General features: G+C 46.6%; 4 protein-coding genes and 1 non-coding gene across 7 annotated transcripts; 4 read left to right on the top strand and 1 right to left on the bottom strand.

Annotated features, from left to right (window-relative positions):
* Positions 1 to 12,470: 12,470 nt before the first annotated feature.
* LOC125746758 (seizure 6-like protein) lies at positions 12,471 to 32,877 on the top strand (the record flags this gene model as incomplete). Its single annotated transcript, XM_049021140.1, is given in 20 exon segments — positions 12,471 to 12,686; positions 12,688 to 12,901; positions 13,332 to 13,388; positions 13,391 to 13,470; positions 14,736 to 14,931; positions 16,453 to 16,638; positions 17,641 to 17,648; positions 17,650 to 17,813; positions 17,969 to 18,135; positions 19,766 to 19,893; positions 19,895 to 19,961; positions 20,926 to 21,064; positions 21,702 to 21,898; positions 23,368 to 23,562; positions 23,747 to 23,938; positions 24,724 to 24,918; positions 25,131 to 25,166; positions 25,704 to 25,818; positions 26,218 to 26,323; positions 32,091 to 32,877. Coding segments are annotated over 20 exon segments (2,688 nt in total), but the record flags the coding sequence as incomplete, so codon positions are not given.
* On the bottom strand, positions 17,489 to 17,570 carry trnal-aag (transfer RNA leucine (anticodon AAG)). Its single transcript has one exon. It is a non-coding gene; the product is annotated as a tRNA-Leu (tRNA).
* A 579-nt stretch (positions 32,878 to 33,456) lies between the features above and the next one.
* Positions 33,457 to 46,285, top strand: tpst2 (tyrosylprotein sulfotransferase 2). Of its 2 annotated transcripts, XM_049021145.1 has the most exons (7): positions 33,463 to 33,578; positions 34,814 to 37,059; positions 37,923 to 38,506; positions 42,297 to 42,614; positions 43,813 to 44,011; positions 44,368 to 44,418; positions 44,661 to 46,285. In XM_049021145.1, the coding sequence occupies exons 3-7, from the start codon at positions 38,010 to 38,012 to the stop codon at positions 44,691 to 44,693; spliced, it is 1,098 nt and encodes a 365-aa protein (XP_048877102.1). In that variant the 5' UTR covers positions 33,463 to 33,578; positions 34,814 to 37,059; positions 37,923 to 38,009; the 3' UTR covers positions 44,694 to 46,285. The 2 variants fall into 2 exon arrangements, with proteins under 2 accessions (XP_048877104.1, XP_048877102.1); XM_049021147.1 differs by lacking the exon at positions 34,814 to 37,059 and having other exon boundaries at positions 33,457 to 33,578.
* Positions 46,286 to 47,292: 1,007 nt separating this feature from the next.
* On the top strand, positions 47,293 to 49,691 carry ubc (ubiquitin C). Its single transcript, XM_049021143.1, has 2 exons — positions 47,293 to 47,409; positions 48,221 to 49,691. Exon 2 carries the CDS (start codon positions 48,228 to 48,230, stop codon positions 49,599 to 49,601), a length of 1,374 nt encoding a protein of 457 aa, XP_048877100.1. The 5' UTR covers positions 47,293 to 47,409; positions 48,221 to 48,227; the 3' UTR covers positions 49,602 to 49,691.
* Positions 49,692 to 52,322: 2,631 nt separating this feature from the next.
* On the top strand, positions 52,323 to 66,973 carry scarb1 (scavenger receptor class B, member 1). Of its 2 annotated transcripts, XM_049021141.1 has the most exons (12): positions 52,323 to 52,762; positions 55,469 to 55,629; positions 56,228 to 56,369; positions 57,439 to 57,642; positions 57,764 to 57,859; positions 58,404 to 58,519; positions 59,492 to 59,658; positions 59,990 to 60,108; positions 63,030 to 63,103; positions 63,334 to 63,385; positions 63,559 to 63,705; positions 65,841 to 66,973. In XM_049021141.1, the coding sequence occupies exons 1-12, from the start codon at positions 52,643 to 52,645 to the stop codon at positions 65,937 to 65,939; spliced, it is 1,497 nt and encodes a 498-aa protein (XP_048877098.1). In that variant the 5' UTR covers positions 52,323 to 52,642; the 3' UTR covers positions 65,940 to 66,973. The 2 variants fall into 2 exon arrangements, with proteins under 2 accessions (XP_048877098.1, XP_048877099.1); XM_049021142.1 differs by lacking the exon at positions 65,841 to 66,973 and having other exon boundaries at positions 63,334 to 63,397; positions 63,559 to 63,694.
* Positions 66,974 to 70,765: the final 3,792 nt, after the last annotated feature.

The raw sequence follows: 70,765 nt of genomic DNA, 5'->3' as shown, positions 1-70,765 counted from the left end.
TTGACCCGCTGGGACCCACCGGCAGTGCAAAGCTAGACTGGGGTATTTTTACCGGCGATAATATAATTATACGTTAAAAACACGATGCATGCAGTGAGAGTGTTATGGCATGCACGAATGACCTACATGTAACTCTTTTACTTTGGAAGAGGATGTTTTGATTTTTTTGCCACTATACATGATGTTGTTTGCTTTTTTGTATCAGGATACATAGGATGAAAGATTTGATTGATAGTTGTATGTCGTTATTTTTTAATTATAGAAATCGTTCCGACAAATACACTTCGTTTCGAGGAGGGAAATGCCAAACTCCCGATTCCACGATAACCTTTGTTAAATATAGGCTAAACTTGGTCGTGAGAATGTGCTGTTGGGATGCACGGTTTTGCGTGCGATCGCGTTGTCTTGCAAAATACTAAATGCTTGTTTTTTTTCGACTAGCCCTTTAAGCAAAAGCTCCACTGTAGCCGTCCTCGTGGTTAAACGCGTCCCTCCCCGGTCGCTTCACCCTCCGCCGCCGCCGCCTTGTAAAACCAGCTCCGTCTGGCGTTTGGATGGGGGGGGAAAGGTAGCGCAAGCGCTGAACAAGCGACACGCAGTGAGACTGGCCTGCTTACAGGACACGGTCCTATACCGCTTTCGCTCACGATTATTATTCCGATGCAATTTATTACACTGGTTTTTTGGGGCACTGAAGCACTCCAGACGTGGCACCATTAAGCAGCGGTTTGGTCGCCCGCTGTGTGTGGCAGAGACCCTGCGCTCCGCCACCACGCTGCCCGGCCCCCTAATCACCGCGCCCCCATTGTGTCCGAGCGCCGCCCGGCCGGCCGGCCTGCGTGTGACACGTTAGTGCTGGGAAGCAGGGGGGGGTCTTGCTTTGGCATCTCGGCGCTTATTTTGCTCTTAATGGGCGAACTGGTGAGAATCAGTCATATTTACTTATGAAGAATTTAAGGTTTTATCAGTTCTGAAAGAGTCACAAGGTATTTGAAATGAATTGTTTTAGATTAAGTGAAATGAACCAAACTGCAGGTTTCTTAATTGTGATCAATAAAAAGCATTCTAAATGGATAGCTGTCATTACTCGACACCCATAAGGCCGCTCCTCTCTTTGCTATCTAGTGCTTACTTTGCTGATAGCACAAGTCTGAAATAGCATAACGGGGATTTACTGTAAATGTCTGAAATGTTGCTCTTTTTTCCCCAGAGTCATGTCGCAGTAATTTGAACAGATTCCGGTATCGCCCAAGTGGCGGATTTATTTGTCGGTGCACATTAAAACACTCGCATCCTGGACACAGCTGTCCACTTTAATTCCAAAATCCTTTTTATAAACGATGTCTAACCTCCCCATTCCGTTATGCACGGACTCGGGCTGTTATCCGTATCATTGTTCTCACCATAAACATTACTGTTTACACGCGTCTGTTTACACTTCTGTCGTTTGGGAAGTATATTGGGCCCGTAGATGGGGGCTATTTTTGGCCGGATAATTGCAGCTGGGGAACTTTCGTTGGTATAGACCCCCAAAAAACCCCAAAACTGGGCATTGTGGAATTCTGTTCTGAAATATACGCACATGCTTCTAAGTTCAAAAAAGTGATTTAACACGAATGTTACACCATCTGAGATTAACAATTAATAGCTTGTGCTGGAACAACATATAGCTCTAACACCCACTTTATGAAACAGAACACATCTCTTAACATAATTGTACAGTAGAGTTTCTATCTATCTATCTATCTATCTATCTATCTATCTATCTATCTATCTATCTATCTATCTATCTGTCTATCTGTCTGTCTGTCTGTCTGTCTGTATATGGCAAATTATTTACTGTTTATATTGTTGACATAGAGATGTAGGCCTACTTGTCATTTGCAAGAAATAATTGTATGGCATTAATATTAAATTCAGACATGTTAATATAACTGTATTAATGCTTTAAACCAATATGAGTGTCTCGGGCTGTCAGGTTCGTGAATTTAGCAGGACTGCATTCGGCTAAAACAATGACACCTGAACAGAAATGACACTTCAAAACCACAGCGTGGGGAACTGATACTGTCTGCTGTCAGTTCCTCCTGGGTTTAATGTAGCTGCAGGTTAATTAAACCAGCAGCGGCTCACAATGTTAATCCTGAGAAACCTTGTTCCCCATCCCTTCGCTGGATGTCTTACCTGAAGTGACATTAAATTTGTCACCCTGTCCATATAGACGTACAATACATGGTGGAACGACACGACAATGTTCTACAACCACAATGCAACACATGTACAAGACAGGCTGTATGGAAGACAAGTGAGACAATGCAATCAATACACAAATAATACACATATAATACCTCCCTTCAGCTGAAGAATGTTTTGTGTTTTTAAAAGCCTGATTTTCATCCCCGTTTAATGGTCTTATGAGTAAAATGCTCCCTCCAGGTACGATAGATGGCAGAGACACATGATGCATTTTTAGTTTTTGTATTCTGGGTTCACAGACCCCGGAGCATGACATCATTTATTTTTTTTTATTTTTTTTTTGTGAAGGCTACATTAAAGATGACTGGCGCTCATGTGTTTGTTCTGAGTTACTAAGCAGAGTTTCAAATAATTGAGATGGTCTTCTCATATCACCGTTCAGTTACCTCATCGCGAATATCAGGCAAACCTCATGGGGGTATTACCGGAGAAGGCAGGAAGGATGACGGCGTGATGGGAAAACTAGGTCATTTACTGCTCTGTGCTCATATTTCTTCATGAGATTGGCTGATTGGCTCCAGAGATTGACCTTTGACCGCTATCATCTTTATAGACATGGTACTGGGCTTCAGATTCGGCCCTGTGCCCACGGAGCGGCGTCTGTCACGCCCAATTTGTACCCAAGCTGCTGTTTTTGGTAGAATTTGTGCTATACTGTCATATCATAATTTTAGTGCAGCGGTCCCTGGATCAATGTGCTTGCTTGCGTGTTGGAGTATGCTGCCGTGCGAGGTGTCCGCTGTCCTCTGCTGTCCGCTGTCCTCTGTTGTCCTCTGTTGTCCACTGTCCTCTGCTGTCCGCTGTCCTCTGCTGTCCACTGTCTGCTCTCCGCTGTCCTCTGTTGTCCACTATCCTCTGCTGTCCGCTGTCCTCTGCTGTCCGCTGTCTGCTCTCCACTGTCCTCTGCTGTCCGCTGTCCTCTGCTGTCCACTGTCTGCTCTCCGCTGTCCTCTGCTGTCCACTGTCCTCTGCTGTCCACTGTCCTCTGCTGTCCGCTGTCTGCTCTCCGCTGTCCTCTGCTCTCCGCTGTCCTCTGCTCTCCGCTGTCTGCTCTCCGCTGTCCTCCGCTGTCTGCTCTCCGCTGTCCTCTGCTGTCCGCTGTCTGCTCTCCGCTGTCCGCTGTCCTCTGCTGTCCGCTGTCTGATCTCCGCTGTCCTCTGCTGTCCGCTGTTCTCTGCTGTCCGCTGTCCTCCGCTGTCTGCTCTCCGCTGTCCTCTGCTGTCCGCTGTCCTCCGCTGTCTGCTCTCTGCTGTCCGCTGTCCTCCGCTGTCCGCTGTCTGCTCTCCGCTGTCCTCTGCTGTCCGCTGTCTGCTCTCCGCTGTCCTCTGCTCTCCGCTGTCTCTGCTGTCCGCGTTCTCACTCAGATTCAGTGCCGTCACACTCGTTTGCTGTTGATTTCGTAACGTCGGATGGGTTAACCCGCACTGTCAGTCACTGGCTGGATTAACTTGGTATGAACCAGTAAGGTAACGGACGAGAAGTGGATTAAACTACCTTGTGACACAATAATACGGGGGGGCGGTGGGTCTATTCAGTTCTTAAGAGTATTCTGAGTGATTTGGTGATTTTTCTGCCTTCAGTGCTCCCCTTTCAGTAGCAGTCATCCACCCAAACATAGTAATGAATGTTCTGTTTGTATTTACGTTTGTTTATGCCTTTTGGGAGTTAATGCTCCTCAATAGTCGCACGTGTGTCTTCTAAAGACCGCAGAAAGGCACAGCTGTGGTGATATTGGGTGGGAATAAGTATTCAGTCCCACGACCCCCAACCAGGATTAGCTGCTGGCTGATTTGGGTTTCAACGGTTGTAAATGAATGAAAAATACTTATACGTTTAATATGCTATTGCCTCGTCTGGGTCACATATCCACTGACTGTAAGTTCTAGAAAAGCATTTTATTTGGCTTATAAGGGATTGTTTTCATTCCTTGACTCTTCCGGTGACATGTGTTGGTTCAGCCATGCTGCTATAGACTGGTTGGCTGATGGCAGCCGCATATTCCCTGGGGAGGGTGAGACGTCATGTCGGGCTGCAGAGGAAAGGGCGAGTGGGCTGAGGTGACCTGCTGGGGGGGGGTTTTGGCTGGAGAAGCTAGCAGAGCTCTCAAAGTGTCACCGGGTCAACCACAGATTTCTAATGAATGGCCAAGAAGGGGAGGGGTGATGGAGGGGGTAAGGGGGCGTTATGGTTGGGGGGGCTATTGTGAATGCTGGAAGGGAACACAGAACACGCTCAGTGCATCTCTGTGGGAGGGGGGCCATTGACATACCGCTCACACTCTTCCTCACTTTGCATGCAGGGACAGTAGGACAGAGAGATCGAGGTGGCTGGATGCAGATGGGGGGGGGGGGGGGGGGTGGCCTGGACAGGACTGGACTGGACTCCTCTCATGAGCCGCTGGTCGTGTTTAATATCTTGCCCTTCTACTTTAAATACGGTGAAACAGAAGGCCAGTTCCCATGGGATTTTGGAAATTCGGTCGGTAACCCTTGCTGCCAAAGATATGCTCCCAGCTGCGGGTGAGAGGACCGCGCCTCTGTTTACAAGGAGCTGCATTATGGGATTGGCGAGTGGCGAGTGGAAGAGAAAAAAAGATGGACTTTTATGTGGAGAATGGGGTTGTCATGGAAACGCTTATGTCAACACAGAGTACATCTGATCGCACAAATATCAAAAATAAAAAAATAAGATCTCCACGATTTTTCATGCATGTTTTTTTTTTTTGTCTGAAACCGCTATTAAATTATCCTCGTTTTCAAGTCCCACTAAGAAACGAGTTATAATTATAAAAAAGTAATAATTTGAATAATTATGCAACCAATATATATGTATGTATGTAGCTACAGCAGAAACAAATGCATAAAAATAAAAGATTTTTAAACTTGGATTATATAAGTTCTGCAAATATCCTCTGGTACTTATTTGCTTCTTGGGAAGTTATTGATTGTTAGCATAGAAGTGTAGACTAGAATATGAAGTGGGGGGCAGAAAGTCTGTTTACGAGATGTTTTACTGGAGTGGTCTTACAGAAGCCTTGTGAGGGCTTGTTTTTATGTTCCAAGTTCTGTGCTGTGATGGATGTTTCTAGCAAAAATAGTTGGCACCCGCTGGGGGGAAAATGCCCCCTCTTCTGTCTGGCCCCGGGTCTGCTGATCTGCTGGTTTGCTTGGCCGTGTAACAGCCAGCAGAACGATGTCTGAGACGACACCAAGTGTAGGAGGCTGAGGGGGTGACTGGGGGTGGGAGGTCAGGGTCAGGGAGAAGGTGCAGCAGGCTGGGCTGGGAGGGTGTGGTAGGGAAAGAAGAGCAGAGAGAGGCACAGCTGCGGCAACAGACTGGCAGCACCTGTGAGCGACTGCTGAAGGAGCGTGGAGAGAAGCAGGCAGTGGGCACCATCTGCTCACCGCCGCGGACATGCGGGGCTGCGAGCCCCCCAGCCTGTCAACCCGCGGGCTCCGGAGGCACGGCTGGGTCCCCTGGAGCCCGAGTCGGGTCCAGAACTACAGGAGCACCCAGAATGCCTGGCAGCGAGAGTCCGAAATCAGGGAAAGCAGGAGAATAGTATCCAAACAGGCTGAGACCCCCTTCCTACGGTACGTGGATCATATGCTCATCCATAGGCCCAGAATATGATGGTATCCCAGCATTCCTGTGTTCACCTGCCTGATTACCCTGTTTACATTCAGGCGGTTAGGGGGCATGTGCCTCATGGAAAACCGCCAGCATAAAGTGGATTGTCCGGATGAAGCTGAGGTCCATCCCTATTTCCCTCGTCAGAGTGGGGGTCAGTGCTGGGTGTATCCAAGCACCTCTACCCTCCTAACTACCAAAGCTCCACCCACTGAAATCAAACTGGTAGTTCCTACTAGCAAAAGCCTCTCTGCCGGGCTGTGCTGGGCCCCCTGAATCTGCCGGGCTGTGCTGGGCCCCCTGAGTCTGCCGGGCTGTGCTTGGCCCCCTGAATCTGCCGGGCTGTGCTGGGCCCCCTGAATCTGCCGGGCTGTGCTTGGCCCCCTGAATCTGCCGGGCTGTGCTGGGGCCCCTGAATCTGCCGGGCTGTGCTGGGGCCCCTGAATCTGCCGGGCTGTGCTGGGCCCCCTGAGTCTGCCGGGCTGTGCTGGGGCCCCTGAATCTGCCGGGCTGTGCTGGGCCCCCTGAATCTGCCGGGCTGTGCTGGGCCCCCTGAGTCTGCCGGGCTGTGCTGGGGCCCCTGAATCTGCCGGGCTGTGCTGGGGCCCCTGAATCTGCCGGGCTGTGCTGGGGCCCCTGAATCTGCCGGGCTGTGCTGGGGCCCCTGAATCTGCCGGGCTGTGCTGGGGCCCCTGAATCTGCCGGGCTGTGCTGGGGCCCCTGAATCTGCCGGGCTGTGCCAGGGTATCCATGCCCTGATCAGAGCCGTTGAATTTTCAGAATTGTGCAAAGCAGTCAGAGGTGAGGTGGAGGTGCAGATCTGGACCTGACCCATGGGGGTGGCTAAACCTAGCTCTCTCTCTCTCTCTCTCTCTCTCTCTCTCTCTCTCTCTCTCTCTCTCTCTCTCTCTCTCCCTAAACAGTTGACCGTACCTGTTACACAATGTTTCATCTCTACCATCCACCCTCTCACTCCTCCTGCAAGTGGGATGTTTTACACTCCTAATGAGTCAGTCTGCCAGGCGTGGTGCTAATTGTGATAATGGAGTGAATTCTAGCACAGAGTGGTGGTGGTGGGGGGGAGGTGGGCACGGTGAGGGGGGGGGCGCAGTGTGTGGGCGATGTGAGATGATCGAGGCGGCGTAATTGTAAGGGAGTCTGTTTTTTTTTATTTATTTAGTTCTAATTTAATCAGTCTTCACAGAGGAATCGCTCTTCCCTCATTACATCCAAGTAAAATCCCTCACCCCCCCCCCCCAATACCAACACCCCAGCTTCTCTCCCTTTCATAAACCATTGAACATGTTATGCATTTTCAAACCCACTGCCTCGGGCTCAGATCGTGCTGTTCGGTGCTGCAGATTGGCACCCTAGCAGAGTTTGGTGTCAGTCGGCGTCTGATTCCAGGCTGTGGTCTCAGGGAATGACACTGGAAGCGAGCTGCCTGGTGTCCCTACGGCCGCAGCTGGGGTGGGGGTCATGCCCCTCGCAGGCCTGCGTGTTCACAGAAGCCCCGGTGGTAGGCAGTGTACAGCTAGCACCCCCCCCCACCCCCTACACGGAGGGCCAGGTATGAATTTGGGGTCTGCAATCCCTCGCCACTCGACACACGGAAGCTCTGCTGTGAGGCATCGTCCCCAACATCTCTCTCCCTCCGCCCGTTTTCTTAATCTCTCCTCGTCTTCCTCTCTCATGTACCTCCTGACGGAACAGGATCGTCTGTTTGAAACGGCTAAGTGACTCCGCGGAGATGCCGGTGTATTTTTAGAAGGGGGGGGCGGCTCCCCGTCAGGCTGGCGGAGCAGCGATTCCAGGGTTTTGGCTGAGGTTTAGAGACTCACACACAGGGGGGTATATGTTGGGGGGGGGGGGGGTAAGACATGTCACAGCTGTATGCGGCTACAGGGAGATACAAGGACAGATGACGGACGGATCAAAGTGAATTTGGGAAACAGCAGCATCTCTTTGCACAAATATCACATTAGAGTGAAATGTAACATTTTCAGGAGAGCAGCTGCTGTCACTCAGTGTCTGTCTGACGCCGATCAGCAGCTTCAGACTCACTCATTAGTATTAAACACCACTGATCTTTTTCAAACGAGCAGCAAAGTCCTTTATTTCAAGTAAAGGGTTTTTTTTTTTCAGAAATTTGTCTTGAATTTTATTAATTCTCCTTGGCAGTAAATGATATTGGTCATGACGCTGTGATGACTGCTGGCTCTCTGACATGATTTAAATTAGCTGCGCTCTTATTGGTCCTCTCTCGAATCGTGAAACGGAATCAGGCATCAGGAAAAGCGGCGGAGATGCTTCACATTTCCGATAGGAGCAGAGAGGCTGTTCACACAGTATGACTGTAAGACAGTAACACCTCAGCTTCAGGATGAAAGGAGATTAATTCAGTCATGCGATGCTGGCCGCATGGTACAGCTGGCTTCATAACTCAGAGAAAGAATAGTCAAATTGTTTTCAATTTTTAACTGAGAGCAAATTATAATGATAGAAAATAGCATTAATTTGTAACGAGGAAATCATTTTTTAATAATGTGCTTAAAACGGCTGTTTGAGAATTCACACTGCTCAAAATGACATTTTAAAATCTATGCAATTTTTAGAAGATATAAATAAACAGAATACAGAATTAACTATTCGCATTGATTATTTTAAAATAGGGCATCGATATGCAGAACTGGAATTCGTAATAGACAGCTTAATTGTACGTTGTATTTCTAACATGTGGGACAGATGTCATGGTTAATTCCGCTGCCATGACTGTGATGTAGACATGCTGACATTTAAATGCTACACTCACACTGCAGCTCACCAAGACTCACACCTGGACAGGGCTTATATTTCTACAATGCTAACCTGTAGTCCATGATTAAATATGTACATGCTGTTAGTAAATGTCCACTTTACCGTGTTGGTTTACAAAGGTGTGGACATTATCAACATCGTAACATACATGTAATGTATGATTGTTTGCTCGCAGTTTCTCTAAGAGCCCCAGAATGAATGGGGCCTTTAGTACTGGATGGGAGTTGGGGCAGGTGGGGTTACTGATGCCTGTGTAACTGCAGGCATCAGGGTATAACAATGCAAAATAAGTCTCATATAAACTCTGACATATACTGTCCATATTGGCCCCCAGCCACCATGATCCAGGGATGGATGGATGGATGGATGGATATATAAAACACCTTGTATGATCAAATGAGATATTATGACTCACTTTAGGTAAACTCTCCCAAAAGCTGAATACTGTATTATTATATTTTAATATTCAGTCCAGCATTTGACATTTTTGTGAGATATTTTTTAAGATGGAATTCTGATTCTCTCCATACTGTGTACTAGTTAATTTAATCATTCACATGGTCTCAAAGGCACGCTGTATAAATTAATACCTCTTCAGTGGACATGAATGGACCTCTGTGTTTTTTTTAACACAGTTATATGTGTGTGTGTGTGTGTGTGTGGTGTGTGTGTGTGGTGTGTGTGTGTGTGTTTTGTTCTTTTTCTTTGCTCGTCACTGTATATCTGCATGTATGTGTATCTCTGTCTCAAAGCGTCACGCAGAAATGGTGGTTATGAAGCTGAATTTTATCACCCCAGTGTCTTTCCAGATGCTGAATAACAGACTATGTCATTAGCTGTATATAACAGCAGATATTAAAGAAATAGCAATACAATGCGTGTTTGTGCCCACAGCCACGCAGGAACAGCAAGCGCGGCGCAGCTCGTTAGCCGGCGCAGCCCGAACATTAACCCGCGCTGCCGCTCCGCGCTTCAGCCGCTTCTGCTGGGAAACTTCAGGTCTGGAGACCGTTAGGAGATATACCTCCTGCTTGGGATCGTCTGCCACATGTTTTTTAATGTTTCTATTTATTTATATTTATATATTCTTATTGGTATTCTACTGTTGTCTGTTGCTTTTAATTGCTTTCTGAACATGCCGCTTTGTGTAGTGCTGCGGAAAACTGGGGTCGGGGAGCGGAGATGGAGAGAGAAAGGGAAAAAACAGACAAAAAATGAATAAATGAAAAAAAAAATCAAAAGCTTAAATTGAGGAGGAGGGATGGAGGCGATACCACCAGCCCTCTATTATAACCAATTGCGTTCGGAATTGATTGGCCCGCCGCGCTCCCCCATCGAGACAAAGATGCGAGACACCGGGAGCGTATATCTGCAAGCCCACCTCCCCCCCCGAAATGGCTCGATACTCTTAGCATGCTTTCTGCAGCCCTCTGCCGCACTACATGGTCGTCACACTGGCTTAAGCTGGGACCGGACAGCGGCAGGTCGACCTTATCAGCTTGGTTGCGTGTTTAGCTGCGCTCCGCGATTTATAGCGCGCTGTAAGGCGCGCCGGGGGCGAACGACGCCCCAAGCGGGCGGCGCCCCGGCAGCATCTAACCCAGTTGCTATAAATAAATAGCCAGCAGGCAGACGGGCAGAGCGGCGTGTCACGGTGCAAAAGCGAGACGGTCACGGTGGGCCTTTTTCAGACGCGCCTTCAAAGCGGAGAACTTTACGGCCTGTTTAACACGCGAGAGCCACGGCAGAACACGGAGCACATATCATACCCTTAGAGAAATCAGGCGTAGGGATTAAGGTGCACACCGCTAAAGGACCGAGAAGGATATGCATGACAAAAGCTGCAGGTGTGAACAAAGCGGAACTGAGTAGGCCGCTGGTAGACGTATGGCCTGACACGGCAAGCTATTCTTAGCAAGGGACCTGCTGTTATACTCATTGTTATATAGCAATGTATCTGTTTCCGCTGTAAAATATTGTCTGTTTAAATCAGAGAGTGTCTGCTTAGCAATTCGTAACCTTCTATGTCTGGAGAATAAGCAAGGCTCTGGAGCCAAACCTCTGACCTGCGTAGGTCCTTCGCAGGGAAATTAACCGATGTTTCGATGCAAAAATAGGTGCTGTGGACAGCTGCCAGGAAGCAGAGCCCTCATGATCTCTGCAGCCCTAGGATATATTTTACCTTGAAAGTGGTCAGTGGAGCCACGTTTCCCATAATGCCACAGTGCTGATGTTATCTGAATATTAACAAATTACTTTCAAAACATTCTTGTGTTCCTAACTTAAAGGATGTCGTTGCTTATAAATGGAAATACCCTGGGTTTTTGCTAGATGAGAATATACTTTTTTAATTTACTTTGAACAAATGCAGTATTTTGGAACACGGAACATTATTCAGAACAGTAATGTAAGAATTGTTAGGGAGAGCAGTTGGATCTTTGCTAACCTAATAGGTGGGAAACAGACCACATCACACTTTTCCACAAGGCAGCAGTCCATGATCACTGCCTTCTCCAACCATGGTCAAGACCAGGAATCCTGCCCCCCCCCCACCACACACACACACACACAAACACAGGTGCCGGCTTGTTTCCAGGACCCCTGTCCTGTATGCCCCCCCCCCCTCCAATGACTTATAGTATATAAACCTTTTTCCATAACACCACCTACATAAACGCTGGACTCCAGAGAAGCGCTTGTTGACTCAGTAGCATCACAGCTGCATTTCAGTCGCCCCAGAGTCTGTCTCTTTGTCCCGGGATGAAGTGGCACTGTCTCATGCTCTCCATCTGCACACTCAGCATTGTTAGGCTATTGCACGTTTTGAGCAATACAAAGGAGTCAATGCTCTTAATGAAAAATACAGCCAATTAAGACGGATCGATGCTCAGCGGCTTCTGCCCCTTCGCTGCTTTGCTAGTAATGTGAGAATTGATCTTATCATGTCCCTCTTCCTTAGGTCTGCTGGGGGGGGTGGCTGATTGCACATTCCCTCATTGGCCATCAGGTTCTCAGGTGGCCTGCACGTCTCCGTAGAATCCTCCCCCCGTGTTCCCAATCAGCCCTGCGGCATGTTTCTCCATGGATCTCATCTGAAATAGTACTTTGCAGGCCTACAGTCCAAATATATTTTCAGGAGCACATTGATTATTTTAGTGGCAATCACGCTTTTGTAGCAAATCCGGTTCCCCGTAGAGTAGAGGGTTTGCAACCTTCCTTAAAAAGTAGACCGCTGCTACGGACCCCAGAGTATTTTTCCTCCGATCGTAAATTGACATGATGTGTAAAACGACCGCTATTGTCGACATTTCGTCAATTGAATGAAACATCTCGAGGGAACCCCCCCCCCCCCCCCATACCTGCTCTGCAGACCCTCAGAGCGTCAAGACGCCTAGTCTCAGGAAAGCACTGGGAAGTGTTTACCTTATACCGAATAACACTCAGAAAGAGCGTAGACAAAATGTATTTTCTGTCCTTTGAATACTTCAAAGATACAATCATTTGTTATGACCAGGAAATCAAAATGGCTCCCTAACCAGATTCAGTGTATATTCCCTGACTGTTATTGTTTTGTTGCAATTATTCATCAAACCATTAGGGGCAGAAATGCGGTCGGTATCCCTCAGGTCTACATTCCATTACACACCGTCATTCCTATATAAAAACCTAATGGGGCACGTGAAGCCGTTACGTCTGTGAAAAAATGATCACAATAAAGTCCATTAGCGTTAATGCACCCCCCCCCCCCCCTTTTTTTTCCCAGATGATGTTTCCCCCGCCGCTCCGCTCCCTCCGACGGAGGAGGGAAGGAGTTGGACATGCGAGCGACCTTCTCCAAGGGCCAGGAGCTTCTCGAGTCCGTTCTGGCTCATCAGGATCGCCGGCTTGCTCAGAAGGGGGGCATTTTCCCTAGCGCCCTTCCGGCTGACCTGCTGACGTTCCTCCCCAAGGAGGCGCGGGCTGGCATTCCCTCCCCGCAGGAGGGAGATCCGGAAGAGGCTCACTCTCCCTCAAAGTGCGGGGTCCCATCCCATCTCCTCCCCTACCACTGACACCCCCCTGAACCCAAAATCCCCAACCCCTGCTTCATTCCCAACAAGCACCCCATCCAGCCCTCCGCTTGACCAAGGTCCCTCCCTCACCACCAGCGTCATGACAACCGTCGACACGGAGACCGAGCCTGACTCACCCGCTCCAGGTGAGTGGTGTGAAATCAGAATCTCCTGTGTGAGACTGCTGTTAATAGATGGATGGATGTCATTGTTATTGTGTATAAATCAGTGATAAGGACAATGGCTTTGTTATCCTATCTATTTCATGATATATTTTGCATCTTTTTATTCGTTATTGCTGTTATTTTGCTTCTTAGTTAAAACCTTCTTCCAAAGTGACTTTAATCCATTTATACACGTGGATATTTTTACTGGAGCAGTGCAGGTAAGGTGGTTCGCTCAAGGGTATGACAGCAGGGACCCTCCTGAGAGTTTGTCCTTCAGGTTGTCAGTCTGTGTCTTTGAACGCCGCGTTCCCGGCTGCCTCGTCTGTGGCTCTGTCGTAGGTCTCGGTTTGGGGCCTCTATTCTTATCCCGCCGCCACTGACCCATGAGTGTCTTCCCTCCTTCTCTCAGCAACGCAGCATTGCGTGGTCAATTTCACCGACCCTGAGGGTTACATCGACTCATCGGATGACCGCCCCTTCCAGATGGCACATTCCTGCAGTGTACCTACACCGTGACAGTCTACACAGGCTATGGGGTAGAGCTACAGGTAGCCCCGCCCACACAGAAGCCCCGCCCACAAATAAATGCTTCTCTGGACAATTCATTTTAACATTGAATCATAATGTACGTTATATATTTGTATTCTAGGATGTGTCGTTTGTCTAAAGAGTTTAGTTTCCTTGAGTTTTCTACATTATGCTTTACAATTTGTTCTGATTTATGAGAACGTTATCACATTATCCATTATTTTGCTAGATTCCAAGCAAGGTGAAGGAGTTAAGGTACATGTTCGAGTTAAGGTGAATTAACATGCAGAATATTGCTTCAAAAAATAGAGGTTTGTGTTCTGCCCTGCAATAAAATCGTAGGAGAGACCCTGCCCCCTAGTGGCCATGTTTTTGCCTGTGCATTTTTGACTCGATTAGAGACAGTAAAGGCAGAAAAGTCCCAGGGTTCGACGTGTGTATATCGATGTTTTTGCCCCAAGCAGGTCTCCTAGAATAATCACACATTTATTGTCCCATTCCTGGTGCCTAACTAGTAATGCTGACATTAGAGTTAGATTTGCCATTGTTTGGCAGCTCTTTGTCTTGCGTCCCCTCTTACCGGACAGCAGGGGGCCATGGCGGACATTGCTGATTGCTCTTTGCTTGCTGCGGCTCGAGGGTCTGCAGTCTCGCTCTGCTCCCCTCACCGCTTACAGGCAGCCAGCAGGGCGTGCCCTATCCAGGGAGTGTGATGCGTTTCCTGTTTATGTGTAGTCCAAGACCGCCACCCATACTCCTCATTACCGCCCTCACCCCCCCGCCCACCTGCTGTCTGAGTGTGATAAACGAGCCCTGCAGGAGCAGCCAGACGATGCCGAACAGGACTTGTCTCCAGATGTGATCATGAGTGCGTGACAGATGTCGCACGTCCATCTTTAATGGTCTCTCATCTGACCGGGCAGACGTGACCTATTGCTGGAAAGACAGACACACCCAGGAAGGGATGCCAGAGAGTCTCTGAGCCCAGACAGACACACACACACACACACACACACACACACACACACACACCTTCCGGGAAATTCAGAAGAGCTGAGGAAATCCGCAAGAGCATGGAGAGAGTCTGGCTCCTTTAGCACTACCCACTGAGTCAGAGTTCCACCCCCGTTATCAGTTCCTGCCAAGTTTGCATGATTGTGATTTACTCAGTCTCCCATGTTCCAGGTTATAAACGCTATTAACACAAAGAGTTTGTCATCTATACGAGGGGCTGAAATGGGTCTTAAGCGCTAAAATGACTAAAATGTGTCTGATTTATTGTCAGGTAAAGAACGTCAACCTGTCAGAGGGTGAGCAGTTGTCGATTAGGGGGGTCGATGAGGGCGGGGCCCTGCTGATCCTGGCCAATGAGACGCTGCTGGTCGAGGGACAGGTGATCCGCAGCCCAACCAATGTCATCTCCGTTTTCTTCCGCTCCTTTCCGGAGGGCGGGATGGGCAACTTCCAGCTACACTACCAGAGTGAGTCCACTTCTGTATGAAGCAGAATGAGAGCTGTCTATGTTCAGAATCAGAGTGAGTTCAGTAACATGTCTACATTCAGATTGGACCATTGCCTTTTGTATTAATCAGTTCTTTTCTAATTAAATACCTCAATGACCCCTCAAGTGACTCATTCAGTACCAAGGAGAGTCCCATTCTGGATTCAGAACCGGAGCTATTCCCATTTCGGGTTCAGAGCCAGTGGGGAGTCCCATTCTGGATTCAGAACCGGAGCTAGTCCCATTTCAGGTTCAGAACCATTTCACATTTACCACTGTGTGAGTCACTTTCTGAATTTATACACCACTTATCCAATATAGAAACTCTAACCTGCCGGACTACATGAACACCTCAGAAGGTACTTTAGCGTTAATATCTGATTAGCCAATCAGAATGATCTGCATACTTATAGAAATGGGCTCTCGCATGCTGTAGGTCACACGCTACACAGTCTGATCAGCTCGGAATTCCTGGGGAAAACCATGGGCAGTCATTCAGACATACTTATCGGAGTGGAATGTGGAGTTCAGCAGCACACTTTGTGAGAGGGCGACAACAGCTACATTAGCAACAGGGCAGAAACATTATATAGACCTACTGCAGCAAAGGATCCTGGGTAATCTGTCTGTAAAGCACAGTAGGGGAAACATCGCAATTGTTTTATTTTTTATGAAATCAGCATGAATGTCAGTGATGTATTTGTCTGTTGATGTCCCAGAAGGTCTTTGACCGTAGCTGTTTGGGCGCAGTGATGCTGATCTACCCCACTGCCTTTTAATGAATAACACAAGAGCCTTGGGGGGGGGGGGGGGCTAACGACTCCATATACCCCCTCCAACGTTAACTCTTAATTACCGGCCTGAATCAATCAACTCACCCAGACAGATGCGTTCGCAGTCTCTTGTCACCTGCAGATAACAATCGGCCTGGATCTCACCCTCTGCCTGATCACCGAGCCGACAGATTCACATGTTCTGGTCGCTGCGACGACGCTTTCCGGACGCTTTTCTACCTGCTCAGTGCCCCCGTGTTAATTGTTATTCAGTCTTCCCCGTCGTCAGATCCCCGGGGCGCCCGCAGCGTCCCTCTCTCTCACCATCTTGCTTTTCTCCCCCATATTGTCCCATCTGCCGCCTTCCTGCCTTTGTAAAGGTGCTTCGACTTTGAGCCAGTTTGAAGGTGGCAGGTGCTTCCCGATTAACTCGTGTTCGGGGATAATCACGCAGCTCCCGGGCTGCCTGTCAAACCGGCGCAGTGGTTGGGCGACACCCCCAGGTCGGGGCACGTTTTGTGCTCTTTCCCAGCTCCCACCCCCAAGGACCCGTTTGAGAACCACTGGCCTAAATGTACAAATAATGCATCAGCTAAAACTACAACAGGAATATTTGTACCGGCCAGGTACACGACCAGCTCCAGATTTATTAATGACATTGGTGCTTGCCGGAGCCGCAGCTGAGATCTCACTGGCCTGTTAATTCCTGACCCCCTCTCCCCCCTCAGTTTTCCGGCTCAGCTGCGCCCTGCCCCGGCGGCCCCATTTTGGCGAGGTGTCAGTGCTGGACCTGCACCCCGGAGGCACGGCCCGCTTCCACTGCCACATGGGCTACCACCTGCAGGGGGCGCCGTCACTGACCTGCCTCAATGCCTCACTGCCCACCTGGAACGCTCGGGAGCCTACCTGCCGAGGTGAGCAGCAGATGGTTTGGTTTGGGGGGGGGAGCGAGGTGGCGAAGGACCTGATGGCCTCTGGTTTTTGTCTCGGGGGGGGGTGCTGATGTATCTTTGAGCCTCGTGTCTAACATATTATACACACCTTTGGAAAAAGTTAAACCTGCCACCCCTTTAAGTTAATGTTAAGAGCTAATTTGCAAGCAAAGCCTTCGTTCAACATCTTAGACATTGATTTCAGCGTTCGAATGTCTGCGTTGGCAGACAGTCAAACAGGAAAAATTTTATCTTAATTTTTTATGTTTTGGACGATCTTGAGTGGGGGGTTTCAAATCCGCCGCAGTCACATTCCCTCCTGGTTTTAGAGTCAGTTTTTCAAATTACTGTCTGAGTTACACTTGAAGCAAAGGGGTGGGAAGATTTACAGCCCAAGTCAGGCAGATTAAACGGCAAGCGGCGCAGGCCGTGGGTCCGAAGATTCAAGAGGTTTATTCATCTCGTACACAGCAGTACACATGCGACATGCAGTGAAACGTAACCCTGGTCACGCCGAGCAGCTGTGCATGATAACAAAATGTAGAAAAAAAGGGAAAAACAATAAGATAAAAAAAAAATATGTTCTATACATAAGAGGCATTTTGCTGTGCGATATCAGTGCAATGTGCAAGAGGCCTGAGGTGTGTGCCAACGATTTGGCCAGTGTGAAAGCAGTACACATAGGGTTATGTCAGTGTTACAGTGACTGAGGAGTCACTGTCGAGTCTGGCGGACGGCCTAGAGGCGTCGAGTTTTGTCCTGGTTTAGGAACCTTGTGATCCGGGGAATAAAGCTCCCCCTCGACCTTTCTGTTCTGGTCTTAAAAATATTATGGCAGCGGTGGGATTCGAACCCACGCCCCCGCAGAGACTGGAGCCTTAATCCAGCGCCTTAGACCGCTCGGCCACGCTACCATATATGAAAGGTGATGAGAGCAGGAAGTGACCCCTCCCTGTAACATTGGCGGTGCCCTTCCCACCGCAGCTCTCTGTGGGGGGGTCGGTGAAGAATGCCACCGTCGGGAGGGTTCTGTCCCCGTCGCCCCTCCCCAGCAGCAACAGCACACAGAGCCGCAGCTGCTCCTGGTCCCTGGAGGCCCCCACCGGACAGAGACTCCACCTGCATCTGGAGAGAATGGCCCTGGGGGCCACAGACAGGTGAGTGTGTGTCGGTAGCTGTGTGCGTCTATGTGTGTGTGTGTGTGTACTTGGGAGAGCGTGTGTGTTGGTGGTGTGGCTTCCCATGTGTGTGTGTGTGTGTGTGTGTGTGTGTGTGTGTGTGCACTGATGTCAGTGTGCTGCTCTCACTCTAGGCTCGTCTTGTGGAGTGGCTTGGACGCTGGCTCCGTGGTCCTGTTCGATTCGGGCCGGGGCACCGCCATCCCGTTTGAGGGTGTGATCAGTGAGGGACCGTCTGTGAGGGTCCAGTTCATCACCGACATGCCCAGCCATGCCACAGGCTTCAACATCCGCTATGAGGGTGAGGGGACCGTTACACTTACATACATACATGTTACATACATACATACATGTCACTGGTGGGGCCTGCCTTGCCACTGCATCTTTGGCCATCAGTGTCTTTAAGGAACCATGTAAATAAAAAGCACGTAAATGAAAAGTACATTAATTAACAGAAGATTAAGTTGGTAGAGGCATCTGCTAAGGACCCGAACAATGTGTCGGTTAGCTAACAGCGCTGATAGCCCCGGAGAACGAGAACAGCGAGTAAAATCTGCATTTTTAAGAAGAAGAAAGACCAGATAAGCGTTCGACTCTTTAGTGATGCAGGGAGAGCCAGACAGCCGTCCTCATTTCAGGAGCACGGAGAGCCTCCTGTGGCCAGACGCCGGCCGTGATGGATGCCACTCCCGGTAACTTCCTGGGCCTGTCAACCGCGATCAGGTTAAACAGATACAAGGGGCGGGCCGACAGTTAAAGAGATTTTAGAGTCCTTCAATCACTGTCGAAACCACTATAGGGACAACCAATCACTTGCGGGGGGTGGGGAGGGATTGTGACATTGCATTCTGGGAGTGGGCTGCTTGGCAGACATGTATGAGCTGTTAATCCCTGCGACGTCTTTGAAAGCCCTCGGCTCTCCGTAAGCGAGACGCTGGTTGTAGGTCTTCCAGAAGGCCTAGATAAATTATGGCACTCGGGTAAATGCTCTCGACGCTCTATACCGCTGCGCCTAACCACCCTTTCACACGTCCTCTATAACCGCTCATCCAGTACAAAGTCACGCTGAGCCTGAAGCCTGTTCCAGGAAGCGCGGGACGCTGAGCCTGAAGCCTGTTCCAGGAAGCGCGGGGCACGAGGCAGGGGACGCCCTGGACGGGAGGCCAGGTACTGCAGGGTTTCTGCATTCACACGCAATCATACGCTATGGGCAATTTAGAGATGCTAATTAGCCTAACTGCACGTCTTTGGACGGTGGGAGGAAGCCTGCTTGATGCGGGAAGACCGTGCGTACTCCACACACGCAGAGCGGAGGCGGGATCAGAGCCCCCCCCCCCACAGCTGCGAGGCCTCTGCTGGTCGTGGTTTAATCATCTGCACTTAATTGAATGTATTGAGTCACACTGGATAAGGACATGGACTCTGAAGTCTGTCAGTCTGAGTCCCAGAGCTGCTAATGTAATACCCTTAAGCAAGGTACTTAACCTGAATTACCTGAGTAATATATCCCACCATAGAAAGGAGATCATAAAAGCAGCTTTGGTTAATAAGGAGGCTATGAACACTGCAGATGTGTCCCTGGGGCACCTGGGAAGACTTCATGTCTGCAGGGCAGACTCTGCACCTGGTCCTGCAGTCTCACTGTGTCCTGCAGTCTCACTGTGTCCTGCAGAGTCTCACTGTGTCCTGCAGACTCTGCACCTGGTCCTGCAGTCTCACTGTGTCCTGCAGTGTCTCACTGTGTCCATCTGATTTATCTGGTTTAATCACCCGCTCTGGAGAAAAGCTTGCTAATAAATCCAGCCTGTTTTTATATGATGTCGGCATTATTAATGGGTGAACATTAGAGCGCAGATTTGCATAGTAAACTTTATTATCCCTGGGAGTTCTGGACACGCTGTGCTTAGCCGCCTCGTCATTTACGCCGGCAGCCTTTGAGAAGGGCCACTGCTATGAGCCCTACATCCAGAATGGGAACTTCAGCACCTCGGACCCCACGTACGGGGTGGGAGCCGTGGTCCAGTTCAGCTGCGATCCGGGCCACTCCCTGGAACAGGGCCCCCCCCGTCATTGAGTGCATCAACGCCCGGGACCCCTACTGGAACGACACCGAGCCGCTGTGCAAAGGTGAGTCGCCGGCAGAGGATGGGGTCTTATTTCTGGGGCCTCACTCACTTTGCCCCCCCCATTCCATGCAGTGACTGTTTGCAGCCACCAGGGGGCGCCAAACCTCTGGGACCCCATGGAAATGCGTGGTTTGAGCGGTGGTAAACGGCAGTGCTCTGCGTAGGACTTCCTCCTCCGGACTCCGTGCTAAACTCGGGTCTCCAGCTGACCGGCGGAGCACTGGGGATGTCAGCGAAATGTTTCCTTCCCGTCTAACTCACCGGGTTTCTCCTGTGCTGGGAATGGAAACGAGTGTTTCGCAGTTGTGCCCATGTAATTGCATTAAGGCAGCGGCTAATTCAGTGCACGACGAAGCCGCTTTGGCTGCCAATCACACGTCCCGCTTGCTGCCCCACTTCCTGATCCCCACTGATTGGTATCTCACTGGCATGACACTGACAGGCTTTGACATGAAAGGAGGAAAAAAAAAACCAAAACACGTCCCGTTAGCATGGATCCACTGGCCCGGAAGAGAGGGGGAGGTGGGGGGATCTGGGGGGGCGGGGTGAACACGTGTCAGTTCCAGGGTGAAGCACCATGCCGCGCACCAGCGGGGGGGGACGCGACACCCCATTAGGCCCCGTCGCAGCCGCGGGACGCGAGCAAGCAGCCCCCGCAGCCGAGCTGTGTGTCTGCCGTCAGACATGCCGCATTTAGCCCCTGCTGCGAAGCGGCCGCATTAATCACAGTGCGTTCGCTGCCAAGTGGAGCGGTCGCATCATCTTGCTGCGGAAGAGCCAACAGAGGCGCCGAATCCCGCAGACCGGCTGCAGAAATGCACCTTCACACTGTGAGCTGGGATTTTTAGTAAAGACTGGCTGTGATCTTCCTACATTGAGAATGACCCTCCCAGTTACATGTGGCCTGTGATTTTTTTTCCCCGTTTTATTTTTTGTAATACTTCTCTCCCCCCCCCCCCCCCCAGCGCTCTGTGGGGGGGACCTGTCTGGCCCCAGTGGCGTCATTCTTTCCCCAAACTGGCCTGAGTGGTACGGGGAAGGAGAGGATTGCAGCTGGAGGATTCACGTCGGGGAGGAGAAGAGGATCCTGCTGGATGTGCAGCTGTGAGTAACACCGCCCCCTGCTGGATGTGCAGCTGTGAGTAACACCGCCCCCTGCTGGATGTGCAGCTGTGAGTAACACCGCCCCCTGCTGGATGTGCAGCTGTGAGTAACACTGCCCCCTGCTGGCCATGCTTTCCGGCCATGACTCGCAGTGAAAAGCTGCCAGCTGACTGCCCGTTATGTAAAGCGAACACTGACACACACAGTTTAGCAACAAACGGTAATAAAAATAGAACAGAAAGCTATATTCTGCACTAAAGTTTTACTTTGGCAGATTTAGGTTGCCGTTGTTCATATCCATCCTACTGGTTAGGGAAGCAGGATTACGACTGAAATGTTGCTGGTTCGAATCCTTGACGGGCAAGATACGGCCCCCACGCACTGCTCCTCGGCGGCTTCCCACTGTCGCATGGGTTAAATGCAGAGGATACATTTCACTGGTATGCAGTGGTGTGTCAACAATGACAATTATTCACTTTCTTGACCACGAGTGAAAACTTCGAGGTCACACTCAGGCACTGCAGGCCCACCAAGCTGATGAGCATCTCCAGGCTGTCAGTCCCACTAACTCTGGCTCCCCCCTGCTGCCCCCCCTCCCCCCCCCCACCCCCGCTCTCCTGTTCCTGCCTCCTTTCAGGCTGAACCTGAGTGACAGTGACATGGTCACCATCTTGGACGGGGATGAGGGTACAACTCGCATCCTGGGCCAGTATGTGGGCGGCACCAGCCCTTTCAAGCTGTCCTCGTCTTCCCCCGACCTCACCATCACCTTCCACTCGGACCCGGCCGGCCTGGTCTTTGGCAAAGGGGAGGGCTTCATCATAAACTACATGGGTGAGCGAGAGCGCAGAGCAGCGCTGACAGAGACCGAGCAGGAAGAGTATAGTGAGAGAACAACAGATGGCAAAGAGACAGTAAGAGGAGCCTGATGAAAGAGATGCTTCTTTGTTATCGTATCTGCCTTTTGTTATTAATAGTAGTATAGCGATTATAAATGTCTGAAGAGAGACGCAGCAGCCATAAGCTTCTGAATCAATCTGTGCTTGTTTTGTGTATCATTCTGAGCAAAAAACTGTCGATGTGCATTTAAAATGGAGCGAGGAGTACATGTGTAAACAGCATCCATCCATCCATCCATCCATCCATTTTCCAAACCGCTCATCCTACTGGGTCGCGGAGGTAAACAGAATCATCGAAGTTAAAAAGACAAAAAATAGGGTCACATTTTACTTTCTAGAATTGTATTCCTTCCAAGAAAATAGGTGCCAGTTTCACATGATCTTCATGCATCCGATTGTCTTGTTGAGATTCAGCACACAATTCAGGTCCCTTTTATATGTGACCCATCACCACGAAATGAGTCCTATGGGTGCAGTTCTACCAGTGCGATTTAAGACTCATTTCGTGGTGACGGGTCACATGCAGTCCTGCTACATGTCCTCTCTCATCACCCTCTGCCCCCTGCTCCACCCCATGTCTTCAGCCCCTCACACACCACTTCCCCACTCTCTCTGGCCTTATTCACTCACTTGCAGTTTGTCTTGCTCCTCCTCCTATATCCTGCTCAGACACGCTCTCTCACACACACACGCACGCACACACACACACGCACGCACGCACGCAAACACCCGCTGATAATTCCGATTATATGTTAATAATAAGATTGCATTGCTCATGGGGTAAACAGTGATTCAATCAATAAGCAACGGATGAATCGCCAGACTGCCTCCGAACGGCACACTTATTAAATCCTCCTGGACTAGCAGTGCAAGCAGAAAATTGCCATAAATCGCATTTTTTTTCCACCATTTTCATGTCAAATGGAAACAGAAGCAGGGCACAGTCAATATGACATGAATAATTGATTAAAATCATTGTCACTTAGAGAAGCCCACAGGAGGAATTACATGTCGGGTCAATTAACACATCGCTTAAGGAAAATCAATGCCTTTGTTTACACTTTAGTCAAAGATCTTCTGCTGAGGAAGTATCTGTAAGCGGGGAAGACGTGGCGATAGCAATGTTTCTAAATGACTTTGACATGTGTCTGAACCCTTGTTAAGGGGACAGACCTACAGCCTGTGCCACGAAATGCGTCTTATCCAGTAACCGCTGGCTAGTTGGGATGAGAATCCTGAGCTCTGACATTATTGTATAATTCACGGTGGTCATAATATACCCATAAGTCATAATCTACCCATTTCAAGTTTATCCCATGAGGTGTCATTGATTCTGAACCATAACAGTGCCGTTTTGCCCCCCCCCCAGTTGACAGCTGTCTCTCTTTTGTCTTCCTGTACCAGAGGTCTCCAGGAACGACTCGTGCCCAGACCTTCCTGAGATCCAGAATGGCTGGAAGACGACGTCCCACACGGCACTGGTCCGGGGCTCCCGCATCACCTACCAGTGTGACCCCGGCTATGACCTGGTGGGCAAGGAGACGCTCACCTGCCAGGTGGACCTCACCTGGAGCACACAGCCCCCCTTCTGCGAAAAGAGTGAGTGTAGTAGCAGGTGGTGTGTGGGCTCTGGGCATGTGCACCAATATGAGTTCAGATGACTAAAATATTACTGGATCTCCGTTTCTCCTGCACATTCCATCTGCATGACTGTGATCTGCAATGTAGTGACAGACAGATATTTTGATTGCCTGCATCTCCCCCCCCCCCCCCCCCGCTTCAGTTATGTACTGCTCAGATCCAGGCCACGTGGAACACTCAACTCGCTCACTCTCAGATCCCAAGTTGCTGGTTGGAACCACGATCCAGTACACTTGCAATCCTGGCTACATCCTACAGGGCGGCGCTATAATCACATGCTATGGACGAGAGCCTGGGACCCCAGTCTGGACATCTCGCCTGCCCCATTGTGTCCGTGAGTTACCCCAATGGCTATGCTGTGATGTTAGAAAAAGCGGACCATGAAAAAGGAAGATTATTACATGTATTAATGTTCAATTCTATGATTGCCATAGAATTTTCTAACCCTCCAGCCTATGTCATGCCCTAATGTTGCTTTTGGAGGGGAAAATGGACAACTGAAATCCATAAATCTTTTGCTATAAATAAGGTTATGTTACAAAGCTGGAAGATTGGGACGGCACAGTATCTCAGGGCTTAGCACCTCCACCTCACACTTTCAGAGTTGTGACTTGGATTCCTGACTCTGTGTCTGTGCATTTTGCACAATCTCCCTGTGCTTGTTCAAGTTAAAAAAACATGCATTTCAGGTGAACGTGGGTTTCTAAACAGAATATAATATGAGTGCGCGTGTAGCCTGCCTGCTGTCCTGTTCAGGGTGTCCCATACTTCGTTCCCAGTGCTCCAGGGTCACTGCGACCCTAGTGTTTTCCAATTCGGTCCTCAGGGACCCACATACAGGCCCAAGTCCCGGTAGGGAGCAAAAAGGTGAACTGTCTGGCAGGGAGCTTGGAGGGAGCAAAAACGGACTGACTGTGGGTCCCCAAGGACAGGATTGGGAAACACTGCTGTACTGAATAAGCAGTTACAGAAAATGGATGGATGTAGAAAATATTCCTTTGTGAATACATGGAGGTTTGACGTACGGTCAAGAGCAGGCATGTGCTCACCAATGATCCCCCCAGCCTGTTTGCTCTGGCCTTTTTCTTACATGTCAATCTACCCCCCCTCCTGCACCAGCTGAGGACTCCGTCTCCTGTGAGAATCCAGGCCTCCCGGAGAACGGATACCAGATTCTCTACAAGAGGCTATACCTACCTGGGGAATCTCTCACCTTCATGTGTTACCAAGGCTATGAGCTTATTGGAGAGATCACCATCAAGTGTATTCTGGGAAATCCATCCTTCTGGAGTGGGCCTCTTCCACTCTGCCATGGTATGCCCTCTAGAAAGGAGAGATGGGCTGTAGATGTAAAATTAGTCTGTCATAGTTTAGAAGGTTCATCCCAAAAACCGCAGCAAACCTCTTTGTCTTTGGTCCTCCAGTGTTTCAAAGGTTTAAAGTTATTAATCAAGAAAATCAAAAAATTTGTGAACATGAAACTAATGGCAATATTTTAATTGGTATAATATGGTGTTCTCTTTTAGCTAACCATGACTGCTTTGGTAACCATGCCCTAGAAGGTAAAGCTGTCACTCCTATCAAAACATATCTCACAGAAAGCTGATGTTTAGTTTCCTATTCAGATGTTTCCTCAGACTAGAAGATCACCTCTGTTTCAGTAGTCTAGTTTTTGTTAATCCACCATTAGTATATATTGTTGTTTACTTATGGTAATTTTCTGTGGGGAATCTACTGCATTTTCAAATCTGCACACAAATGGCAGTCAGACTTTGCTATATTCATATATGACTCCATTCAATGCAAAGGTGTTTAGATGGGAAATGTTACATTTAACAAAAATGTCAAAGCATACATACATAGTGCATATAATATATGTGGAACAGTATTTTGTGTGTTAGTACAACAGTATATATACAGAACAATAACAGTACAGCTGGGCCAGAATTCAAGTACTGCTGGAGATCCACAGATGCCCCCAAACGGAAACCTTTTATCCCGTTAGCTTAATTCCATATTATTTGAGGGTAATTTCTGGAATTGCGCTACATTCTGTCTCTCACTTCCACCTCATATCCCATCTGTCTTCCCCCTCTAAGTCGCCGAGGCAACAGCAGATTCCTCCTTTGACGGAGGAAACATGGCCCTTGCCATTTTCATCCTGGTCCTGCTTCTGTCTGTCCTTCTCGGCGGGGCTTACGTCTACGTCACAAAGTAAGCAACCCCTTTTATCGAGGACTGAAACCCAATGCACTCTCTGAGACCCATAACTTAATGCAGGGGCGGCAAACCTGATCCATGGAGCGGATCAGGTGCGGGTTTTTGGGACGACCTCTCAAATAGCGAGTCTGCTATAACGGGATTTTACTGTATAACACACTAAAGGAAAAGAGAGACAAGAAAAGCATAATCGAGCCCCTTTAATTAGTATATGCCCAGTATATCATTTACTGAGGCCATTTGTTGGTGTAATATTCTTATGGTTATACATTCTGAAAGGAGCGATGCGTATCACAGTGAAATCGGTGTCATTTGTAATCGGCAGCAAAACAGTTGGACAGATGATTGACAATAAACACTTAAGAACATGAATTTTCTTCCCCCTTCCCCTAGGTGTCGCTATCATTCCAACCTGCGCCTTCCTCTGATGTATCCCCATCCCTACAGCCAGATCACTGTGGAAACCGAGTTCGACAACCCTCTCTACGAGACTGGGGGGGTGAGCAATGCTCCGGAACACCTTGCGGAAGTGGCCAGAGACCGGGGTCATCCGTGATCATCCTCCCCTCATTATTTCCTTTTCTTCTTTTCCCAAAGTCAACAGCCGTTGCCTATGTGTGTACCAGAAAACATACACACACACACACACACACACACACACACACACACACACACATACTGCAGGCACATGCAGAAGTGGGGGGGCGAGGGGGCTTAGGTTGCCCAAGCATCAGTGTGTTTTTCCCAATTTAACATGAACTTCTGTTTTGTTAACCTGAGCCAGCCGAAGCCGAAGGCATGAGTAAGAAAAACTACGTTAACTTGTGTCCCTGACAAATACCATTATGATTACAATATCAGTATAAATACCATTATGATTACAATATCAGTATAAATACCATTATGATTACAATATCAGTATAAATACCATTATGATTCTCCTTAGGCTGCCAGTACTGAGCCACAGGGAGTATTTTTTTGAATAACAGTAACAAACTCCAAAGCATGTTACTCAGTACTGCCGCATTACTGTGTGAGTACTGTGTGAGTACTATGTGAGTACCATGTGTTAGTGAAAGGACCTGCCAGTACTGAGCCACAGGGAGTATTTTTTTGAATAACAGTAACAAACTCCAAAGCATGTTACTCAGTACTGCCGCATTACTGTGTGAGTACTATGTGAGTACCATGTGTTAGTGAAAGGACCTGCCAGTACTGAGCCACAGGGAGTATTTTTTTGAATAACAGTAACAAACTCCAAAGCATGTTACTCAGTACTGCCGCATTACTGTGTGAGTACTATGTGAGTACCATGTGTTAGTGAAAGGACCTGCCAGTACTGAGCCACAAGGAGTATTTTTTTGAATAACAGTAACAAACTCCAAAGCATGTTACTCAGTACTGCCGCATTACTGTGTGAGTACTGTGTGAGTACTATGTGAGTACTATGTGAGTACCATGTGTTAGTGAAAGGACCTGGCCTTATTTTCACTTACCTATTTCTGAAGAAACTACATGAACAAGGGGGAGAAGATACCTCTGAACATGTGATTTTGTAAGATCTTACATGCAAGACAACATTTCCCTGGGAAAGAATCCAGGAGGCAGGCAGCTGAAGTTAAACAAAGTTGGGTTTCCCACCGCTGTTAGGGGAAAGGACCTTGGCACAGTGAATAATGCAGTCCGGACTAAACTGGCCTGTTAAATATAATACTGCTCTAGACACCATAACAATTAACTGCTAATCACAGGTAGCTAAAGAAAAGTGTTTTAAGGTACGATTAAGCTAATAAGAAAATGTCCCGCATGAACCTTTTCTGAAAGAGTTCAGCTGTGTAACTCTTTCCTTGTTCTTTCACGGTGAGAATGAAAAGAAGACCAACTCATTCGCACCTCCACAGTGACACAACCACACTGCAGAGATGGCAGTTCCCCCTGACCCAGTGTGGGGGGGGGGCACGCACAAACAAAGGGAAGATGTCCAGATGGGGGGGGGGGGGGGGGGGGGCACGCACAAACAAAGGGAAGATGTCCAGATTGGGGGGGGGGTTGTAGACCACAATGCTAATGCTACCTGCTGAGCCTCTGTGTCACAAACAGCAGCTTTACTAATGAATATATGATGCAATATCCTCTATATGTAAAAAGTATTAGAATAAGAAAAATGTCATATTGTAAATATCTAACATAATGCTACAGTTCTTTGTCAGTCACAGTTACACTGTAGAGCTCAGTCCTGTGGGCACACGATGTTAAAATGTCATAGATAATCAGAGTTTACCTGAGGTACTATACATTCTGAGATTAGGGAGTGATCACACCAGCTTACCTGGAAACCCTCTCGCTGAGGATGCACACAGTCTGTGAGCCGGTCAGTATCTGCACTAGTGCACCGCAGAAAACAGCTCTGAGGGTCGTGGTGGCAATATTCCAAGCAGGTGAGACCGGGCCTCCTTCACCGAAATTTAAGCTCCTTCTCGGGGATCCCCAGAGCTTCCCAAGCCACCAGGTACATCCGCCATGTGCTGGATCTTCCCCTGGGCCTCCAGCCAGTGGGATGTGCCTGGAACAACCTGGAAGCCAGCCGGGTCGTATCCTTATTAGACGTCCAAACCACCTCAGCTGGCTCCTCCGAATCCAGAGAAGCAGTGAGAGAGAAAACCTTGTTTTGGCTGCTTGCACATGCAACCTTGTTCTTTCAGTCATGACCTACAGTCCAGGGACTTAGACTGACCAGTAAACCATGACCTTCACCTGGCAACACAGACCCGTTCACTTCCCTCAAAACTGCAGCCACCAAACTGATCTGCCTGTCACTCTTATATTCCTTCTTACCACCAGTCATGTGCGAGATCCTGAGGTACTTAACCATGTTCACAGCAGCCTATGGAATCTACTTTTTCATGAACGGCACCAACGGTGGACCATAGGCTTGGATTTCAAGGTGCTGACTGTCATCCGCAGCACTTCACATTCACCATCTAACCACTCAAATGCAAGCTGGAGATCCCGGTGGCTTGATGCCAGAACCACAAAGTCATCTGCGTATAACAGAGGTGTGACCTCTAGCCTCCATGCCGACATCCTGTCTGTGAAGATCACAGAAGGCCAGATGCACCTTGCAGGAGACCGACACCCACTCGAACCACGTGGATTTAGCACCAGGTTCAAAGACCAAACACTTACTGCATTCACAGAGGGACAGAGTAGCATGCAGTAGCAGCCCTGGTTCCCCGCATTCCGGCAGCACCTCCCACGCATAGTAAGTGCTGAGACACACGGTCATCCGTGCCTCTTCCTAGTCCACAAAGCTCATGTGGCCTGTGTGTGAAGCTCCCACAGGCCCTCGCACAACGGCTATTTGGGTAGATTAATCATACGAGCCACTTATGGTTAAGGTTGGGGGGGCCTGTGTCACCCTGCATGTGATGCCAGTACATATCAGGGCACAAACACGCGGTTTTACACTCTCAGTAACTTAGAGACACCAATTGTCCCAGCTGCTTATATTTGTACTGTGAAATTAAACTGGAATACAGGGTGATCATGCAAACTCCTCTGAGGGACTGGTGAACACCCTCAGCATAAGATGGGAGCCAAAGCGCTACCCAAAGAGCCCCCCCCCCCCCCCAAAAGGAGATGAAAGCCAAAATACTACCCCCCCCCCCCCCCCACTGAGACAAGCCTCAATGTACACTGAACAAAAATATAAACGCAACACTTTTGTTTTTGCTCCCATTTTTCATGAGATGGACTTAAAGATCTACAATTCATTCCAGATACACAATATTACCATTTCTCTCAAACATTTCTCACAAATCAGTCTAAATGTGTGATAGTGAGCACTTCTGCTTTGCTGAGATAATCCATCCCACCTCACAGGTGTGCCACATCAAGATGCTGATCTGACATCATGGGTAGTGCACAGGTGTACCTTATACTGCCCACAATAAAAGGCCACCCTGGAATGTGCAGTTTTGTCTCACAGCAAAATGCCACAGATGCCACAAGCATTGAGGGAGCGTGCAATTGGCATGCTGACAGCAGGAATGTCAACCAGATCTGTTGCTCGTGCATTGAATGTTCATTTCTCAACCATAAGCCGTCTCCAAAGGCGTTTCAGAGAATATGGCAGTACATCCAACCGGCCTCACAACCGCAGACCACGTGTAACCACACCAGCCCAGGACCTCCACATCCAGCAGGTTCACCTCCAAGATCGTCTGAGACCAGCCACTCAGACAGATGATGCACGGCCCCATGTTGCAAGGATCTGTACACAGTTCTTGGAAGCTGAAAATGTCCCAGTTCTTGCATGGCCAGCATACTCACCGGACATGTCACCCGTTGAGCATGTTTGGGATGTGCTTGACCGGCGTATACGACAGCGTGTACCAGTTCCCACTAATATCCAACAACTTCGCACAGCCATTGAAGAGGAGTGGACCAACATTCCACAGGCCACAATTGACAATCTGATAAACTCTATGCGAAGAAGATGTGTTGCATTGTATGAGGCAAATGGTGGTCACACCAGATACTGACCGGTTCTGAGTCCCCAGACCCCCAATAAAGCAAAAAACTGCACATTCCAGGGTGGCCTTTTATTGTGGGCAGTATAAGGTACACCTGTGCACTACCCATGATGTCAGATCAGCATCTTGATGTGGCACACCTGTGAGGTGGGATGGATTATCTCAGCAAAGCAGAAGTGCTCACTATCACACATTTAGACTGATTTGTGAGAAATGTTTGAGAGAAATGGTAATATTGTGTATCTGGAATGAATTGTAGGTCTTTAAGTCCATCTCATGAAAAATGGGAGCAGAAACAAGAGTGTTGCGTTTATATTTTTGTTCAGTATATTTAGTTGAGATATACAGGATACTCATAATCTAAGAAATATAAATTTTCTTGATAAATCAACTGAATTTGGGAATATTTCAGGAGACAGTTTGTGGTTAAGACATTACTTGTCTGTCCATTTCATCTTAAGACTGGTCAGGATAACAGCACTTGAGTGTCTAACTGCTAAATATTGCTAACACAAGATATACACTATATGGACAAAAGTATTGGAACACACCTCTTTATCACTGAATTCAAGTGTTTCATTCAGACCCATTGCCACAGGTGTATAAAATCAAGCACCTAACCATGCAGTCAGGCTTAGAAATATTTGTGAAAGAATGAGTCATTCTGAAGAGCTCAGTGAATTCAGGCATGGTGCTGTCATAGGATGCCACCTTCGAATAAGTGAGTTCATGATATTTCTTCCCTGCTAGATGTTCCATGGTAAACTGTAAGTGGTATTACTGCAAAGTGGAAGCATTACAGGAACAACAGACACCCGACCATGAAGTGGCCTACCCCAATGCTGAAGCCCATAGCTGTCAAATCTCCGTTGACTCAAAAACTGCAGAGTTCCAAACTTCTTCTGGCATTAATCCCAGCAGAAAAGCTGTACTGGGAGAACGCACAATGCAGTAAACAACTGTACAGTTTGGTGAAGGAGGGGTAATGGTATGAGGTTGTTTTTCAGGGGTTCGACTCGGCCCCTTAATTCCAGTGAAGGGAACTCTTAATGCTTCAGCATGCCAAGACATTTTGGACAATTCTGTGCTTCCATCTTTGTGGGTACAGTTTGGGGAAGGAAGGCCCTTTATGTACCAGCATGACTGTGCCCCAGTGCAGAAAGCAAGATCTATAAAGACGTGGTTGGGTGAGTTTGGTGTGGAAGAACCTGTCTGGCCGACACAGAGCGGAGATTGCGAGCCAGGCCTTCACATCCAACATCAGTGCCTGACTTCACAAATGCTCTTCTGGGTGAATGAGCAGAATCTCCCACAGACACACCTCAGCATCTTGTGTGAAGCCTCCCCAGAAGAGTGGCAGCGGTTATACCTGTAAAGGGGGTTTAGAATGGGACGTCTCCTCCCTGATGACTGTGCCTTTTCCCATTTAGCTCTCAGACTGTCAGAACTCGCTCCCTACTGTCATTCGTCAGCTGAACACAGTCTCCAATCTCAAAATCAAACTGCAAACCTGTTTGCTCAAGCCCATAACCCTCCCTGCCCATAAAGTTTTTTGTTTGTCATACATTTACTGTGTTCGTTGTAAGTGTCTTTGAGTTTTTGAACAGCACTACATAAATAAAATGTATTATTACAAGTAGTATTTCTCTGTGGGTAGCATGTATGTGTTGTCATCTTATTAATCGCAATGTCTTGCTTTTTTTCTTGTGTGTTTTGTCTTTTCTCACTCAGGACACAAGAGAATATGAGGTGTCAATATGAGAGGCATCTCCACGCTTGAGGAACTTCCTCGATTCAGCCCCCACCTCTCCCCAGTCATCCTTATCCCTGCCCCCCTCCCACTTCGACTGGATGTAAATACCCCCTGAACCCCTCACCCCAGTCCCCCTTCCCCAGGCCCTCTTCCCTGATACCCACCTCATAAATCTGTCCTCCAGGCCCACATCAGAAGCCCCGGGGGTCACAGGATACAGATCCAGAGGGAGAGTGAGTAGGAGTGCAGAGAAGCAGGAGGTAGACCTGCCCACTTGCTGACCGGCAGGCTGGCCTCTGATTTAGTAGCGTGGGGCTTGGGGGGGTTTCTGAAAAGGGGAAGCGCCAGATGGAAAGGCACTGCAAAGCCGTCACATGCATGTCCAAGTCCCGGTTCAACACCCGTTACGTGAGAGGCCACGACATTGGAGTATGTGGCCGGGAGCGCAATGCGCGGCCACGATGGAGCTGCTGGTACGTAAGGAGCGCAAATGAAAAGCTGGGAGACGCAGGTAGCGAGGAAGCGATCACCCTCTGCTGTCCCCTCTGCCTGCCTGCTGTCATTTTTACAGCTTTGTACTTCGACCGTTTTTAGTACCTGTAATATGGTAGTTTCCGATTTCCCCCCCGCACCTGAGTATATAACAGACAAGACCAGATGAATAATTTATTTTGATGTATATGTGATGTTTTATGCGGAGTAATGTACATTTTCATTTGAGGAACGTTACAGATTTCCCTAAATAAATGGTAAAAAATAAATAAAAAGAACAAATAAAATCTTTTTAAAAATGTAACCTGTTCAATTCTTTCTTCTTTCTAAAGTAGATCAGTTTAAAGTAGATACAAAATAAAGTAGATACTTCGCAAAGTAAATCAGTTTAGTTATTTCCATCAAACATTAAGTAAGATGAGTTTAAAATATTTTGGATGCCGATATGTTACAGCAGAGACTGAATTATAATTACGAATTATCAGTAGACTTGGTTTAATTTCAGAATTATTACGGGACGCAGCAGTACATGACTTTAGGTGGGGATTGTGGTTTGTGTTTAAGTTTATACGGATTAAAAACGATACATAATAGGCCTACAGAAATTCGATACAAATTTTGGCTTTAAACCCACAGAACCTTGCTTAGGATCGCGCACAACTTTCGAGTTCCTCTATTCCGTCTGGGCAATTTTCAGCTAAATGGTTTCGTATCTTTATCATAAACATTGTAACAAAAACCAAGAAGAAGTGGAGGATGCAGTTTCTTTTTCGGTTTCCACCCCTTTCTTCGGGAGGGGGGGTGTATTTCTGACGTCTCCTTACTTGCAAGAAATGCTCCACCCACCTTTAGTTTTTTATTTTTTTGCTGAAGCCGAGTGAGGCAATAGTGGTGTTTGTGAGCACGGAAAGGCAAAGGATAAAACAAAACGAAATAGGTGACAGCCCGCGATCACCAAGACGTCCAGCGAGACCGTAAGTCCGCCGATCGCCGCCTTATACGCGTCTGTGTGCCGAGACGGTAACATCACTGTCACATCACCACTGACAATAAACGGGACTCCGGTGTCGCTCGCAGAAGCAGCGTCCAACTGAAAGCAGTTCTGCTTTTTTTGCGAGTGGGGCACCGATCAGATTCATAAGGACTGAGAGTCTCTGTCTGGGTGTAACAGTGGCAGGTAAATGAAATGTCGGAGGGGATGTGCTCTCGGACCGGCGTGAGGGGGGTGCGTGGCTTTGCACAGCGTACTGCAATGGACCCGTGCATCTGAGCCCATCTCAAAGCACGCAGCCCCGCGATACCTAGTCACCTAAAAACAATCGGGAAATAGTACAATTTTCCCATATTTCAAGTCGATAGGCCTACATGTTGACTGGTATAACCATTTTCATAACGCTAAATTGGGATTCAGCGTATGATTATGCCGGTTAATGAGCCTTGTGCTGTCGGCGATATCGTTGCCTTTACTGTTGCACAATATAACTAGTGCTGGTTGTACGTCAGTTGTGTAGGGAAATACATTGTTGCTGTACTCAACTGGTTTCTCCATGTATTAGAACCTGCCATGTGCCGTTGTTTTGAGTGCAGTTGAGGGTACCGTTAACTGTCTTACATGCGACCTGTGGACAAAAGAGGCACCATATAGTTTTACAGATTCAAATCTGGTATTTCCGAGACCATTTAGGTTTACTGTGAAAATGGAAAGGGAGTCGTCTTACTATCTCGTAAGATCAGAGACGTGGCTGCAGGAAAGAGCTTTAGAGTCACCAAATCCTTCATAAAGTAGGTAACTTAACGTGGAAAAAATGGCGGGTTGTGTATAAGAGATGACAGCCGGGGCAAGTTGATAGGTGTCTCCCAAATATTCATTTCAGCTTGCAAGGTCAAAGCCAGTACTAACAGCTCAAAGTGTGATTCCTCTGTCATAATACCATACTTTTAGATTTCCTCTGTCTTTATTTAAACACGCAGACTGCATGCTGTAGATACACAGCTGTGCATGTGACAAATGAACCTTCTTGAATCTTAAAGCATCATAATCTACGTGTGACTGTAATTTGCCAGCGCACTGTAAAGGCAAACAGGTGTTTGGTGAGATCAGATTCTGAACGAAAAAAGAATCACAAATGAATTAGGCAAGGTTTGCTGGTTTCATTCTCCATGACAACTGGCATGATGATGACTCCTGTTTTCATATGTTCTCTGTCAGGAACCGGCCCGTTTTCAGATGGCTGCATATTTGGATTGTGCCTTGGATAGCTTTCGCCAGAACTGGTCCAGCAGTGTCCCTTTTCAAAGACATTTTATTTATTTATTTTTAAGCACTCTTCTCTATTCCCTTGGTCATGTAAACAAGTGTGGTATGTAAATCCAGCTTTGGATGCCTTATCCAAGAGTAAGGCGACCAACCAGAGCTGCACTGGTTCATGTGGTCCCACTGGCTGCCGGGAGGGAGATGTGCGCCGCACGTTTGCATGCTGGGAGCCGGGTTCCTGTGGTGTGCTGGCCGAACTGGGCACAGCTCCTGTGCAGATGGAGGCTTTTTTTTCTATCTTTCTTTTCACAAAGTCAGAATGAGGACACGTCCTTCTCGCGCTCCGCTGCCCAACCACGCGGCACCAAAATGGCTGCATCATCCCCTTTCTTTATGTTACCAAACGGGCAACTTCCTGTTCAGTGCAAACCTCAAATTCCCAGGCTGCTGGGTAATTTTTCACTACCTCTGCCTGCGCTGTACTTTTTGACTTGATGTTTAGCATCCTTTAGCCTGCAACTCTTCACCCTTCTCCCGTTCCAGTACTTCTTTCTGTCATTTTCCTCCCCTGCCTCTACTGTCTGTTTCGCTTTTTATGAGACTATATGCATGATTTGCACACAACAGCAGAAGATATGTTTGAATTTTGAAGGTCTTCGACCTTTTGTTTAAATCTAGCTATCTGAAATCAAGATGCTATTGAAACTTCACTCAAAAACTTAAAAAGAACATTCTTTGCGTGTTTATTATTCCAGGTTGGGCCCATTCCGGAATGCAATTATCAATTCCCATCCAAATCAGCATATAGAACTGGAGTTGGAATTTAAGTTTCCCATTTCTTTCCAATCCCAAAACCAGTTGCATTTCCTGCTTTGGATTGGAAATGATGAATGTATTCCAGAATGGCCCAAACCCTGCCCTCTACATTTAATAGTATAATAAATATCTGAGGCATGTGAATGTTACTCCAACAAGCAGCAAATTAGTATATTTGTGTTAGGACTTCTTGTGAAAACATTTTTGTTGTGTTTTTCATAAAATCATAAAGCGAAGTTATGTTAATCGCAGCATATTTCACAGACTCGTACTTGAAGTCCTTTTGTTCAAAACAGAACTGAAATTGGAGCTGAAACTACTCTTATCAGGAGCTGCAACCGACAACTTCAGATTTTGGAGGCGATGCGGAGAGATCAGGGTTCCTTGGGAGGCTTAGCCGACATGCCGCCGAATGTTGCTGCCGCTGATATTTTCATTTGCCCCGGTTTTGGTGAGATGGCCTGCGATTCTGTCTCTGTTATGGCTGCCGTCCTCATTGCACTTCGCTCTGCTGCCATTCAACCTGCTACTGCTTCAGGAGTGTGAAATGAGATCCTCTCTGCTATCCATCTCTGCCGGCCATAATTTAGTGTTTGTGGTGGCTGCCAGATGGAGGGCCTTCTCCAGGGACCCCGGCTGTGTGTCGGTTTGAAGTGCTTTCCGTCCGCCCGCACCGGGAGGTCAGGACGGGGAGGCCAGCACGCTCACCCGGACGTGCACAGGGGGCGCAGAGATTTGCTCACAGATGGATTCTCCCGCGCAAGGACACTCCATCTGCTTATAACCCCAGAAGCCAAAGACTTGCATATAGAGGCTTGTAAACCAGACACTGTCAAAGCATCATACTTGCTGTTTACCAGTTTCTGTGGTCAGATAAGGGTTGTGACAAAAAAAAGTGTGACGCACCACACAGTGCTTGACAATATGCAAATTGGCTTGAGTCACAGTAATGTCAGGGTCCTGAGTGCCAGCTTTGCATGACAGCTGCTAATGCAAACATTCCGGAAAGATCTACAGGGTCTTTCACAGCACGGTGAGCTGCGCGTGCTTGCCGGCGGTTTCATGCACTTTTGTTGCTGCGGCTGTTTGCCTGCTGCAAGGTGCAGCAGTGACCTTTTCACTCGTTTCAGGAAACCGCACGAAAGAGGAAAAACAAAACGACAAAAACAAAACCCAAGTAGCCTAGCTGGACCGGTGCGCTTGCAGTGTGTGACGACAGGAATGCGAGTGAAAGCAGCGACACTCTTGTCTGATCTTCAGCTGCGAACAGGAACAGTTAAAATAATCCATAAATAAGCTCTCAGCTGCAGCTGAAATTGCAGCCCGGGAGGGTCTGTCTCGATCGTCTTTCATGTGGTGGAGAGCTCCTAATGTTGGCTTATAGTGTGAGTTCCAGGGTCCTTATCTGTGTCCACCGTTTGGCTGGGATGGTAGGAACAATGTATTCTGGGAGTTGTTCTTGCAGTTGGTGTGCTAATTATTTGTAATCGCGGCCTGGGGTTTGACGTGTGTAGAGTAGGAATGAGCAAGAATGAATCATGGGTTGGGGATTGCTCTGAGGATTTTGGGTAAATGTAAAATCACTCTGCCCTAATTGGGACGGTTCGGCTCTCAGGCCATGTGAAAGTATGGAAGGTTTATTGTGGCTGATTTCACTTTAGTCCTACTTGAATCTGTTATCTTCTGCTGGCAGTGGCTGGATTTTACTTCACTTTTATGGCTCAGATGTGACCCTGCTTTTGGTTTTAGTATCTTGGAGCACTGTCAGTGTTATAATTAACAGACATGCGTGGGTGTTGGTAGTGTTTCATTATGGCTTGTATCACTGTGAGCCTCTATTTGCCTAAACAGGACAGGGAGTGAAATCAATTTTTTTTTCCCCCCAACCACTTCGGTCTTTTCCAACACACTGGTTCTTCTCATGCTGTGGCCAAAGTATAATATATGTCACGTACCTTTAGTGTTTGGCTCATAAGGTATTCATCATTCTCTTGGGGGCTCCTTTCTCTGTATTGTCTGCATTCACAGCTCTAAACTAATCTGCTTACCTGGAAGTATATATGCTTGTTTAAAAGTACATATGTACTTTTATAATATATATAGTAATATATGGGAATGGAACAGCTGTGTATGTATTAGTATTTAAAAATGTTTAACAAAATATTAAGGAAGGATCTACTGCTGCCTTTCGCTTTATTTGTTGCTTAATATGTTTTCTCATTTTTATCCTCTTGTTTTCTTTACTCAGTGTATGATGCGTGGTGGCCCCCCCCAGCTCCTGGGACCCCCCTCTGTCTGAGCCCGTGCTGACGGGGTGGGGGGGTCCTTGACGGCCATGCGCCTGACTGCACGCCGTGGGGCCACAGGACTGCTGTGCCTCCTGGCAGTCTGCATCCTGCTGCGGCTCCTCCGGGGGGCGCTAGAGTGCCCGCGTCGCAGACGGATAGCTGGGGCGCCTTCGGTGTCGGTGCGCGACTGGCAGCACACCGAGTACCGGTACGGGCGCGATGCCCCGCTGGTGTTTGTGGGTGGCGTGCCTCGGTCGGGGACTACCCTCATGCGTGCCATGCTGGATGCCCACCCACATGTGCGCTGTGGTGAGGAGACCCGCGTTATTCCACGCCTGCTGGCCCTCCGCCAGGGTTGGGCGCGGCCCGGACAGGAGCGCCAGCGGCTCGATGAGGCGGGCGTCAACCAGGAGGTGCTGGACTCAGCTGTGGCTGCCTTTCTGCTGGAAGTGATCGCGAGGCATGGGGAACCTGCCCCACTGCTTTGCAACAAAGACCCCTTCACACTGAAAAGTGCTGTCTACCTCTCACACCTTTTCCCCAAGTAAGAGGTTTCCACATGCTCTCCTATCCTATATAAGCTCACCATTCTCTGTCTGTGAGCTGTGTTAGCCTGCTCTTTGCATTAGCCTACTCACCATGCTCTATCTGTGAGCTGTGTTATGCTGCTCTCTGCATTACCCTACTCACCATGCTCTGTCTGTGAGCTGTGTTATGCTGCTCTCTGCATTACCCTACTCACCATGCTCTATCTGTGAGCTGTGTTATGCTGCTCTTTGCATTACCCTACTCACCATACTCTGTCTGTGAGCTGTGTTAGCATGCTGTCTGCATTACCCTACTCACCATGCTCTGTCTGTGAGCTGTGTTATGCTGCTCTCTGCATTACCCTACTCACCATACTCTGTCTGTAAGCTGTTATGCTGCTCTCTGCATTACCCTACTCACCATGCTCTGTCTGTGAGCTGTGTTATGCTGCTCTCTGCATTACCCTACTCACCATGCTCTGTCTGTGAGCTGTGTTATGCTGCTCTCTGCATTACCCTACTCACCATGCTCTGTCTGTGAGCTGTGTTATGCTGCTCTCTGCATTACCCTACTCACCATGCTCTGTCTGTGAGCTGTGTTATGCTGCTCCCTGCATTACCCTACTGACCCTGCTCTGTCTGTGAGCTGTGTTATGCTGCTCCCTGCATTACCCTACTCACCATGCTCTGTCTGTGAGCTGTGTTATGCTGCTCTTTGCATTACCCTACTCACCATGCTCTGTCTGTGAGCTGTGTTAGCATGCTGTCTGCATTACCCTACTCACCATGCTCTGTCTGTGAGCTGTGTTATGCTGCTCTTTGCATTACCCTACTCACCATGCTCTGTCTGTAAGCTGTTATGCTGCTCTCTGCATTACCCTACTCACCATGCTCTGTCTGTGAGCTGTGTTATGCTGCTCTCTGCATTACCCTACTCACCATGCTCTGTCTGTGAGCTGTGTTATGCTGCTCTCTGCATTACCCTACTCACCATGCTCTGTCTGTGAGCTGTGTTATGCTGCTCTCTGCATTACCCTACTCACCATGCTCTGTCTGTGAGCTGTGTTATGCTGCTCCCTGCATTACCCTACTCACCCTGCTCTGTCTGTGAGCTGTGTTATGCTGCTCCCTGCATTACCCTACTCACCATGCTCTGTCTGTGAGCTGTGTTATGCTGCTCCCTGCATTACCATACTCACCATAGTCTCTCTGTGAGTTGTGTTAGCCTGCTCTCTGCATTACCCTACTCACCATGCTCTGTCTGTGAGCTGTGTTATGCTGCTCTCTGCATTACCCTACTCACCATGCTCTGTCTGTGAGCTGTGTTATGCTGCTCTCTGCATTACCCTACTCACCATGCTCTGTCTGTGAGCTGTGTTATGCTGCTCTCTGCATTACCCTACTCACCATGCTCTGTCTGTGAGCTGTGTTATGCTGCTCTCTGCATTACCCTACTCACCATGCTCTGTCTGTGAGCTGTGTTATGCTGCTCTCTGCATTACCCTACTCACCATACTCTGTCTGTGAGCTGTGTTAGCATGCTCTCTGCATTACCCTACTCACCATGCTCTATCTGTGAGCTGTGTTATGCTGCTCTCTGCATTACCCTACTCACCATGCTCTGTCTGTGAGCTGTGTTATGCTGCTCCCTGCATTACCCTACTCACCATGCTCTGTCTGTGAGCTGTGTTATGCTGCTCTCTGCATTACCATACTCACCATACTCTCTCTGTGAGCTGTGTTAGCCTGCTCTCTGCATTACCCTACTCACCATGCTCTGTCTGTGAGCTGTGTTATGCTGCTCTCTGCATTACCCTACTCACCATGCTCTGTCTGTGAGCTGTGTTATGCTGCTCTCTGCATTACCCTACTCACCATGCTCTGTCTGTGAGCTGTGTTATGCTGCTCTCTGCATTACCCTACTCACCATGCTCTGTCTGTGAGCTGTGTTATGCTGCTCTCTGCATTACCCTACTCACCATGCTCTGTCTGTGAGCTGTGTTATGCTGCTCTCTGCATTACCCTACTCACCATACTCTGTCTGTGAGCTGTGTTAGCATGCTCTCTGCATTACCCTACTCACCATGCTCTATCTGTGAGCTGTGTTATGCTGCTCTCTGCATTACCCTACTCACCATGCTCTGTCTGTGAGCTGTGTTATGCTGCTCCCTGCATTACCCTACTCACCATGCTCTGTCTGTGAGCTGTGTTATGCTGCTCTCTGCATTACCATACTCACCATACTCTCTCTGTGAGCTGTGTTAGCCTGCTCTCTGCATTACCCTACTCACCATGCTCTGTCTGTGAGCTGTGTTATGCTGCTCTCTGCATTACCCTACTCACCATGCTCTGTCTGTGAGCTGTGTTATGCTGCTCTCTGCATTACCCTACTCACCATGCTCTGTCTGTGAGCTGTGTTATGCTGCTCCCTGCATTACCCTACTCACCCTGCTCTGTCTGTGAGCTGTGTTATGCTGCTCTCTGCATTACCCTACTCACCATACTCTGTCTGTGAGCTGTGTTGGCATGCTCTCTGCATTACCCTACTCACCATGCTCTATCTGTGAGCTGTGTTATGCTGCTCTCTGCATTACCCTACTCACCATGCTCTGTCTGTGAGCTGTGTTATGCTGCTCCCTGCATTACCCTACTCACCATGCTCTGTCTGTGAGTTGTGTTATGCTGCTCTCTGCATTACCATACTCACCATACTCTCTCTGTGAGCTGTGTTATGCTGCTCTCTGCATTACCCTACTCACCATGCTCTGTCTGTGAGCTGTGTTATGCTGCTCTCTGCATTACCCTACTCACCATGCTCTGTCTGTGAGCTGTGTTATGCTGCTCTCTGCATTACCCTACTCACCATACTCTGTGTATATTCTGTGTATGTGTTCTCTTTTTTTGCTGTCATCCTGGTTCCTGGCTTTCTTTCCTCGCCCTTTTTCCTGTTCTGCTCTTTATATCAGACATCCCAGCTCTTATGGAAGTTTCTGGATTTCCCTGCATGTTGATAGCGGCTTCCTGACCCAACTCTCCTTCTCCAAATATCCTAGATAACCTCTGGAGTCTCTGCTTTCTTGCTCACGTTGCTTTCGCTCCAAAAAACAAATGTCCAGGATGTTGTATATAATCGGAGGATATGAGGGAGCTACTGTCAACAAGCGGGAGATTCCCGGAACGTCCGGGAGTGGTGGGATGTCTGCTGTATTGTCCCACTTTGCCTACAGGCGTACTCATTACTCATTACTCATTACACTCCTCTCTGCACTAGACTTTTTTATTGACCTCTTCTGTGTATTATCTTGTTATAACTCTTGTTTTTTATGATTTATGTAACATTTTTCTGTGTCCGCTTGCTCTGTGCTTTATATTAGCCTGCTCTCTGGGCTGTTTCACCCTGCTGTCTCTATCCCACCCCAGCTTTCTGTCCTGTTATTCTGCTTTTTCACTTCGTATTAGTCATCTCTCTGAGCCTTTTCTCCTATTGGCCTACATTCTGAGGCCGAAACTGCACCCTTTGATGCACACTTTCACTTCTGCTCTCTGTATGTTTCGTCTGTATCAAACAGCCTCAGCATTGTCCCTTATTATTAAAACGTCGTTTTAAGTTATTCATCTCTGTCTTCTGATCTCCCTGCTTACTTGGTAATTCTACCATTTACTTTAGTCCACCCCCCCCAGTTTTCCATACCTCCCACCCCTTTACTCAGTCATTTATGCTTACCTGCTTACCTCACCCACCTTTTTTTTACACCCTCCTTTCCCCCCTCCCTTGCCCGCTTCTCCCCCCCCCCCCCCCCCATTCAGCTCCAAGTTCCTACTGATGCTGCGTGATGGCCGAGCAGCCGTGCACTCCATGATCTCACGGCGCGTCACCATCGCGGGCTTCGACCTGTCCAGCTACCGGGACTGCCTGAGCAAATGGAACCATGCGGTAGAGGCCATGCTGGCGCAGTGCATGCAGGTGGGCTCGGCCCGCTGCATGACGGTGCGCTACGAGAGCCTGGTGCTGCAGCCGCGCGCCACGCTGCAGGCGGTGCTGCACTTCTTGGACGTGCCGTGGCATGAGGGCGTGCTGCACCACGAGGAGGCCATTGGCCAGCTGGGGGGCGTGTCCCTGTCACGGTGAGACCGTGCGCACCTGCGTGTGCCTGCATCTGGGTGCACTTTCTGTTAATGATTTTGTCCAACCGTAGGCTAATGTAAGTGTTCTAAGCATGTTTAAGGTGGGCTAGGCTGGGCTGTGATGTTTGTTAGGTTAGTTGAACTGTTTTAAAATGCATTTTCACCTTAAGATATTTTCGTCTTACGATAGGTTTATCAGGCAGTGGTTAGCACTGTAAGGGCCGGCATGGTGGTGCAGTGGTTAGCACTGTTGCCTCATACCTCTGGGACCTGGGTTTGAGTCTCCGCCTGGGTCACATGTGTGTGGAGTTTGCATGTTCTCCCCATGTCGTCGTGGTGTTTCCTCCGGGTACTCCGGTTTCCCCCCACAGTCCAAAAACATGCTGAGGCTAATTGGAGTTGCTAAAATTGCCCATAGGTGTGCATGCCTGAGTGAATGGTGTATATGAGTGTGCCCTGCGATGGGCTGGCCCCCCCATCCTGGGTTGTTCCCTGCCTCGTGCCCATTGCTTCTGGGATAGGCTCCAGACCCCCCGCGACCCAGTAGGATAAGCGGTTTGGTAAATGGATGGATGGATAGGTTTATCAGAATGTAACCCCATCATAACCAAGGGAGTGTCTGTATTGATATGTTGCTCACAGTAACGAGATGGTTTAAGATTACGTCATTTATGAATTCATTACTTACAAATCCCTCTGTACTACAATGGTGGATTTCCAGTCATAACCAGTTTGGTACTCGGTGCACTGTACCCTTCTGCCCAGGTGAACATCCTCTTAAGCGGTCACGTAACGGCTGTGGTACTGTAGCTCTATGCTCTCATGCACACAATCCACTGTCTCCTGTTTGCTGAGTCTGATTATAAAAGACCTGCTCATTTTAAAACAGGAAACGGCAGCTCACCCTCAGGAAGTGTGGGGGACGATCCGAGTACAACACATGGAGTCTGCACATAGACACAGATTCTGGTTAAATCTTTAGCACACTGGGGGGGCCGCCAGCCATTGTGCGGAGCATAGAAATGGCCCATTGTGTTTAGATTAGCTTGTTTCACACTTATTATGAAAGAAAATAAGGGAGCCAACTGAACTGGTAATACAAGCAAAGACGGGCCTGAAGTTTTCCTGGTAGCCAGTCGCTGAGATGCTGTGGGCACATTGTTATAACTCCCCCCCCCCCCACCACCACTTCCTTTAGGATCGAGCGCTCCACAGACCAGGTGATCAAGCCAGTGAACATGGAGGCCCTCACACGCTGGGTCGGCCACATCCCAGCTGACGTCCTGGCAGACATGGCTGAGATCGCCCCTATGCTGAGCCGACTGGGCTACAACCCAAACGCCAATCCCCCGGCCTATGGCCAGCCGGACCCCGTGGTGGTCAACAACACTGAGAGGGTAGGGGAGTGCCAGCCGCAGACAATCCTGTGCTGTAAAATTCACATCCGCCCCAGTAAATGTGTAACAGTATACAGTAAAATGTGTAATGATATGTCAGTCTACATCTGTACTCTAACAGCAGATTTGACTCTGATACAAAAAGTACAAAGACCTTTGACATATGCCAGGTATCCCATTGGTTTTTTTGAGGGACTGTGACATACTACTTATTCGGCTCCTGAGCTTCACCCCAAGCAGCAGAGATTAAATGTATTCATCCTAGTCCAATATGTTGTAAATGCTGCGAGTTGAAATCCTGTATCAGGAGACCTGCATTGCTGCTGTTCCTGATCGTGCCTCACATTTGTTGCCAGGTGTTGAGAGGGGACTTCAAAACACCAGCCAGTTTGAAAGGACAGCCTGCAGTAAGTTTGCATCGGTTGTCTTTCTTAGGGACTCAAACATTGCAAAACAAGGAGCATCTGTATATAATATGTCACATAACTTGTACATTGTATGCTGTCATATTTGTTAACTTTGCAGAAGTATCTTTGAATGCCTGCTCAGTACCAGATGTTTCTTCTTGGTTGTGTCACCGTTGTACCGTTGTTCTTGGTTGTACAGTTCTTTGATAAATATCCCCTGCTTTCCCCTTTGCTCCTCTCAGGTGTACCTGAATAGCTCCAACACAGAGAGGTGAAAAGGTTCTGGAATATCAGCACCTCTTGCCAGGTGGACCTCACAAGAGGGCCTCGGGCGCTGTCCTGGCCCCAGCCCTCCATGCACTGACAACCTCCTGTCATCAGGCAATGGACTCAAAATATCTCACTGCTGATTTTATTTTCATAATTTTTATATATTTTCATCACCTTTCAATTTCGTACTTTTCATCCTTTTATACTTTTTTTCTCGACTTATGCTACATGCTTTTTTCTGTTAATAACCTTGATTAAATGAATATTGAATAGATTCATATTGCTAGGTATATTTTGTTAGATAATATAGCTAATCTTATACGAAGTTCAGAGGTTGGTACATTTCATTGAACGATACATTTTTTTCCTTTATCCTTTTTCCTGGATTTTTATCATTGTCAGGAACCTGTCTTTAATTCAGCCTGTCAATTTTGTCTTTTGTTGTTTAGTGATGTAATCCAGTTAATGTAGCCAAAGAAACGGCCAAACTGGGAACAACAGTTCAGTGTGATTTTTTTTTAAAATGCTTTTGTATACATGATCCCTAAAAGTCCTTCAGAACACATTTGAAAAATATAAATTACAATCAATAGTAATGGCTGAAATGTCCATGAAATCAATGTGGTAAACTAATATGTTGTATGTTGAAATGTATAAATATTAGGAATTACAAGAAAGGCGACAAAATAGAGCCGTTGCACGGCTTACCTGAGCAGAAACTGCTACTTTCATTTCTGGTGTTCAAGAACGGCTTGAGTTCAGGTGGAATTCAGTATCACTGTGAATATATACATTTGCACAGGAGCCGCACCTGAACTGTGACCTTGGGTTCCCAGAAACAAAATGAAGTCTTCAGCTGGCAGAGAAGAGCAGCGCAAGAAGTAGGCGGTCAAGACATGAAAATCCTGATGCAGTCTCACAGTTACGTGTCAGGTCCTCCCACTGCATAATATATGCCAGAGATTAAGACTGTGACCTCAAGGTGTTCATGTTTGACAGGAAATGTTCATTGACGTAAGAAAGGTGCTGGAATTTTTTTAGATATCACCTTGTTGTAGGAGATATGAGATGCATTCAGTGTATGTCTGTCAGCAGTACTTTAAGCTGTTTAGTTTATAGGTGCCTCAGCAGAATTAACTGCATTTTGTGTGTTGGAATTTTGTACGAAAATCATATACATAAATTTATAGTTAAAATTGCATTTCAAAAAACTCGGTGGGATTTGAAGGGTACTAAACTGGCTGAAATGAGGAATAGTAATGACTACTGTTCAAAATGTTTCAGCAGTAAATTCTGCACTAAATTTTAAGTTGTACACCTTGTTTTTGTACATATTCGCTTCTCAAATTCAACAAATGACAACTGGGATATTCCAGTGCACATAGTGCCTGAAGGAATTACTGGTATGGATGCATGATGTCATTTTTTTACTGTGAGCTGTTGTGTGAGTGTGTGTGTGTGTGTGTGTGTGTGTGTGTATACACACAAGAGTATGCATTTACCTGTGTACATATACTCAGTAACTAACCAGATCTGTGGATATTTTTCCTGTTTTCAACTACAGTTTTAAAGCACATTCATTAAAATTGAATTTGTATTGCTTTGTCGAACTGGTTTTACTTCCTGCTGCACTCACTAGAAGAACCTGTTAGGTTTCATTTTATTGCACTCATCACCTCCTCAGCAACACTGGGTAATTCCTATTGTATCGGCATAATTTGCATTCTGTGCTTTATAATAATAATTTATAATGTGGTGGATTACTACGCACATATTATTCATAACTATTGACACTGACATATTTTTGACGAATAACATCCACACAAAGCTGTCCCATCATTAACGCACACACACGAAACAAAACCTGAATTAAAACTAAAATAGCTGAAAAATAATTTTGGTTTTATGTGAGATTGTAAAAAACAGAAATATCTTGTTTCCACTAAGTATATAATGGCCCGATAGTGCGTCGTTTAGGCCTATAAGCAATAATTTATTAAACGTTATGTATAATCCCACTAAACCCCGTCATATATTACTTATATATGGCTTTTTAAAATAGTACATTGCATATTAGTAACACATTCGACCCGGACGCCATTGAAATCCCCCGTGACTCACTGCCATTTATATGATTCTGAATAAAATCAAGCAATTATATACATTCGTTTCGGTCTGAGTTTCCAGCAAACGTACGTTATCGTAGGTGATACACATCGTAACAATTCTATTTTTCTTGTTTGATTTGTGCCATTGCTTTGCTGTGTATTATGTTAGCCACACGTAAAATACAACCCCTATACAGTTTTCACCAGGAAACTGAAAATTTAGTTGTTTTTAATTATCCCACCTCCAGCTACTATTTTTCATAAAATTCAAACAAAAAGACACGGGCGCAGTACGTTTTTTCAACTTTTTCCCCTTCCGCCATACGGTAACCATGCCAGAGAATTTTTATGCCTGAAGCACATTACACTATTTGTTTATATTAATATAAAGTTAGGCTTATGCATGTGCAATATGTGGCTGATCGGCAAACAAACGTTTAAATCAAAGTTTTAGACAAATATAATCTTATAGTCCCTCCGGGTACCGAGGCGGAGGGATACCCGGTGTCCGTATAAATACGAGAGCCCTTTGTTTTGTCGCAGACGGTTCCTGTTTTTGTTCAGGTGTAGTCACTGTACGTTGTGGTGTATTAAACGGAACAGAAGTAAAACCGTAAGTAGAAGCAAATAATATCCTGTGTAGCGTGATGTGCTCTTGGCAGGCCATGTTCTAGAATTAATTTATATTTTGTTTGGATATTTCGCTTAATTATTTTGAAGCGTTTGAAATGGCCGCGTTTGTTCTCTTCGTTTATGTGCTACGTAGCTCTGCTAGTCTCGCTAAATGGACACGTTTCTCAGTATTGACTGGCCCTCAAAATTGCATTTTTCAATGGAAACATCCTTCTGCGGTTTCCGGGAATCTTTGTGATCAGGAAAATTAGATAAACCGTTAAGTAACTCTAGCTAATCTCCCTGTATTCCGTAATTCAATTTTGTGGAATATGGTCTAGATTCAAATGAATATTTAGGCTTATTAAATGGTGAATATAATTAGGTGGTTAGGCGAGATAATGGCGACTGTTACAAAATGGAGGGAGCTATGTTTGTGGCTGCCGACTGTAAAGCCCCCGATGGGAGGAGCTGGGCGCCATTACAGCCCCATTGTACGGAAATGCCTCATAGGGCGTCTAAGCGAAACTGCTGGATTTTCGACCGAGCATGAACTGGCGCGTGACTGACGTATTGCAATGATTACTCATGCTTACATAAGGTAATCAAGGACTGGCATGTAGGTCATGAAACCGGTTCTGACAAGGTCCAAGTTGAACTAGCTTTTTAGATACAATATTTCTAAGTGCCAATAATATACTTGTACTCCACATTGGTTCAGATTACCCTTTGAGATCCTGTCATGTAAATACAATGTTGAATTTTTCCTGTTTTAAAAAGAAAATCAGATCTTTTTAATCTTGTCATTTTAGCGTGAAGATGCAGATCTTTGTGAAGACCCTGACTGGTAAGACCATCACTCTGGAGGTGGAGCCAAGTGATACCATTGAGAATGTCAAGGCCAAGATCCAGGACAAGGAAGGCATCCCCCCTGACCAGCAGAGGCTGATCTTTGCTGGAAAGCAGCTGGAAGATGGTCGCACTCTGTCTGACTACAACATCCAGAAGGAGTCCACCCTTCACCTGGTCCTCCGTCTTCGTGGTGGCATGCAGATCTTTGTGAAGACCCTGACTGGTAAGACCATCACTCTGGAGGTGGAGCCAAGTGATACCATTGAGAATGTCAAGGCCAAGATCCAGGACAAGGAAGGCATCCCCCCTGACCAGCAGAGGCTGATCTTTGCTGGAAAGCAGCTGGAAGATGGTCGCACTCTGTCCGACTACAACATCCAGAAGGAGTCCACCCTTCACCTGGTCCTCCGTCTTCGTGGTGGCATGCAGATCTTTGTGAAGACCCTGACTGGCAAGACCATCACTCTGGAGGTGGAGCCAAGTGATACCATTGAGAATGTCAAGGCCAAGATCCAGGACAAGGAAGGCATCCCCCCTGACCAGCAGAGGCTGATCTTTGCTGGAAAGCAGCTGGAAGATGGTCGCACTCTGTCCGACTACAACATCCAGAAGGAGTCCACCCTTCACCTGGTCCTCCGTCTTCGTGGTGGCATGCAGATCTTTGTGAAGACCCTGACTGGTAAGACCATCACTCTGGAGGTGGAGCCAAGCGATACCATTGAGAATGTCAAGGCCAAGATCCAAGACAAGGAAGGCATCCCCCCTGACCAGCAGAGGCTGATCTTTGCTGGAAAGCAGCTGGAAGATGGTCGCACTCTGTCCGACTACAACATCCAGAAGGAGTCCACCCTTCACCTGGTCCTCCGTCTTCGTGGTGGCATGCAGATCTTTGTGAAGACCCTGACTGGTAAGACCATCACTCTGGAGGTGGAGCCAAGCGATACCATTGAGAATGTCAAGGCCAAGATCCAGGACAAGGAAGGCATCCCCCCTGACCAGCAGAGGCTGATCTTTGCTGGAAAGCAGCTGGAAGATGGTCGCACTCTGTCCGACTACAACATCCAGAAGGAGTCCACCCTTCACCTGGTCCTTCGTCTTCGTGGTGGCATGCAGATCTTTGTGAAGACCCTGACTGGTAAGACCATCACTCTGGAGGTGGAGCCAAGCGATACCATTGAGAATGTCAAGGCCAAGATCCAGGACAAGGAAGGCATCCCCCCTGACCAGCAGAGGCTGATCTTTGCTGGAAAGCAGCTGGAAGATGGTCGCACTCTGTCCGACTACAACATCCAGAAGGAGTCCACCCTTCACCTGGTCCTTCGTCTTCGTGGTGGCAACTAAGCAAGCATTTTGGTCTTATGGCTTGATGTCTTTGTTCCCTGTGTTTCTCTTCACTCAATTTCCCTTAATAAAGTTGAAGCATTCCTGAAACTCTGCTCTTGTATTTCTTCCAGATAAGGGTGACAACCTAACTAGTATGGCAAGTTCCCTAGAATTGAAAAGAACTGTGCATAGGATGTACTTGGCCTACCTTTTTCTAATTCTTTCTTTTACAGACTAACGTCATGGTAGTGTTTATGGTATTGCCATGAGTGCCCTCCACAGTAATATGCTGCTGTATTATAAGGTGGGTTTTATATATACTCGATTATTACTACCCTGCTAGGCTATTGCATTGAAATTAATAGCTGGTTAATTTTGCTAGTCTTAAACTCCATTGGGTTTTGCATTCTGTTTTAATGTGGAGAATTTATGGGTAAGTACATGAAATGTCACTGACCCCACTAACCCACTGGTGTAGTGATGGTAATTCAAGGTGCATTAAATACCACTAGATGGCGCCTGAACACTCGGTGTTTGGAATGAGCAGGAAGCATTTGTTGGCTGTTTCCACAGTATATTAATCTTTCAGTGTCCGCTATGCTGCCTTACTGGAGAATGATCATTGGGATGTAGCTGATAATGTCGCGGTTGGTACTTAATATTTCATTAGTGTCCATCCACAGCTGTCTGCTTATCCTGCTCTGAATCCAGTTTTTTGGCTTTTTTTTTTTTTCCCCGGAACCCAACCCAGACTGATCCTATTTTGTTGCAGACTTTTGGAGCCCCTGTCACTTGTGTCCTTGCTATTGTCGTACTCCCTCCGTTCCTGTCTTTGGTCATGTGACCTATGTATGATCCAAATTCTGTGAGTTTGGATATTACAAGTGATGGGTGCACTGTCACAATTGTTTAATTTCTCAATTTATGGATGCGCATCTGTGAATTTTATTTTTTTGCAAACTGCTGCCTGCCTTTCTCTGCTTCTCATGAGTTTTCTCCCTTTATAGAACTCCAGTTAAGGGTCATCTCTGCCATAAGAAAGTCGCTTCCATCCTTTATCTAGCTGGTTTCTGGTCATTCCCAGCGTCTCCTCAAATTCTTATGTACTACTGTCTCAGCGTAGCCTTCTGACAGCAGACTAATTAAACCAGTATTTAGAAATGCAAATTATTTCAAAAACGTAGTGGTGTCTCTTTCCCACGGCTGTATATGTCAACTAAATCGTTCAGCGGGATGAATCCATCCCACTAGCTTGCATTACTTCTGTTATTGGTACTGGGTCACTACTGGGATATACCCTGCACAGGACACCAGCCAGTTCGTCAGCAGGAGGGAACCAGAATACCCAGTGAAAATTTTTTTTTTTTTTGGTAGGTTTTCCACCATACCTTCCCCAACTGAATGCTACAAACCAAATTTGCCCTGACAAAGAATACTTTAAATCAGGTTTCCTCGCATCCTACGTGCACCATTTTGTCGGAGTTGCTTAGATTTAATTTCCTTTAGCCATGTAAATATCACCAATAAAGCTACAAGTGTGATGGTGTTGCAGAAAAGTAACCTCAGCACTAGGTTGGATGATGAAGGTTATTTTGTAAGCACAGGCTTCAGGGCCAATAAGATACCAACTCACAAAGAGTGAGATGACTTAAAGGGTACTTTGTATCTGCAAGTCGACCTGCATGTTAAACATGTGTTAAAGTTATCTTGTTTTACCCAGTAATGCATTTTGTGCAATCCATATTTACACTTATGCTATAACTTTCAGATGGCTACCATCTTGGACAATTCTCTTGTAATTAGTAGCCACAGAAAAGGTTATAATACTAATGCGTACTGGAGAAAACATACCTAGTGGATTTGCTACACTTTTGGAAATTCCGCAGGTAACAATCAGGTCTGGTACTGCTCTCCTGTATGTAGCCTTTGCTACTAGGGTCAGTAAACATTGTCACCAGCATGTGTGGTGGTTCTGTACAGAAGTGGGTAGAGCACTGATCCAGGAGAACTCCACGTAAAGGCTTGGTTTCAGATATTCTTCAAATGAGTCTCCGCACAAATTTATCCTTGAATGACTGACCATCCGCCCTGCGATGGGCTGGCCCCCCATCCCGGGTTGTTCCCTGCCTCGTGCCCATTGCTTCCGGGATAGGCTCCGGACCCCCCGCGACCCAGTAGGATAAGCGGTTTGGAAAATGGATGGATGGACTGACCATCCATCCATTCATTCATCCACCAGATACAGGGTCTCAGAGTCCCTCCAGGGTACCCCAAGAGAACCCAGGATAGGTTCCCTGACAGAAGTCACAAACCAGTCACCATTTTAATGCTCAAAAATGAATAATGAAGACAGAAAAGTCTCTTTGAATGCATCAAGGGAGCAATTAATTAATAATTTAAGTCTCCATCAACTGCATAGGGAATTAGTATACATGATGAAAATCCGGAATTACACGTACCACTTATTGTCGACGTAATATAACAGGATATTCTGAAAACATTTTAAAATGATTCGCGACTGTTGTATGTGGATGAACATCACGAGGGAAACGCGTTTCCTCGTCAATTGCAGAAGCAGCTTATTTGTGATCACGGAAAAACAACAATGCTAAATGTAATCGCCTCGTGAATCTGATGTATCCAATGCCCGCCTTAACAAAACAATGCATTTTTGTACATTTACAACAGCCCCCACATAAGACTGCAACTCCCGAAATCCTCCCTTAGAGGTGTGGTCATGCTAAACACCATAAACATGACAGCAAATCTACTAATCCAATCCACCCACTTCAAACAGTTTTTTTAATCAAAGAAACGTGGACTTTAAAAGATAAATGAAATGAAGCATGTAGTCAGTTTGTTCGTATTGCCAGCCCGATCGGTCACATCGGGGTCTTTTTACAGGCTGGCAGTTAAGGTACCGACAATAGTCGCAGCGTGCAGATAGCAGCATGTAAACGACATTTTTATTTTTTAAGTAATATTACCGCAGTGAGATTGATTTCTCCAAATTGCAGTTATTTATGCATTGCACTACAAACAGGCCACATTGAAACGTTATGGCCGTATCCAAATCGAGGGCAGCGGTGGCACTTGGAGTAGCAGGATTACTTGTGCTTGTTTTAGGGATCGTCCTGGTGTTTGTGGGACCTCTCATAATTGACGATCAAATAATAAAGGTAGGTGGTTTTTCACAGTGTGATTGACTGGCAAACTAAACCAGAGAAGTTGTTGGACGAAAGTCATTTTCATGTTTGCTTCCTGGACTTTTTAATGTGACCTAATTTGCGTGAGGTTTCTGGAAAGCGCTTTAACATTTTATTTCTTGTTTCTCGCTGATTTGGTTGCTTTCTCGCGATCGCAGTAACTCCGTCGCGATTCTCGATGTCGGACAGATAATATGTTAATAACAGTAATACATAAGAACTATGCTTTGATTACACCACGTGTGTCGCCGATCGGGGCGCAGAACAGGCAGGCTTTACGGAAAAGGATGGTCCCTAAATTCCCTGAAAGTGGACTCTGCGCATAATCGTTTCATAAAACAGCCACACGACGTGTCTTTAATGCAATATAAATAAATAGTTATTATTATGTATGGTTTTGGTTACACGTTAAATGTCTTTTAGGGCATTTAAGCGGCGTCACACCGTCGTCCGTCAGTTTCTAGTTCACATGATTTACCGAACATACTGTAAATATGAAATATAAATTTAATGTCAAAGGAAAGAAGTCGTATCCGTTCATATATTATATCCACATCTCTTTAAAACGATATAACGATGCACAGTACTGGTACATGGAATCCTTTTCGCATATAACATCTATGAGACATAGACATGTACAGGTGAGAGAAAAGCTTAGGGTCGGTCATTTATCCTGGAGCAGCCTTTGGGGTTCAGGGCCTTGAACAAGGGCCCAGCAGTAATATGATTACATTGCTGGCCAGGGAATTCGAACCAACAACTCTTTGGACCGACAAACGGAATGTCTGTGTAAATGGTAAATAAAAGTGTCATCATTAATGTGATTATTTTTAGCACATATCTCGCAATCCTCCCCAACCCCCTTTAACCTGTACTTCTGAACGCTAGTAGTTTTCAAGTTTTATTCAACTAAGGTTGAAGAATGACACTGGAGGATTTAAAATTCACCAGTATATACATTTTCAGTGAAGCAAATATGTTACAGAAGGCAAATGCAAATGTAATGGAAGTGTGTTAATCAGTATTCTTCAGGTGCAAGACGTTTACAGGAACAAAGATTTAAACAGTAAGTTGTTAGAAAAATGGGTCTTTATTGTTGTCGGCATTAGGAAATGAGGAACAAGAAATTGCAGCTCATATTGTGGCGAACTGGTAATATCACTTTTCCTTTATTTCACATGCCAACTTCAATGGTCTTTGTTTGAATGAGATCTCAGTGTTGAATAGGAAGTCAACTTGTGTCATTCTCTGCTATGTCTCTCACCTTCATTTAGCACCTTGAGTCATGAGCATGAATCCACATTCCATGCGACGCGTTTCTTTGGTTTCAAAATATTTTGCACCGTGTGAGATGCAGTTACCTTAATGCTGTTAGTCTCATTAATTTTTAAAGAATCTCAATGTTTGCCGCAAAACCTGTTCTCGCTATTCCCTTATTTTACATACAAGCGACTTGTATCATTGTGCATTTTCGTATCGTAAATTCGGCTATATGGTGTCTATCGATAATAACCATAGACAGTTTTACCGAGGATGCACCCTCTACTGATGAAAATGCATGTGTTATGTTCAACAAAATTAAACTATACTTTAACATTGTATTTGAAATCGTGGCCTGTTTTAGTCATATCGATGTGCAATAATAATTTATTGTAAATATCTATAATGAATTGTAAATATGTAAAAAAAAAAAAATTAAGTGGATCAGGCATGATGTCCAGTCAAATAAAACTAGGACCCCTATGTTGATAGTACGGGACATTAACATGGCTGGAAATGCCTGAACTCCTGCCGCTTTTGCACGAACGTTGGCAGGTGCCCCTGCCCTGAGGGACTGTGTGGCACTTTCTGATCACAGATGATAATGTTAAATTAACCAAGGGGGTCACCTGTGATCTGGATGAATGACCGGTTGGGGTCTCTCACCTTGCATCCCCTGTGAGAGAATCCTATAGGTGCCTCTGATACGTCACTAATTTCTGATTTCCTCTCTATAGTGTATGATGGTGTTACATGGTGTGGTTTGCTTGTGTATATTAGTGAGTGCACTAAAGACTCGGACCGACCACCACCTCCACAGCTTCTGCACCAGGAGAAATTCCTTGTACACCTGGCAGTTGACAAGTAGTAAGGGTTCAGATGTCTGATGGCAAACGAATAAAGAATATTTAGTATGAATAATTAATATGAATATTTCCAAGACTCTTGTTTCACTGTATTGTTTTAAAGGGATGGAAAATTTCAGGTAAATTTCCAGAAACTTTCCATCGGAAGTAGGGGGTGGGAAATTTCTGGAAACTTCTTTTTAGAAATTTTCCAGGGGAAGTTAAGCTTGAAATATTGAACTCTGTGGAACTCCGCACAAGGTGTCAGATACGGCAAAGAAAGGAGACTATGAATAATCCAACAAAGAATAAATCTTATAAGCAGTAAGTTTTGATGCTTATTTAATCACGCGCCAGCATTTGGTTTCTCTGTGTCATTTTCATTGCAGTGAAGATGTTTTTATTTCAACTACATTTAAGTTCCTTATTATAGGCTAACCTGCAATTTAGCAAATTTCCAGTTTATTCCCATAACTTATGAGATGTATGTATGTGGTATCAAATACACAGGTGTGTGTTCGGTTTCAAATACTGCAGTTGTCTGTTTTCACTGTCTATTTGTTGCTTATTGCAGAATGTGGAGATCAACCCAAAGAATGACTTGTCCTACACCATGTGGAAAGACCTTCCTGTGCCGTTCTTCATGTCGATCTACTTCTTCAACATCCTCAACCCTGATGAAATTCTGAATGGGGAGAAACCAGTGGTGGAGGAGAGAGGCCCGTATGTCTACAGGTATTGGTCGCACTTGAGCTTACAATGAACCTACACTTGCAATGAAACCACCTGTAGTAAATAATGAGATGCTTCTGTGAGTAACTTATGAATGACATTTATCGCGTCTTGGTGAGACGATAATTGGCTCAGTCACCTGGCCCTCTGTCTGGGCACTGTTTGGTGGTTATTTCATTATCACCCATGGATAAAGGGAGGATTTGTCTTGGGAGGACTTGCTCTCTCATAATTGGTCATGGCACTGGTGTTGGGGGTGCGATATAGCTTATATTGTTGGATAAGCACTATTTTGAAGCATGTGGTTTCCTGTTTTGGAGACAAAACGCATGACTTTGGAAAAGACTTCCTCTAGCTTTGCTGATAAACCTCCAGACATCTGCAGATTAGGGTTAACAGTAACATTGTCGGGTTGTAGCACATTTAGTCTATTCTCTTACATGAAGATTTTTTCTTTTTAATCTATCTGACTCTCAACAACTTTGTATGCTTGCAAGCTGCCCCCCCCCACCCCCCCCACCCCAGTCCTGTCATGCTTTCAGTCAAAATTCCTTGTTAATTTTCCACCTTTTCTGACATCACAGCCCCTTCTCTTTTTCAGGGAATACCGTCAAAAGGATAACATAACATTCCATGCCAACAAGACGGTGTCATACCGGGAGTATCGGCAGTACCACTTTCTGAGGAACATGTCAGTGGGCAATGAGTCTGACGTGGTCACCATCCCCAACATGCTAGTGCTGGTATGTCTTTTGGCACCTCTGCCTTTTATTGTGTTAGCAACATGCTAAAGGTGTCACAGTGAAACTTTCAATCACATCGTTAGTTAATGTTTAATAACCATACACCCTTAATTTGAGTAATTATTTAGCTACCAGCGTTTTACAGTACTGAACACCCTACTCAGGGTTTATTGATGTTATCTTTCTAAACCAAACAAGCCTACACTGAACAACAGAGAAGAGCTTTATATTTCCAATATCTGTCTCACAAATAATACAGCACTTTTCCATCATGACTCTACATTTCTCTTTGATCAAAGGCATCTGCTAAAGAGTGACATACAGTAGTTAGAAGCAAGTGAATTCATGTGAACTCTCCTCCTGGTCGGCACATGCTGACCAGCACATGCTGATTGTTCAGCACTTATTCGGCCCGCAGCTGACCTAACGTCACCAGTGCTTCAGCAGAGCTTATCTCCTCTAGCTTCGATGTCCAAAGAAAATAAAATACAGCCTCTGAACTTTGCATGCATATTGTCATTTACCCTAACAAGTGGAACATGTTTATCATCGGCACAGACCGCTGTTTGCTAACAAAGTAATACTGTGTTTTTATTTTCTTTTTTTCGTAATTCACACTTAATCCTAAACAAGTGCTGTTTACGGCAACTTGTATTACTTAAGCATTTTAATGTTAGAGATTTTGTCTATTTCCACATAGTACTTAAATTTACATTCTACAGCTGGATTGAATACAAACCTTTAAGGATCTGGTGGCTTTAAAGGCCACTTGGGTACATTAGAATATTACCCTACATAATTACTGATAACGACGCGTAGTCTCCTATTTACTAAATGTATGTCCAGTACTTTATAGGCTATAGATGGAGCTGCATTGCTGTAGGTTGTGTAGTACACAGCTACCAATGGATTCGGCGCCCCTCCCATACCCCGATAAGCCGCTGGCCGTGGCTGAGAATGGAAAGAGCGTTTGTAGAAAGGCCTTCTCCTCCATGTTGGGACTGCTTTCACTTCCTGTCAGGCCTTCTCTGTATGTCACAGGCTTGCCTTTGCATCCCTTATCCCCCAGGGCGCAGCAGTGATGATGGAGGACTTGTCGCAGGAGTTACGTGGTCTCCTTAGCTCCGTCTTCAGTGCGTTCAAGGAGGAAGCCTTTCTCACTAAGCCGGTGGGTGAGCTCATGTGGGGCTACGACAGCCGGCTGGTGCAGTTCCTTAACAAGATCATCCCAGGCATACTGCCTGCATCGGGCAAGTTCGGCCTGTTTGCCGAGGTGCGTGATGCTTCTCCACCAGCTGCGATCCGCACGCTGACAAGGCCATTCACCTTCTAGATGTTCTCAAATGAGGGTAATTTCTGCCTTTTGTCTCCCTGTCATCTCTTCATATCCACAGTTTAACAACTCCAACACTGGACTTTTTACCGTGTTCACTGGCCAGGATGACATCAGAAAAGTCCACAGAGTTGATTGGTGGAATGGTCTCAAGGAGGTGAGCGGAAATGCCCTTAATGCAGATAAACTTCTGATCACCCATTTGTTGTGCGAGTCTCTAGAAGTGCAGTGTTAAGCAGGTAGGCCAGGAGAATTCTGCATTGTGGGTAGTTATAAAACCAGAGCTGTGGAACTACAGGCCAATCACAGAACATAGAGTACATAAGTTTAGCATTACAGTAATATAACCTCTCTACTTCCAACTCTCTTCCTTGGTCCTAAAGCTTTTCTTTAAGCTCTGCCTGTTGCTGCCTCTGTGCAGGCTCATTCGGCCTGCTTGTAGCCGTCGTTTTGGAAGGATAATGGAATCTGTGCATGACTCTTTCGAAAGTATGAAAAGGTGGCTTGGTGTGAAAGACGGTTGGCGTGAGTGAGATTCAGGTTCTCGTTTTGAGTGGAGTTGGATTTCATCACAGCTTTCGGACAGAGTGGGTTCCGTGGGTTAATCCAGTCTGTGCTGCTTGTTAGCCCTTGTTAATTAAAGGGCGATGATTATAAACGGCACAGGTGCTTCACCGGACTCTCTGATACACCCACACCAGCTGAGCTACTGGAGGACCAAGCAATGCAACATGATCAATGGCACTGCTGGCCAGATGTGGCCCCCCTTCATGACCACAGAGTCCACCCTGCCCTTCTACAGTCCCGATGCCTGCCGGTAAGCCCTAAATATCTACATTTAACTAATTAAACAACATTACCCAGCATTCCCTGTTCCCCCCCTTAGTAAGTGGACTTATTATTCATTTAGAAGAATGTTTTGACGGTTAGTGATATATCATGATAACTTCTGCAAAAATTATGGATGGGAACTTTGCTAGCTAAAGAGAGTATGCCTCATACTTAAAAGGTTTTTTTTTTAAATCATTCCAAATGTCAGTGGGATTATTCATCTGTGACTGGAATTAATTTATGGAATAAACCTCTATCACTGGACGCCGAGGGACAGACAGCAGTCTGCATCCACACTGAAACACAGCTGAATCCGGACCCATGTTGTTGATTCGCTGCTCAGCCTTGGCTTTGTGTTGCTGATGGAATTCGGCTCTCATGGAAAAATAGTTGAAGATCCCTGTTCTATACTTTTTTTTTGTGCAGTTAATTATATGTGCAGTTTTTTGTATTATACAGTTAATTATATTTCTTTCTGGTTAATCCTTTTTTATGGTATGGTGTTTTATCGTAAATTTTAAATGTCATGCTATGTTTGACACTTGCATATCAGCAGATATAAGAGCATTAGTGTTTGACTTTAGCATGGCATGGAAAAACATGCTGCATCATTACATTAAGCCGTTTTTGGTGACGTAACAGACCTTTATTACCAGAGATAATGTGAGGCTGAAATTTAAATCCATCAGCTTATCTTATAAATGATTTGCTGTATATTTGCTTTCTTAAGCACAGATGAGTCACAGGTTCGCTTTCCTGCGATATCTCCTCTTCTCCTCTTCGAAGCTCCTTTTATTACTCTGCCATGTCGAGTTCTTCCACAACAGTCTGACAAACCCCTAGTTCTCCTGCATTTGAAGGCCACATAGAATCGTGTCGTATTGTGTCGTGTTTTGGAGTTTGTGGTCATGCCCGGTGCTACCCACCTCTCACACTGTGGCTTTTGCACTTGCGTCAGGTCAATGGAGCTGGTTTACCAAAGGCCAGGGGTCTTGCAGGGAATTCCTGTCTATCGCTTTGTGGCGCCCACAACGCTCTTTGCCAATGGATCAGACTACGCTTCAAATGAGGGCTTCTGCCCCTGTAGGCAGTCTGGTATCCAGAATGTCAGCACGTGCCGGTTCAGTAAGTCACCTCTTCTCACACGTTGGCCTCCACCTGGGCCTGTGGACGGACTGGCAGCCTTCATAAGTACTTCTGTTCATTTGAAATGGAAGCAGTATTATGCCAGTACCTTCTCAGATGTGTTATGTTAATGAGGAGCATCGACTTGCTGTTTATGTGCCGGCATTATGGCCTTTGCATTTCAGCTGGAATCGCTGCTAAGAGTTTCCCTCTCTGGTTGTCTGAATGGCTGTGGTTGGGCGGCGCGTCTCTCAGTGCCCCTTGTACAGCCCGTTTTGTGTGGCTACCTTCTCGCCCCAGATCTGACGGTGTCGGCTTCTGCTTCCTTCAGATGCTCCGGTGTTCATCTCCCACCCACACTTCTACAACGGGGACCCAGTCCTCCGCGACTTTGTTCAGGGGCTCGATCCTTCAGAGGACAAGCATGGCCTCTTCATCGACATCCATCCGGTGGGTTGCTCCCCCTGCTCGCTCCCTGAGTGTCGATCATCCTCCTTGTTACAAAGCCTGTGAATTGTCTGTTATTTTCTTTTACTCTGGGCCCTTCAGCCTCAGTTTGGAGATCGGGGGGCTGAACATACTCCCCCCCCCCCCACATTTCCTTTACCAGGTGCTTCCCCAGTCTGTTCTACTTCAGCAAGGTTCGAGGAGACATGAGTTCCCTTCAGAATGGCAGTGTATTTAGAGAGGCCTGTTGTTTTTATATAATACACCCTCTTCCTCCTCCAAACTTTGAATGCTGTTAACTTTGGAAGGTTGTTTAGTAGTTTATCAATTTAACCCCAGTATATATCTACAGTGAAACTCCATCATAACCGTTTGCAGGAAAACATTAACTTTGACGTGTGATTATGCAGTTTTGTTATCTGCTTATCTGGCAATATACGCATGAAAGTGAGGGGTCTCTCCCATTTAATCTTAACTGACTGGATAAACATCCTTGTCCCCCCCCCCCCCCCCCCAAAGACATGTATGACCTGCAGCTTAATTCAGAACAACCCTGGCAGCCGTTTTGTATATCGCCTTGCTGCTGTGGCGCCTCCCCCCAGTGGCCCCCCCAGCTTCAGCCTGTCTGATGTTTCGCAGCCCTTACCTGTGTGTGCAGGGTTAGGCTCTGACTGTGCCAAGGTCTCTGATCGCAAATAAACCCGCAAGGCCGTTTTGATAAGCTAATTGGAAATGACTTTGAGGGCCACTTACTGGTTAAGATTATAGCGATAGTATGGGATTATCAGCGCTTTATGATGTCACCAAAAGGGCTATTACATCATAAACTGGGTTTTATGCAACATCCATGTGTACAGCAACCCTGCAGCTAAACCATGCGCTCCGACTTATCAGGCTGATCAGACTTCTCTCGCACTGCTTACTCTGCAGTAATTGACATTGACAGCACTGATTAATTACCCCTTATCAGTGTCATCAATGGGTGGCCTGTATTTATCGATGCCATTCAGAACTAGGGAAAACGTAAGAGGATATTGTCTGAAATGTTCTAAATCTACGCCCCGTTTCAAGTTATCTAAAGCAAAGTCCTGCCATTTCTTTGGGGTTTTCCCAAGTAAATCCTCAGGTCTGCATCTTAGCTTTATGAACTCCAGGCTCATGTCTGTAATTTAGTGACACTGGAAACTCTTTGATCAAACAATGAATTAACGAGAAAATAATTCAGTGCACACTTTAAACAGAGCTGGGTCTCTTTCAGAGCCATGAACAAGAATGAGACCAGTAATGACCCTTTGCTGGCACTGTAATATCACAGTCATTTGTTTATCAACATAAGGCTCCTGGATAAAATATCTTTAACAAATAAGGATCTTTCCTTTGCAGCTCCTTTGGCTGCCTTGCGTGGCTCATGATTGAAGAATTTAACATTTAGCCCTGGACATTAATGAGATGATTGCCTCGCCGTTACAGGTGACTGCGATGAATGTTATCATTGGGGTGTTTTGTAATTATGTGCTGTAATGAAGCCATTCTCATTATGACAATGGAACCCTTTGTTTGGAAAGGAAAATGTGATGTGGATTTAACACACATTTATCTGTGACAATGGTGCCTTGCCATAGAAACAAGTTAAATCTGAAGTGTTACAGACTGCAGAACAGTGGTCTGAAGTAAAACATTGTTCTTTTCCCAAACAACCCAGATAAATAAGTGCAAAAGGACTGAGGCTCAGATTTAATAAAGTGCCTTATCCAGCGGGACCCTGACGTAGAGCGGGACCCTGACGTAGAGCGGGACCCTGACGTAGAGCGGGACCCTGACGTAGAGCGGGATCCTGACGTAGAGCGGCTTAGTCCGGTTTCTCGGGTTCTGTGGTCCGGCCGGTTTACACGCCTGGGCCCTTGTGGTGGTCTATCTGCTCTTTCGTACGTGTCCTTTAAGACCCCCTGTCCTCCCCTTTGTTTCGGGACGAGCGGCACTGTTGGAACACAGTGGCATAAACTTTACGCTGCACTTTATACTCTCGTAAATACCGGAGTGATAATGTGCCAGGCAGCCAAGATGGACTCTGTCCAGTGCTTACGCTGGTTTGCCTGGCAGATGAGGATTTGCCATCATTTAGAAGCCAGGCACGTATTTTCATGTAGCATCTTTTAAGTGTGTTTTTCGTTTTTTCTTAAAACTCTATTTTTTTTCCCCCTACAATAAGCATTTTTATTCTGTGTTTTTATTCAGATATCTTGGGGGGGGGATTGCTTGACTACTAGCTAGGAATGAACGATGTGAAATCTTACCACAGGGCCATGGAGAAAGATAAACATGTTACATTAAAAAGTTTGAGGAACTCTGCTGGGTGTATCGAGGGCTATAATCCCTTAGTCGATGTACATAGACAATCTGGGAGTCACAGAGGGACGTGAGAAAATGTTCTTTTTTAAGCACGGAGTTTTTTGTGGTAGGGATGAGAAAATGCTAAAATTGCATCCATCCATCCGCCTATCCATCCATCCGCCTATCCATCCATCTTATTTTTCCTGGTCAGGGTTAGGGTTTGACTCCATTTCAGAATGACCTGCGTTTTTGCATAAGCCCAGGGTGGCCAATCTTATCCATATAGGGCCCTTGTGTTATGCAGCTTTCCACTGCAAATCCCTCATTAGATTAATAATTAGAGGGCTTGTCCTTTGTGGATAAGATCGGCCGCAGTAAGCGGTCAGCTGTCTTTCTTGCTGTGGTGAATCCTGTGAAGGAGCCCAAGCCCCAGACATCTACTCGTACGCGCTTTTGGCTCGTTGCCGTCACCTCTGCTGCTCGGCAAGCTCCTGGCCAGCTTCAGACCAGCTTCAGACCTCCTGCAGTGGAAGCCTGCAGTGCCCTGTTGGGCCGGAAAGCTTCCTCACCTCTTGTCCATTGCTACTCGACAGGACACCGGCGTGCCGATGAACGTATCCATCCGGCTGCAGCTCAACCTGTACATCAAAGCGGTGTCGAACATCAAGTAAGCCCCACAATGTCATCCGGTCCGATGTTGCCCATCTGTAGAACCTTGTTAGATTCGCTCTCACAGTTTATGCCCCACAGTAACTGTAAAAGTTTAACCTTTACCTAAAAATAGCTACCACTCTTCTAGCATTGAAACCGTAATTATATCGTACATTTAAATGATCTGTTGGGTTTTAAACTGCCATTATTTTATTAGTTCATGTTTTCTTCATATCGTCTTCCCAGGCAGACTGGCAAGATTTCTGAGGTAGTGATGCCCATGATCTGGTTTGAAGAGGTCAGTTGACATGTGCGTGTAGCAACCTGCATTCTGCGGCCCCAGCACCTTTCAGCTGGCTCCAGTGAGGGGAGGGGTTTGTCTTGGGCGGTGCCCTGTCATAGCGCATTTCCAGGCTCCCCTTTTCCATATCATAGAGGCCCCCCTCACTCCATGCCTCTCGTCCTTCACAGAAAGGCTACATCGATGGCCCGGTGCTGACCACGTTTTACAGGAACCTGGTGCTGATGCCCACCATTCTGGAATACCTCCAGTATGTCCTCATCGGCTTGGGCCTCCTTCTTCTCCTGGGGGCTGTTCTTCTATGTTACTGGGAGAAGGTAAGCCCATAGTTTGCACTTCCCTTCTCTTGCCTGCTATCACCACTGGTCCCCACAGTCTTAAGACAGAGCCCTTGCATGTCTCTCTCTTCTCACCCCTAGCACGATGTATGGGGTTAAACCCTCTTAGTCTATCTAGCTCCAACTCCACTCTATGGCCAATCTGATGTTCCCTCTAATGTTTCTCTAAATGGGTAACATCTGTGGTGCCCGACCTTAATAGTTTGCAATGAAAATACTGTGACGAGCTACCAAATCGTAACCGTATATTTGTCTGCCGACCCAGAGGGGGCTGATGCTCTCAGTACATTTTGCCGATTGTTACCCCTCGTACCCCAAAATAGAATAAATAGAATCTTTTTATTTGAGAAACATACAAGTATTTTTTAGGTGTCCGATTGGATCGTTTCGATTCTGTTCAGTTTATGTTTCACACATTTACTGGTGTCTAATCAAACCAGATCTGTTGTAAACAAGAGAAAAGTTATAACACTGTTGCATTAACACTGCAAAACAAGGCAATATTTCATCCAGACTTTTCCCTCTGCGGTTCTTGTACCCAACCAGAAATAAATTCCGCCTCTAGACGTTTGGTCGTTTTCATTTGCTTAACAATATTCTGATAACTGGCAGCAGATCAGACCCAAAAATACCAGTTTTCTTTTTACATCATTTGCTTTTGTTTTATTTTTTTATTTTGCTTTTATGTGGTATTATTTTGTCACCATAAGCAGTGTTCACACCTTCTTCTGTTTCTCCATATGACTGAGGTGAAGCCTGGGTATGGAAAGTGCGGAATTAAACTGGCTTCTGATGTAGCTGGTAAAATACCAAATGTTTCATTGCATAGTTGACCATAGTAGCGATGGGATTGAAAGGTCGTGCATTGGAGTATAGCAGACAATGAGTGACGATAGACCGTTTTGAAGATGGTGGTTTTCCTTTTATGTGGTGAGAAATTATAGCTTAAAGCTTCTGTACAACATCAGCGGGAAAATTTGATAGTCAATGTAGCCGCAGGTACGGATCCACAAACCCAAACACTCACTTGTGCTTTGGTTTTGAACACATACCCCTACTGTATTTTTCTTTCAGAGGTCTTTGAGACGAGGGGAAGGGATGTCAACAAGGCAGAAGGGCAATGGGGTTTGTCTGACACATCAAGGCTTCCGGAGACGGCTGCGATGTGGGCAGTAATAATGAGAATCATGCCGGAAAGATTTGCCGGAACTGATTGTCGTGTTTTTTTGAGAATTTTAAGTATTCCAGCAAATCTGAATTGTTTAATCAGTGTAATTATGGGAAAGAAACATGAAAAGTTATTTGACAGGTAAATCTTTCCCTTGTTTGATGGTGGTGACTTGAATGTTGCCTGTCAAAATTTTCAGACTTTTCCAAATTACCTACTTGATTCTATTGCATGAATAAATAATCAATGAAACCACCAACATAACAACATAATAAATGTATCTGCAATAGCGGCCTCTCAATCAAGCTAATGAAAGCCGGAGCATGTCAGCCAGCATTAAGATTAAACGAGGCTTGATTGTGTTTTAGGACTGCGTGAAAGTCAGGGTAAACGACCAGAGTGTTTTTACGAGGCAGCCTGAAAAGTTTGTCTTGGCTGGTGCAGGTGGGTAACAGGATCGAAACGTTACCTGACGTTCTCCACAAACAGTCGAGTAAAAGTTCCTTGCGAGATCATTAAACCTGTTAGCCGGAACCAATCGGCAGTAATTTTTCTGGTTCTACCTCATTGCATAAACACACCTTATTCCATGTTGAGTTTACACTCTGTGTTATAACAAGAACCAGCTCCTCTCTAACAAATTAAATCAGACAACCCTCCAGTCTATAGCCAAATGGAAGAAAATCGGTGTAGGAGAGAAGCTTCACATTCAAACCCAGATGTAAATTTATGCATTTCTGCTACATTACGGAAATGTCGGGAGCCAAGTCCATATGCTGTCACTGTGTACGGTCACAGAGGTCCTACTGATGACATCACCAGGGTGAATGTCTCTGTTTGTTGGCAGGTTTGTCGCAACTATTGGTCACTAGCCTGTGCTGAACTTAGGGTTATTGTGAGACCCGATTCTCACCTCTTGCCTCCTCCTCTCTCCCTGCTTTGCCAGAAACGCAGCTCTGAAGAGTTCGGTCCATCTCACCCAGTTAAGGACCCGACCTCTTCTGCAACTGAAACGACCCCCCTGCTACAGAATGGCCCAGACTGAGACCGACATCCTCCCCAAGCTCCCTCACTCTTACTCACCCCCACCTCACAGATCCACAGTCCTGGCCTGGTCACCGGGGCAAAGATTGCTGAATTGCATATGGAGGCCTACCTACCCTGAAAGGCTGTAGGGTTTGGGGTCGTTCCAAGTACCTAACGCTTCCCTGAGTCGATCATGTGCTTGAGAAGCAGCAGGATGTTGACTTTTTGGCACTTAATCCTCAGGTATTTGAGGGTTATTATATTTAATATATATTTTTTATGCAGCAATACTGAAAAGTGTCTGGCTTAAACTCACAGCTGGTGGAAGAGCGTCGGGTTCCCAGCGATTCCCTGACTGATCCCACACAGCTTTTAAACATTAGAAAGTGGATCAAACCACACAGTGACAGAAATCCCACCCAAAGTGGTTCCAGAGCCGCCTCATTTCTCCCATTACTGCTCACACTTGTTTACATCTGGGGGAAAAAATTACAACCGTTGCTATTTAATTATGTAGCAGTTAAATCATGAAATATTTATGAATATGTTTGCAGCATTATGGTTTTAGATTTTTTTTTTTCCCCCTGATTACCTCGTGCTTCGGAAAACGTGGGGAGAAACGTTGGCCGGTCTTTGGGGTTTAGTTCTCCTCAGAGACACCTGCGCCCTCTGGTGGTTGACTGCAATGGAACCCTATGTGATTTAATTTATGTGGCCCAGGTTAAGGGAATTTGGGAAACGATGAACTGCTGGATAATTATGAAGGCATTAATTGAAATGCTTTTGATGAACGTTGTTTCTTATTGTGCTGCCTCCTTCAGAGTTTTGATAAATGGTTGTGTAAAGAAACTACAATTGCCTCCTTACATGCCAGTTGAGCTGTTAATGTGAATAAGGCATGAATGTAATACTTTGGGCTTTTTCACTAGTGGCCGCATGAAGCCACTTTTAATAACGGTCGTTGCGTAACTTCTGCACCTCTACGCGACATCCGCATAAAACATGAACTCAATGTTAGGTTTACATGCACTCAAAATAAAAGGGTAAATCAAATTCTGGATTACTGTCCCATCTATTTACTATCTAGTTGCCTCGTCAATGATAATACTCCCTAACTATGCAATAGTAGTATTTTCTGGATTTTTCTTTGTTTCGTCTTCTGCTAAAAGGGCCAAGAGGGGATAAAAGGGGATATTTCCGAATTCAGTACCTGCCTGTATTAGTCAGAACACAGACGGCTGATCTTCAGCTGATTGTTGGTGCGTCTTACTCGCACGTCTGTGACCATGACAGCAAATGTCCCCCACAGACTAAAACCTGTTATTCAGGTTTCCATTTTTCAGGGCTGGGTAGGTGTAAAGTGAAATTTCTAGTTTCCCCATAGAAATGAATGGAGAGTCCCCACAAAGATATAATTACAAACCTGTGCGTGTGCGAGCATATAATAATAATAATCGATACTTTATTGACTTGATTTATTGATTATTGAAATTGTCTTTACGCCTCCCACAACTTGCTCTTTTTTCATAGAGGAAGTTGTCTGCGAAGGGCTGCCACCCGTAGCGGCGCCCAGGGAGCTGGTGGTTAAGGGCCTTGCTCAAGGACCCACAGGCTGAGGCGGGGTTTGAACCTGCAACCTTCTGATTACAGGCACACAGGCTTAGCTCACAGAGCCACACGCTGCTCCCCATATATATAGCAGAGTTTGCAATGAGGAGAGTTTTATACTTGCTATCGCGTAACTCGCCAGCTAGTTCTCTCCCTCCACAAACCTTAGCGCTGCTCGTAGCTTACATTAGGTAGCCATTTACGCTAATGCGACAGTAATGGTTGAAATGTCAGTGTGAATGGAAGAGTCGCTCATCTAAGTTGACATTAATATCTGCCGTCGCTTTCTGGCTGGTAAATGTGGCGGCTAGTAGGCCTATAAGCTCCTGATATCGCCAGTGTGACAGGCTCACGTAACAGGACTAATAACATAATACAACAATAACCGACCGGTTAAAAGACCGGAAAGCTTAAGTTCAAGGTCGCATAATATTGCAGACAAGATGGCGCTGCCTGAAAAATGTAACTTGGATTACTTTTCATTTTTAATTCAGTTTCACTGGCAGTGTTAAACCTATAAGGATTTTTAGAGTGGGGATCCATCTTGTAAATAATTCCAGCTACAACTACATCATGTCCACTTCAACCATCCCCTCTGCTGGGTGCCATTCACCTTGAAATCAGTATGCTTAAGGTGGGATGTCTGTGAAAGGCTCACCAGGTCGAGACCCATCAGGTCGGGACCCCATTTCCCAATCGAGATGCACCTTCTGCTGGTCAGTTTCCAGTCCGCAGAGCCTGCCGACATTGTCTAATAGACATCAGCATGCAGAACATGCAGCAGGCCTCATGGGTAAGGCTGATTTTCAATTTCAGCTTAACAGCAACTTTGTTTTCAAGAGTTTTTTTTTTTTGTTTGTGTTAAATAAAATTCAGAAACTGTGCAGTAATGCACATTTTATACCTGCATGTTATTCTTCTCCTCCTGCCATCGATACAGATAACTGGAGTAATTGGGGTGTTGGAAGGAGGTGGGTACCTGGCAGATTCCAGGGGGCCAGTGGCCCCTGAATATAAACGTTATAATTCAAATGTGGAATATTATACCTCAAAGTTTACCAGGGGGGACCACCCCCAGTCTGCGCCCCCCCCCCACTGGTAAATTCCACCTATTGTGCGAGATTGGTGTTTATTCAGACAGAAACTGGCAGCTTTAGAGGGGAGCTGAGGTAACATTTTGACAGATGGCCCACGGTTTCCATGTAGGCCTCTGTGTCTGTGGCCTTGGTGAGGGAGGTTTGCTGTGACTCACTTGGCCTCCAAGACCGTCACCAAGAGAAATGATGAAGAAGATGCATGGTGGGTAAATAAAATGTGGCAAATGAATGTACAGAAGTGGCACAACCTCAGAGGGATAGGAGGAAGACAAGGATGGAAACACTAATTACTGCATTTTTCCCGTAGCAGGTTTGTTGGCGTGAGGCACAGCAGGTGGATATCTGGCCAAAGTTAAACTCGACAGGTGGCTTGTAAGCAGTGACACTAATGCCTGGAGTTTAGTCTTGAGCCAGGCAAACTTGTACTGGTGACTTGGTCTCAAAACTGTCAGTAGAGGGCAGCAAAGATTGACTTCGAACTCTATGGCACGTTTATGAATTCCGTATCGATCGTCCCTAAAGAACAGGCAGCCGATTCACGGTAGGAAATGTGCCAGTGGTTTTGTGTTCATCCTACACATTAATGCGTAAACTTGCATGCTGGCCCAAGTTACTTGGGAATTTAGTTATACATGTTTACTAACAATTTATTACACCTTTATTTTGTCTGGTTACTAAACGTGCAAGAATCTCCAACAGGTTTCAGTTTAAATCTGACCTCATCTCATGGATCAAAGTGCAAAAATTTTGCAAAAAATACAGACGGTCACAAATGATTTTACTCTTTCCATTTGTCTCAGTGTCACTGTGCCCCCCCCCACCCCCCCCCCCCCTGCTCAGTATCCCTTCCACGAGTGTAGCAGACCGGACCTTGTTCATCACGTATGCAGTGACACTGCGTGACAGAATACAGTTGTCCCCTGTCCACTGGTGCTCCCATCCAAGTCTCAGGCAGTGGCGTCGGCCCAGTGGGTGCCTCGGCCGGGGGTCCGTAGCGATGCAGCAGACGGTGGATGTCGCAGCATGAAGGACAGTCATGCATCGCCACACTCCCGGTCCAAAATCCCTGTAGCAGCCCACGCTGTTCTTTGCCACGACAGATTGTGACCTTTGGAGACAGACAGAAGGGGCATCGATCGCAGTTCCCACGGTAGGTCTGTATGCCACCACTCTACCATTAGCTGTTAGCATAGCGCTTAAGAACAGGGCTTCTATGCACTATTCCAGGCTTGATCAACGACCTTTGGCCTTTTGGGGGTCCACGGCGGTATAGGGTGTCCGCTGCATAGCCTTAAAGGTCGTCATAGTAACATCTGTGCTTCTACGAAGTTGGTCAAGAGTAAAGGCCCACAAAGAAGAGTATTATAGGAAGTCCTTGTCGGTATAAGTGATGTTTCTCTTGCCGCCTCTCATTTGGATGGCTGTGTGTGTTTCTCTGTGGTGGGGGGGGGGGAGTGGGTGTCCTCATAACTGAAAGTTTTATTAAACACTTGGCTGAAGACTTGGAGCATGACAATGAGTTTGGCATTCTGTAATTCCTGTCTCCCGTTGATGCTTATGCCTCTGTTCTGTTATGGCCGCTGTCCCGATCCAGCCCAACAAGAGCAGTAAATAACATCACGGAGAAAGGGCTGAGGGGGTGCGAAGGTGGGTCCTGGGGGGCGAAAGCCGGTGCACACGCACGACTGCTTCCGGTGATGCATTATTTATTCTGATTGTCCCTACCTGGCATCCGGGGAAATCTTCCGCGGGTTGTGAGCACAGGTCCTGCTGCCTGAGACTGTGTCACACGGTTCCAGCAGACCAGAAAGCAACAGATGTTAGAGGTTCCCACCAGCGCAAGGGGAAGTCCTCGCAGGAGCCTGGTGGCAGCACTTAAAGCTCATCCTCAGCAGCCCAGGCACGACATTCTCCAGGCGACGATGTCCTGCATAGCGACAGTGAACAGATAACGTCTGCTTATAGGAAAACGTAACACTCTGATGTCAGTGCGTGGCTTGTTTGCCCAAGTGTTTGTGTATCCTGAGGTATTTATGTAAAGAATCTTCTCTGTCACTTTCCAGTTTAGGTACTAATCCTTATTTAACAGCGATCCTTGGCGTAAAGGTAGTTACTGGTGAAAATCGGTGGTACAGTGAAA

This window comes from Brienomyrus brachyistius, chromosome 7 (assembly GCF_023856365.1).
Source record: "Brienomyrus brachyistius isolate T26 chromosome 7, BBRACH_0.4, whole genome shotgun sequence".
Classification (NCBI taxonomy): domain Eukaryota; kingdom Metazoa; phylum Chordata; class Actinopteri; order Osteoglossiformes; family Mormyridae; genus Brienomyrus; species Brienomyrus brachyistius.
This window is presented reverse-complemented; position numbering and strand designations above follow the sequence as displayed.

Coding starts and splice junctions, on each gene's coding strand:
- tpst2 (XM_049021147.1), top strand. CDS start 38,010: ATGCGCCTGACTGCACGCCGTGGGGCCACAGGACTGCTGTGCCTCCTG. Junction 42,615..43,812: donor GGGGGCGTGTCCCTGTCACG/GTGAGACCGTGC, acceptor CACTTCCTTTAG/GATCGAGCGCTCCACAGACC. Junction 44,419..44,660: donor GTTTGAAAGGACAGCCTGCA/GTAAGTTTGCAT, acceptor TGCTCCTCTCAG/GTGTACCTGAATAGCTCCAA.
- ubc (XM_049021143.1), top strand. CDS start 48,228: ATGCAGATCTTTGTGAAGACCCTGACTGGTAAGACCATCACTCTGGAG.
- scarb1 (XM_049021141.1), top strand. CDS start 52,643: ATGGCCGTATCCAAATCGAGGGCAGCGGTGGCACTTGGAGTAGCAGGA. Junction 57,860..58,403: donor GGTGGAATGGTCTCAAGGAG/GTGAGCGGAAAT, acceptor CACCCACACCAG/CTGAGCTACTGGAGGACCAA. Junction 63,706..65,840: donor TTCTATGTTACTGGGAGAAG/GTAAGCCCATAG, acceptor CTGCTTTGCCAG/AAACGCAGCTCTGAAGAGTT.